Genomic DNA, 72,089 nt, shown 5'->3' with positions numbered 1-72,089 from the left:
AAATGGACATCAAGACTGCCTTTCTTAATGGTAATCTTGAGGAGACCATCTACATGGCTCAACCAGAAGGATTCATAGTTCCAGTTCAAGAGCAAAGAGTTTGCAAACTTAATAGGTCCATTTATGGGCTGAAACAAGCGTCTAGATCGTGGAACATTAAATTTTATAGTGCGATCAAATTGTTTGCCTTTGATCAAAATGTTGATGAGCCTTGTGTTTACAAGAAAATTGTTAACAGCTCAGTAGCTTTCCTGGTACTGTATATAGATGATATCCTACTCATTGGGAATGATGTAGGTTTTCTGACTAACATTAAAAAGTGGCTAGCCGCCCAATTCCAAATGAAAGGTTTGGGAGAGGCGAAGTATGTGAAGGAAATCAGACATAAGGATTTCCATGGACAACAACAATTATAGTACAAGAACGGAAACTAATTGGTCATGCACAACAAGAAATTACAGCATGCTTTAAGAGTATCAAGGGAAAGAGTCTACGTACCTTTGAAGAACCATTCTTCACGACTTCTTCTATCAATCTCCAAGCGTCCAAGACAGTAATATACAGCCCTCAAACAACACCACCACAATGGTTACCTTGGTATTCTCAGTGTGAGAATTCAGGAGTTGTGGGCTATGTAGGAACTTGGTTTAAGGAAGAGACAGGAGGAGAAACAATCGTGTAGACGATCGAGCAAGTGGGAGATAGAAAGTTTTCTATCGTATAGACGAATGCTCGATCATGTAGTAAATGGTAGCCTATCGTATAGACAATGCCACCGATCGTTTAGCTATGATCAGCTGAATGAACTATCGTATAGTCAAACCCCACGACCGTTTAGTCTCTCTATACACTATCGCTTAGTGAAACCTTTTCACTTGATAATCTTATCCATGAGTTACTTTCCGAAAGTGGCAACTCCCTAAATTTATGAAAACATTTTTTCCTTTATCTCACTATTACCATAAAACCACCAATAACCTCCCACTCAATTGATTATTAGAGAAAAATAGATAATTATCAATAATTAATATTATTATAAATATATATGATAACCAACTTACCATATCATATTTATAACCCATAGTTTTAATATTTCATCTCATGAAACATATAAACCATAGTTCTTTTTTTGTTTTATGGTATTTAATGTAAATCATATTTACATTAATCCTCCACTTGATGTATCTCATACATCACACTAATTATATCATATATAATTGAATTTCTTCTTGTCAATTTGAATACTTCAAACTAACACTAAGAACTGATTTTCAACTTGAATCTATTGAGCTACTAAGGGAACCTTATGAACCTGTAGCTTAAAGCTCCAACGGTACATGAATAACTGACTAAACTAGTTATCCCACACACGACTTGGAATTAACAGCAGTGGTTTTCACTCTCAAAATCTGGAGGCACTACTTATATGGAGAGAAGATACAGATCTTCACTGACCACAAGAGTTTAAAGTACTTTTTGACTCAAAAGGAGTTGAACATGAGGCAAATAAGGTGGTTAGAACTGGTGAAGGATTATGATTGTGAAATTTTGTACCACCCAGGACAGGCAAATGTAGTGGCAGATGCCCTAAGTAGAAAGGTGGTGGGAAACCCAGATTTCCATTATTCCTACTTAAGCAAGTGGTTAAGGAAATTAACTAAGTAAAAGTTAAATCCTATGTTAAAGTGAAGGAAATTTCTAGGTGTTGAATAGATTTTCCTTTAGTAGTTTTGAGTTAAGCTTAAATTGATGAAAACTTGACTAAGTGTTGGACTAGGCATTGCTATGCGTTGACCATAAGATCTTGGAGAGATTACTTGGGCAAAGGGAGAAGAAAAAGTGTGAATTTGGAAGCTTGACTTTTGGGGAAAAACTTGGGAAAATTGGCTAAGTATAAACCTAATTGATGGATGCGTCGGATGCGTTGGATGCGTTGGATGCGTTAGATGATGGATGCATTGGATGCGTTGGATGTGTTGGATGCATTAGATGCGATGGATGCGTTGGAATGGTGGTATGCGTCCATATGGCTGAAGGAAGAAAGTTGAAAGTGATGCGTTGGAAGGTTAGATGGCACGAGGGTCGGCTATGCAGAAGGCATACGGACGCAAGGGTAGGCAAGGACACGGGTAGGGCATGCGCTAGAGGGTGGCATGCATCGATGCACAGCACACCATGCGTCGAGCGGCCGAGCGAACCCTACAAGCGATGCTAAGCGCCCATGCCGAGCGAGCCCATGCGTCAATGCCAGTGCCCATGCGTCGAGCGACCGAGCGAGCCCTGCGAGCGATGCTAAGCTGCTGTGTCGATGCCATGCCAAGCAATGCATCGATGCCAAGCTGCCATGCCAAGCGATGCGTCGATGCCAAGCTGCCGGCCAAACGCCCAAGCCAAGCGACTCATGCGAGCGATGCGTTGATGACAAGCGAGCCATGCGATTGATGCTAAGCAACCATACTATACGTCGAGGCTGTGCGACCTTGCTATGCGTTGGAGGTTGACAATGGCTTGCACGATGGATGCGTTGGACAAAGGCCATGCGATGGGTTAGGTTGGACACATGGTGGTTGGCTCTTGCGTTGGTTAAGGCTTGCGATGACTGAGTGAGTTGGGTTGCGATGTTGTCATGTTGAAAACCAAGGGGAACCAAGGGTTGCTATGCATTGATGGCCTACTATGCGTTGATGTCATACTATGCATTGAACATCCAAGGGTTTGTGGATGCATAGGAAGGATGAGCATATGGAGGACGTCATCCAGACATGTGGCTTATTAGGAGGAATTCTTAAACCTTAAGAAAATTAGGTGGATGCATAAGAAGACATGTAAAGGATGAGGGTTATGCATTGGTGAAAGGAGAAGAAGACACTTTGGCTTGTGCTGATGTAAGAATGTGTTGATGGTGTGAAGAAAAGACACTTGGACATGCAGCCAAGTAGGAGGTGTCAGCCGTGGAGCAATCTTGGACGCCTATAAATAGGGCCAAGGATTTCAGATGAGAACTCAAATTCTCTTCAAAGGACATAAAGAAGAGTGTGTGAGGACTAATTGGGAGAAGACCATGCATTGGTAACAAGACCATGCGTTGGTCAAGAAGTTCCAAGAGGGGAGATGTTATCGGGCAGAAAAGACAGGAAGTAGCATAAACTTGGAACGAGAAGTTCTCCAAGAATACTCATGAGTTTGATGTGATTCTAAAGCCATCTGAAAGATAAAAGAGTCTAGTTTTCATGGTGGGGCTTCCGGAGAAGAAGCTCCAAGGAATTGGGCTGGAAGCTGAGAAAAAGACAGAAGGGTCAGGTTGTCGGGTAAACTAGCCAATATTGATGTTTTGAAGATTTCGGCTAAACCATGAGGATTTCTGAGCTAAGATTTTATGGTAAGCTTCCTGAGAAAGAACATGATTGCAGAAGAAAGTATCTTAAAATAAGTTCTAGAACTATAAGTAATATAAGCTGATAATTGAATCTGAAATTTAGGGTTCAAAAGGGAACCAAGGAAACCTAAGGAACTTTGGAAAGGAAAGTTCCTAACCAACCAAGGTGAGTGGTTATTGTGTGTTGTATTGTTGATATAATTTCTATATATAGGTAAATATATATAGGGAATAATGTTAAATTGGCATGATCAGGGATATATGTTCATCTGATTACTATGCTTGTTGAGAAATTGCTTGTATGTTTGTTTTGGAAACTGAAATTGTACCCGGGATATATAGTTAGCATGCTTGAAAAGGGTACTTGGCGGGAAAATATAGTCGGCTTCAGTCGGCGGAAAATGATAGCCAGTGACGACCGGCGGAAAATATAGTCAAGTTACCTAGCATATCTAGCGGGAAAATAGTCGATGTGCACGGTGGGATAATAGGGTACAGGGAAAGTTTCCACAGGAATTGTTGTTGTCTTAGTATACGTGTGAAAGTACTGGGGATGTTTTTATTATGTAATAACTAGAGGTCAAGCTGAGGTTGATTGTTTTAACCAGCGGTCAAGCTAGGGATTGTCCAGCGGTTTGGCTGGAAAATAATATTGAACTTCTAGTAATGTTCTTGTTGACTATGCATTACTTTCCCAAAAGTATATTTCTGTTGACAAAGTCATTTGTTTATCTAAAGGCACCACTCACTAGGCTTTATAGCTCATGTTTACCATGTTTTATGTTTTATCCCCCCCCCCTCCCCAGGTAGCGAAAGGTGAGGAGTTCCAGGGTGCTGCTAAGGTCAAGGTCTGCCACGTGCCACAGTTACACTTCCGGAGGGTTTTACAGTTGTTGTAAACTTGTAATTAAGTCTTGGAGTTGTATAAATGTTACATTGTTGAAATAAAATGGTCCTACTTAATCAGTTGATTGTTCAATTTGTACATTGGTATCAGAGTTATTTCTGCAAGAGTTTTTAGGCAATAAGTGTCAACGAAAGGGTTGATAACTGCTGCAGTCACACTCTTTCCCAGGCTCAGAGGGAAATCTGGGGCGGGATGTGATAGGTGGCTCATTCAGCAGCCCTCATTACTAGACAAACTCATTTGTGCAAGGAGCTAGAGCGGGCAGTGATTGCAATGGCAGTGGGGAAGGTCATGACACAGTTAGCACAGTTGTCAATGCAATTGAGTCTAAGGCAGAGAATTATAGATGCACAGTGGTATGACCCTTATCTAGAGGAGAGAGTTTGTAAGGTGGAGTCAGGCCAGGATGGAAAATTCTCGGTATCAGTGGAAGGTGGTCTCCTTTATCAGGGATGTTTGTGTGTGCCAACAGATAATGATCTTAAGAATGAGTTGTTGTCAGAGGCTCACAGTTCCTTATTCTCGATTCATCTCGGCAACACCAAGATGTATCAGTACTTGAAACGTTATTACTAGTGGAATGATATGAAAAGAGAGATTGCGGAGTTTGTCAATAAGTGCTTGGTGTGCCAGCAAGTGAAAGCCTCGAGACAGAAGCCAGCAGGCTTTTTATAACCATGAAGTGTGCCAGAATGGAAGTGGAAGCACGTGCTTATGGACTTCATTGTGAGGTTTCCCCGAATAGCCAAAGGTTTCACTGTGATTTGGGTTGTGGTAGATAAACTTACTAAATTAGCACATTTCATACCTGGAAAGTCCACCTTTTCAATAAATAAGTGGGCACAGATATATATGAAAGAGGTGGTGAGATTGCACGAAGTGCCTGTGTCCATTGTGTCGGACAGAGACCCTCGTTTCATGTCTAACTTCTAGAAGAACCTTCAGGTAGCTTTAGGGACCCGGTTGGATTTCAGTATAGCTTTTCACCCATAAACTAATGGGCAGATAGAGTGATTGAATCAGATACTGGAAGATATGTTGTGTGTCTGTGCCATAGAGTTTTTAGGAAGCTGGGATGCTCACTTGCATTTAATGAAGTTTGCTTATAATAACAGCTACCAGTCCACTATTGGGATGTCACCATTTGAGGCCCTATATGGAAAGAGTTTCAGGTCTCTTGTGTGTTGGGATGAGGTAGGAGAGAGGAAATTACTAGGACCTAAACTAGTGCAGACCACGAATGAGCCAATATAGAATATTGATGCATGTGAATTGTGATGCGATTATGGTATGAGTTTGCGGTGATGTGTTATGCGATGAACGTGTAAGTTTTCCTAATAAGACCCAAGTATAAGCCTCACTAGGTTTCCTGGTAAGTCCAGTGTCGAACACAGGGACTACTGAGTAAATATGCGACAGTTACTTTGATTCTCTTGCAGTGGTGAAACAAATGAGTTGGATAATGTTTTGATTAAGAGTATTTCCTATGCAACGAAGTTTAAACAAAGAGTTGATGAAATCGAGAGTTACAATGAGTATGCGATGAAGGGGTTGAGAAGAGGTTTAGCTAACACTTCTTAAGATTATGCACAAGTTATGCGATCATGCTACACACAAATAACAGCACGTCATCTCTCAATGCAAAATGGCATAATTCCTATTTCTAGGACGCATGCGATGTATATGAAAAAGTCGATAGGACTTATGTCTAAGCCTCTATTATTGTCTATGCGATGATGAATGATGCACACATAAATAAGGTGACCACATACTATCATATCCTATTTCTAGGGTGCATGCGATGTGTTAATAGCAATAAAACTTATGTCTAAGTTTCTATTTCTTGCTTATGCAGTTCTAATCTGACTCTCTCAAGCCTAGATTCTAATCTGACTCTCTCAAGTCTAGATTCTATCCTTAGACTACTCTCTCAAGTATCTCTAAATAGTGAATGACGCATACATAAGACAAAATGATCACATAAAATGTAAATCTTAAGTCATGCTAGCTAAGTACCTCTCAACCCATTCATAAATTTAGCTACTCATGCGAAGTATGGAGAGATTGAACATAGATTGAAACAAGATTTCCATTTTCTATAAATAAAGTACTGGATACAAAATAACAAATGGAATTTAGAGATAAGAAGCCCGGTAAGTAATGTCTTGCTTCCAGTGGCCTTTTACACTATTCTTTTTCACTTCAACTCTGTCCAGATGCATATCCTTGCTCTCACAAATGTTGGCCCTCTCTCCTTTATAAAATTTTCCGGCAGTCTCTCGATCTGTCCAGGAATGATCTTTTGGTTTCCTCGTCTCCTTGCTTGTCTCCGTCCTCTAAGTCTAAGTATGGGTATGTACGTGAACAGACTAATAGCTCCTAACTTGTATATTCTTGATATCCTATTACAATGGTGGCCTTCGGTATTTATAGAGCTCAAGGTGAAGCAGCCTTTCTCTCTAATGATTGCAATAATGGGCAGTCATTAAATTCCTGCTCTGATGCGCCGATTAATGGTCACCGAAAGTTGAGTGTACTTGCTACAATGTGGCTTTAACGGCTTGTCAACTAAATTTGGATTCGACCTTCATCAGCTTTCCGTCCCATCATGATTTATTATGTTGTCACCTTGATGCGCAGTCTTTATGCAGCCACCTTTTTTAGCAACTTCTCACGATCGCATACGATTGCATGACTTTACAATCGCAATCTTCAAGCGCGCTGATGCCTAATTTCTTTGGATCGCAATTTCCCTTGCTCCAACACATTTTTCCTACACAAACTAAGTAAATTAACTGCTTTTATGCGATGGGCGCATGTGATCGCAATTTCTTCAGTTTAGCGCATTTGGACATGATATTGCTTATTTTTACCATCGCATTCTCTCATTGTTTTACTTATTTGAGCTATAATAACGTGTATTTCTACCCGTTATCAAAGATCAGGCTAGTATGCAAATAGCTCAGAGCAGACAAAAGAGTTATGCCGATGTGAGATGTAAGGACATGGAATTTGAGACTGTTGTTAAAATGTTCTTAAAAGTGGCCTCTATGAAAGGTATTATGAGGTTTAGCAGGAAAGGGAAGTTGAGTCCGAGACACATTGGACCTTGCGAGGTCTTGGAACGAATTGGCCCTGTAGCGTATCGATTGGCATTGCCTCCAGCACTGTCTTCAGTTCATAATGTCTTCTATGTTTCGATGCTAAGAAAGTATGTGACAGACTCGTCACATGTAGTTGACTTTGAGTCCTTGTAGTTGAATGACAACTTGAGCTACGAGGAGAAACCTGTAGAGATTCTCGCCAGAGAGATAAAGACATTACGCCACAGGGAGATAGCATTTGTGAAAGTCCTGTGGCAGATTCATCAGTTCAAGGAAGCCACTTGGGAGCGAGAGGATGAGATGAGGGCCTAGTACCCGGAGCTATTCCAGGAGTAAACTTTCAAGGACGAAAGTTCCATAAGTGGGGAAGAATATAACACCCCAAATTTTGTTAGTAATGTAATTTCAGTATTTTCTTTTAATTGGGGGCGTTTTTGGAATTTTTGACTTTAAGTGTAATTATGGGAATTTAATTGTTGACGTTGGAAATTATTTATGTTGAAAATGATTGGCATAAGTTATTATTTTTTTTAAAAGGAAGGGAATTTAAAGAATTATGTGGATTAGGAAAAGAATAAAATAAAATAAGGTATATTTTATTCTTTGATTTTTTTTTTTATTCTTTCCTTTCCTTTTCCTATTCTTTTTCTTTTTCTTCCCCTCCCCCTTTTCTTCTTCCTCGTGTTGCCCGAGACCCCACCCCTCCCTCTGCTTTTGTATTCCCCTTTCTGTTCACGTGCCCTAGCAACTGCCTTAACTTCCACTGTTCAGACCCAGTCGCACGTTATCATCGACACCGCCAAGCCATCTTCTCTCGCCATCGACCAAGCCAGTAGCAAAAAACTGCCTGATCTGTTCGCCCAGCCCTCATGCCAGCTCGCCCGCCGAGTAGAGTCGTCCCAATCTGTTCGCCCAGCCCTCACGCTAGATCGCCCACCAAGTGGATTCGTCCAGCCACCGCTTGACGCTGTCCAGCCACATGTCGTCGCTCGGGTTTCAGCTCCGTGAGGCCATTCGACACCCTAACTAGCCGTCCATGTTCAGCCATCAAATTTTTTGCCACCGTCGAGGCCTTAGCCATTGCTTGAGTTCGTCGGTCGCCACTGCGTAATCTTAAGGGAGTCTTGAGTTTTGGGTTAAGATCTAAATGATTTTCATGGGTTTGTTGAAGATCTAGAATAGCCAATAAATATTGTGTTTAATTATCACTTCAATCAGGATTTTGGAGGTTGGACTTGATAGTTTGAAGAAGCTTAAGAGACTTTTGGCGTGCTGACAAGCAAAGTTAAAGTGATTTCGGCAAGGATTTTGGTATGCTTTGGGGCTTTGTTACTTGTTTGGTTCGAGTGTAATTTATACAAATTAAGTTATTAAGTTTTGTTGTGGATTTTGGCGGGATTTTACTCTTAGGAGTGTGAACCTAAAGGTTAAGATTTATTTTGGTTTAAGTACTAGGATTAAATTCCAAGATTGTGAAGATTAGAAGGGTGTTGGTTGCTCGAATAATTGTTTGGGCTTAAATTCAACGTTTGAAGGTGAATTCGAATCGGACCACATCTTAGGTAAGTTTGTTTGGAAATATTTGGTAATATTTGGGAATTTGGAATTAGGATTGAGTTATTAATTTTAAAGCTTGGTTTATGTTTAGAATTGATTAAGGATTCGAGAATTTCACAAAGATTCAATTGCTTTTTGGTTCAACCTAATATCAAGGTAAGTAATCTTACTACTGGAAACTTCCCACGGACTAGGCACTAGATGTATGCTAGCATGATAGATGGACATTATGACAGAACGATATCATGATCGACTGATCGTATAGTATAACTGATGTATTCTTGTATGAGGATCTGAAAGATTAATTGTGCACATAGATACTTGAATGCAAGCATGAGATGATATTTGATTCCATGAGGTTGTATTTGATCTGAGGATGGTGAGACGTATATGTATGTTGTAGAGCCATGATGGTGTGATGTATATGTATGCTATAGAACTATGATGTTGAGATGTATATGTATGTTATAGAACCATGTTGCGATACTTGTGATGTTGAGATTGTGATAGTGTCCTCATTAATTAGTTAGATACCCACTAGATGTTGTGTTTCCTTCGAGATTCACTAGAGGTGGTATTATCCTTCGGGATTCACCAGATGTTGTGTTACCTTCAGGATTCCCTAGAGGTGGTGTTATCCTTTGGGATTCACCAGAGGTTTTGTTTCCTTTGGGATTCATTAGAGGTGGTGGTTTCCTTCAGGATCCATTAGAGGTTGTGTTTCCTTCAAGATTCACTAGAGGTGTTGCTTTCCTTCGGGATTCACCAGAGGTTGTGGGTCCTAATGGACTTACTAGAGGTAGTGGGCATACTTAACTACAGTAGAATAAAAATCAGTTTTCATGTATGAGTTCCATGAGGACTAGAGGAGTATTAATGTTCCACTAGAGGTAGGCATCTAGAGGACATAGATGCCTAGCCTGACCCCAGTAGTTGTTAACGCGTATTTTTAGCATGATGCAAGTCCATGCCATAAGCTTGATGACATAGATTTTATGCGATGATATGTGATACTACTTCTAGATATACACTATTAATGAATGTTTTTGTAGTATGTTGTGCGTTGTCACAAGTTTCCTTGCATTGAAACCAAGTATAATTTTATCGCAAGTTTCTCGGTGTGATCCGAGGTCGAACACAGGGATTGTTTGAGGTTATTGCGTTATGTTTGTGATATATGCAACTAGGGGTTTTTCAATTTATAAAAGAGTTTGTGTACAAGTAATTAAACATGCGATAAAGTAAAGTAAAGCGGTAAAAATGCGATAATAACATAAATTGCGTTAAAGTAAATTGCGATAAAGTAAATCTAAGCTAAGATGATACAAGATACAGGTTTCATGATACAAGGTATTGAGGTGAAGGCTGGCTGTGAAGATTATACAAAGATCGTGTAATGCGGTGACAAGTCTTATATGTGAAGCAGAAACAGAGAAGATAATTAATACAAACATCGTAAGTTCCTTAATTTCATTCAAGATATAAGTACAGTTCCGCTTTTCCCTTAGCGTACACCTCTCGGTGATCGACCGCGTTCCCACATCTCTATAGTGAAACAAGGACGAACGTAATGAATGCAAGGTTGCTTCCATCTCTGGAAGTACTATGTGCTTTAGTTAACGCATTCTTTCAAACTTCTCTCAACAGATCAGAATGACATCTTCACTTCTGCTCTCACAGGTGAAGATGTCGTCTAGCATGCCTTAGCTAAGCACAAATTAAGTTACTCGTTTAATCCATATTAATTACCAAGGTATTAAGAAAAATTCCTGGAGAAATCGATTAATGAAGGAGCGAAAATAGACAGAAAAGTGGAAATGAAAGTGATCGAGACATTCAATAACAATATTTAACGCTAATACATGATTTATGAATGAAGAGATTAAGAGAATGAAATAATAGAGTTAGAAACAAATACAAATAAATGTCAACGTCTTAGCGCCGATTTGGATGGAGATTTGCTTGTCGGCGTGGATGGATCGTGCGAAAGGATGAGCTTCCCTCTCAGGCTTACTCAATCAGTAGCAGGGATCTAAGCACAGAGCTTCATGGCGGGGATCTGGTAGAATCACACTGAGACTCACCTCTCGGCCTTGTCTCTACTCTTCCCGGATTTCTTCCGATCAGTACTCAGCTCAGCCTCTCTCTCAATAATTTAGCAACAATTAGCCCTCGTATCAATTATTCTCGTATAGAGTATATCTTTCTCTGAATTCTATAGGGGCTGTCTCTTATACACATCTAGATGTGTATAAGAGACAGGTTGTACACGTGTCACAATCCTCCGCATTTGCATTGCTCATTTGCATCTTTCGATCGGTTGTTCGCATGCGGTGTTGTTTTTATTACCGCATGCGGTTGAAATTTAGCTCAGGATCGACTGTCGCATTGCGCCGTCATTCCGTTATTCGTCTCTTCATTGTTGATTGACAGGCGCAATGTAATAGAGATGCGTTGTTCAGTTTCTCGTTGAGCCTTGATGGTTTCCTGCAAAACAAAGTAGAAATATCCTCTTCTATCATCTTAATGATGTTAGTGGGTGTAATTGCGATAATTTATATTTATTGTATTTCTAAGCTAATTTTCATATAATCAACGCAAATTCCTTCTATTTTGGCCGCAATATCTTAATAAGGCAGCATAAATAACTTGTATTTCTACAAGTTATCAGTAGTGGGGTTACTTACTGAGTATTTTTATACTCATTTTTTCTCATGTTGTTTCAAGTAAGGGTAGAGATGCATCGGCGACTGATAAGAGGAATCCTTGATCGAGCCACTGGGGACTAGTTTACATGCTTTTGCTCATATTTTAATATTTCTATTATATTTTACATTTTCAGTTTTAAGATTTGAGACTACCACTTCAGTTTTGTTTTCAGACTTATTTGTTTCTTTTCATGAGTTGTGGGTACCCTATCCTTGACTTTAAGTATTTGAATTTAATGCAAATGTTTTTAGTTATCTCATTTATTTAGCATTTATTTCATATTAAAAGAATGTCGGTTTAACTTACATGCATGCATGCATTGGTAACGCCCTAGCCTGAGTCCTAGGGGGTCGGGTCGTTACATCATCAACCCAACAATTATTGGTATCAGAGCATTTAAAGGTCATCAAGATCATCTTTTTGAAGCTTCAAGATTTTCAAGAAATCAAGACTTGATACTCGTTCAAATCAGAAATGGCTGTTGCAAGGTATGAATTCGAGAAGTTTGATGGGAAGGCGGTTTTGGCCTATGGAAGGCCAAAATCAAAGCCATTCTTGGACAGCAAAGAGCAAATAAGGCCCTTTTGAACCCATCAACACTACCAACCACCATATCAACACAAGAAAGAGAAGACATGGAGCTCACAGCATATGGGACTCTGGTTCTGAATCTTAGTGACAGTATTTTGAGGCAAGTAATTGATCAAGACACAGCTTACAAGATGTGGGTCAAGCTAGAAGGTCTTTTTGCCACCAAGGATCTCCCCAACAAGATGTATCTGCAAGGGAAGTTCTTCATGTTCAAGATGGATTTTGCCAAGCCTCTTTCAGAAAATTTGGATGAATTCAAGAGGATAGTCTCAGAGTTTTTGTTGAGAAAATTAGAGACGAGAATGAGGCTTTTGTGCTATTAAACTCTCTACCCGAAGCATATAAAGAGGTGAAGAATGCTCTAAAGTATAGCAGAGAATCAGTCACCACTGATGCCATCATCTCAACATTAAGAACAAGAGAGTTAGAGCTTCAGTCAATCAAGTAGGAGCAACCTAGTGCAGAGGGGCTATTTGCTAAGGGGAAGAACAAGCAGAACCAGTCTAAGGAGAACAAAAACCAGTCAGGTGAAGAGCACAAGCCTAAGACCAAGTTGAGATGAAATTACTACAAGAAGAAAGGTCACCTGATGAGAGATTGCTACAGTCTGAAAAGGAAAACCAAGAAAAAGAGAAGGATCAGAAGGGGAAACAACTAGAAGCATCAGTGGTTGAAGGTTCCTATTTTTACTCTAATACCTTAGCCTCTACCAGAAATCAAATCAACCAAATCAGTCCTCTTGGGAAGCATGATTGGGTGCTAGACTCCGGATGTACCTATTATATGACACCCTTCAGACCTTGGTTTAATACTTATAAGGAAATAAATGGAGAATCAATGTACATGGGCAACAATGAAGCCTGCAAGATAAATGGGGTTGGTTTAGTGTCCTTGAAGCTAAAGGACGGATCAGACGCTTCTAAGAAATGTTAGACATGTACCTTTGCTCGAGAGAAACTTGATATCTTTGGGCATGTTGGACTCCATTAGGTGTGAATGTAGAGGAAAAGGTGGAGTTTTTTAAGTGATTAGGGATTCCAAAGTTGTGTTGGTTGGTGAAAAGGTCAATGACCTTTACATTGTGAGAGGAGTAGAAATGATGACAAGTGCCTACATAACTTCAACAACAAGTTTAACAGAGGCTGACTTATGGCACAAAAAACTCTCCCATGTTAATGAGAAAAGGATGCAAGCTCTGTCCAATCAAGGAAGCCTGCCCAAAGGTATCAATGAGTACCTTTCCTTTTATGAGCATTGCATTTTAGGTAAAGCAACCAGGCAAAGCTTCACAAAATCTCAGCACACCACCAAATGAGCTTTGGACTATGTCCATTCTAAACTATGGGGACCATCTTCTATACCAAGCCTTAGTGGCTCAAGGTATTTTCAACCTTTATAGATGATTTTTCTAGAAAAAGTTAGATATACTTTTTTAAAACTAAGGACCAAGTATTTGGAAAGTTTAAAGAATGGAAAGCCATGATAGAAAATCAAACATCTAAAAGGTTAAAATACTTTAGAATCGATAATGGGCTTAAATTTTGCAATGAACACTTTGATAAATTTTGTAATGAGAATGGTATAACTAGGCATAAAACAGTGAGATATACACCTCAACAAAATGGGGTTGCTAAGAGGCTAAATAGAACCATAATGGAAAGGATTGGGTGTTTTCTCTCTGATGCTATCTTAGGGGAAAGTTTTTGGACAGAAGTTGCATCCTATACCGTGTATACCTTAAATAAGTGCCTTCACACATCTTTAGATTTGCTTACCCCTGAGAAAAAGTGGACTAATCATCCTTCTAACCTAGATAACCTCAAGGTCTTTGATGTGTAGGGTTTGTACACCAAAATAAGGGAAAGTTAAAGGGCAGAACAGTCAAGTGTATGTTTGTAAGCTTTACAGAGGGTGCCAAGGTTCAAAATGCCGCATCCTATTGAGAGGAAGTTCCTAGTGAGCAGAGACGTCACCTTCAAGGAAGAAGAGATGTTTATGCAAAAGGAGATAAAGGTAAAGGATGAAGGAGAGTCATCCAACACCGGATTTGAGGTGGAGTTACCATCTTTCTTGTTCAATCAAGTAATTCTTTACTGCATATGGTGCGCCAATCGTTTACATTTCAAATTGCATCGAGTAATCAAATTATCAAGTCAATCGTGCATCGATTCATCATTATTGAGTAGCTTCGAGTACATCATTTTCACCTTCGAGTTGTACAAGTATCATTCAAGAACCATAGAGTACGATCGAGTATTAGTTCTTTTGTCATCGAGTTGCATCAAGGATTTAACATAGACTAGTCAGACGAGAAGGAAATTCTGATCGATGATTGAGTAGCAAGTAGTCGAGCATCGAGGATTTGGCATAATTGTTCTAAGCCATTTCTTGATCTCCCCAACATTGATCTTGAGTATTTGGGACTTGTGAAGGGTCATCAGCCCAACAGTTGATAGCAAAAAATTCTAAAAGTACAAAGTACTTTTGGACTTTTTGTTAAAAGTGTAAATATATTTGGGATTTTTCTATTTATAAGAATTTAATATTTATTGTCAACTAATATTTAGCGGGTGACTACAACAAGTTTTATGATTTATAAATATAATATCAATCACATTTTAAACATTTATTTAAGTTAGAATCCAGTTTCTGAATCTACTACCAAACACATATCTGAAAACATAAAATACAATTCTATTTTCATTGAATCCCTTATTTTCAAATTTTTGTTTTCAGATTCTCTACCAAACAAGCTCTTATAGTTCTATTTTCATAATTAAATGTTAAAGCCAGTAGGGTATGCACAACTCCTAGTGTTGACTACTTGGTTCCAACCTACCTCTCATTTATAATTACTTGAAGTAATTTATTTTCAAAAAACACACATTTAATAGTTTCTTTTATCTATTCTTTTTTCTTAAAGGTATTGAAGTATAAAATTGAATTGATTTGAGCAAGTAATAATTGTTTGTAAAATTAAATTAGATGTGAATTCGAAAAGATTGGGAATGCAGAGTTTAATTAAGTTGGTCAATTAAACTATCTTATCAAAGTATCTAAAATTATGAGGGGACGAAAAAAAGGTAGTTGTGTCACCTAAAAAAAATAAGAAATAATTTGTTTTAGCTAATTCTTTTATCTCTTTTTTTTTAAAAAAAAAAAAAAAAACACCATTTAAGTTGAGTCATTTGAAGCATGTTTGCATTGACTGGAAGAAAATATATTCCCAAAAGTCATTTCATTTTAAGCATTTTTGTTAAAACTGTTAAAAAGAAACAAGTGTGTTTGACTACTTTTTCTTAAAAGTATTTTTATGTATAAGTTTGTTTAGTTTGTTATATACTTAAAAGTGTTTTTTTTTTAATATCAAATTACTATAAATGATGATTATAAAATACTACCAACTAATAATTTAAAATAATGATCATCGGATATGGATGTTTAGGGTGGTCACGCGTTGGAATAGGTGGTGGTAGTTGCCAGAGGTGGTGGTCAGAGGTAGCCAAAGTTGGCCATTAGCAATAGCCACGAAAACATAGTAACGTAAGGTAAATGACTTTGAGGGCATTTTGATAATATTAAGAATTATACAAATTAAGGAGAAATAGTCATTGAACACTAAAAAATTTTAAAAACTATTTTTCTAAATGTTGATTTCAAGTATTTATATGGGTGCGATCATGCCAACGTTATTTCACCGGATCCCATCAGAACTCTGCACTTAAGCATGCTTGGGCGATAGTAGTACTTAGTTGGGTGACCACTTGGAAAATCCTCATGTTGTACTCCTTTAATATTTAAGTTTTTATCTTAAACCAACTTATTTCATAAATTTATTTTTTCAAAAACTATTTTGAGTGGTTGTTAAATACTTTATTTTTTAAAAAAAATAACTCATTTTTAAAAGAGCAATGATTAGGTGCAGTCTATACACCCTCCTCTTTATCACAAGAAAAAAAAATTAAAAATATTTTTTGAAACAATCATATTGCCACGTGGCAACATTTAATTGAAAGCATAGAAGATGGGTGATTCCATTTAAAATTAAATACTTGGTTAATTAAACAAAAAAACAGGGGTTAATTTAAAGAATTAGGGGTGTTCAAAAAATTCAATGACCCGAAAAAATCGATCAACCCAATTCAACTCATGCAGTTTGGGTTGTTATCAACTCATTTGGGTTGGGTTGGGTTCATAATATAACCCAAACCAACTCAAATTTATTACTAACATTAAAAGATTTTTTTTGTTACTTATAACACAATTATTTATACATATATTGATTTTAGTTTTATTTAGTTTCAATATTTTTTGAATAATTTATTTTTCAACAACTCTTAAAACTAGTTTTTAATGATTCTTGTCTCATCCAGGACAAGTCCACTTTGAAGACGATTGGCAAGGTTAGAATTTATCGTGGTTTTTACATTCCCGATGCCTTTACTGTCAATAATGATTCACCTGCCATTGCGTGTGTTTCTTTGCATTCAGTCCCTTTTAGCTTGTGGCACAGTCACCTAGGTCATCCTTATATTACGCCAGTAAATTATTTAAGTAAGACTTTGCATTTTTATGCAGTCGGTTGTAAGGATTTATATTTTGATCCTTGTCTTGTTTGTCCTTTAGTAAAGAAAAAATGATTTCCCTTTTAGTTTCAATAATAACTTGTCTGCTCGACCTTTTGATCTCATTCATGTTGATATTTGGGGTCCTTATATGACACTCTCCCATAATGGACATTGTTATTTTCTTACTATTGTAGATGATTGCACTAGATATACTTGACTCTTCCTTTTACATAAGAAATCTGATGTTCTTCTAATTATCTCTTAATTTTTGCTCATGTCAAAACCCAGCATGGATTGCTCATTAAAAAGTTTTGCTTAGATAATGCCCCTAAGTCAGTTTTTTATGATCTTTTTCATAAGAAAGATGTTGTCCATTAGTTTTCATGTATACCGTCTTGAACAAATTTTTGTGGTGGAGCGTAAATATCAACATATCTTAAATGTAGCAAGGGCCTTATATTTTCAGTCACCTTCTCCCATTTCATTTTGAGGAAAGTGTGTCCTTACAGTAGTTTTCTGGATTAATAGAACTCCTTCTCATGGTCTTCAGTGGCAAACTTCATATAAATTATTGCATGATAAGATGGCTAATTATCACTCATTACACACTTTTGGATGTTTATGTTTCATTTCCACATTAATGGGTGATCGATCAAAATTTCATCCAAGGGCCACTGCTACTGTATTTGTTAGCTATCCGCCTAACATAAAGGGTTTATAGGTTGTTTGATGTTGAGAAGAGGAAGTTCTTTGTCTCCCATGACGTTGTTTTTCATGAGACATGCTTTCATTTTCATTCTATAACTCACGATGTCGAAATGACTGACCTTTTTCCTAATTTAGTTTTGCCAAAGGCGTTTGACACCATTTCACTGCCAACTTCTTCTAGTTCTAGCGTACATGATAGTTTTGCAGGGGGTTTCTCCACAATATGCTTCTGACGTTGATATTGTTTCTGCTATTGATCAAGCTATTGAAATGGTTCCTTCTTCAGTTGTATTATTACAGTTACCTATTATTGAGGTGATTCCTCCTTCTACTTTTAGTATCGAGAATGTTTCATCTAATATTGGGTTGCGACATTCCAGACGGTTAGTCAGACTCCTTCTTATTTGGTTGATTACCACTGTAATCTGTTATTGGGTTCTTCTAAGTCTCCATCTTCAACTAAGTATCCTCTGCAGGAATATCTTTCTTATTCCAGTTTGAATGCTACTCATCGAAATTTCTTGCTTAACGTTTCTGCCAATTTTGGGCCCCAATATTATCACCAGGCAACTATTCATAAGCATTGGTATAAGGCCATGACAGAAGAGTTACAAGTCATAGAATCTAATAAGACTTAGTCCATTGTTCCTCTTCCCACTGGCAAACACTCTATCATATGCAAGTGGGTTTATAAGATCAAGCACAAGTCTGATGGATCTATTAAGAGGTACAAGGCCCATTTTATTGCCAAAGGATACACTCACTAGGAAGGGTTAGATTTTCTTGAAACTTTTTCTCCTGTGGAGTAATTGTGAAAATTCTTCTTGTTGTATCTGTTTCTAAGCATTGGTCCTTAATTCAATTAGATGTAAATAATGCTTTTCTTCATGGTGATTTATTTGAGGAGGTTTACATGGATATGTCGTTAGGTTATCATCCACATATTGATGCTTCATTTAATAGGGAGTGGTTTGTTTGTCGTTTACACAAATCAATTTATGATATGAAACAGGCTTCTCGGTAGTGGTTTGTTAAGTTTGTTCACGTCTTGCTATCTTTTGATTTTCGACAATCCAAAGCTGATTATTCCCTCTTTGTACGAGGTACTAGTTCTTCCTTTGTCGCTTTATTGGTGTATGTTGATGATATCATCATCAAGGGCTCAAATGTTTCTAGTATTCAAGACTTAAAGCGTCTTTTGAATGACCATTTTAGGCTCAAGAACTTGGAAGACCTTAAGTACTTTCTTGGTCTTGAGCTAGCACGATATGTCAAAGGCCTTTTTCTTTCTCAACATCATTATGTTCTACAACTTCTAGAAGATGTTGATTTCTTGGGGTAAACCCACTATTTTACCTATGGATCCTCATGTGAAACTACATTTTTATGATGATGCTTTGCTAACTGACTCCTCTGTCTATAGACGATTAATTAAGCGACTGCTTTACTTGACTATATCACGTCCTGATATTATCTTTGCGGTGAATAAACTTAGTCATTTTAGTTGTTACAAGTGATTATTTTTAGTCTATCACATGTATATTTAAAAGTTTGTTGTACTCCACATTTGATCAAAGAAATGAAGATTGATTTTCCTTCATTTTCTCCTTTTTGGTTTATTAAAACCTGCCAATATACGATTAGATGATCTGATGCAAGCCAAAATAGTTAATTTTTTATTATCTAGCCATTTTTCAACTAAAACTTATTCTCACATTACAACACAATTAACTGGAACATCAAGTTATCTTGATCCTAAGTAAGTACTTAAAATTAACATCTAAATTTTTAAAAACAATAATTGAAAAATAGAGTCATAGATCCTGTATTTAAATCATATGATGTTTCTACTATTGCTTTAATTTGGAAGGCCTTCCTTTAGCCTGTCTTTTTTTATTTATGAATTACATATCGAACTACCCTCCAATTTTGTACCTTTCTTTGATCAATAAAATGCTTTTGATTTTGGGATATTAGGAGGACGTTAAAGGTGTGTCAACCTAGTTAAAGTAATAGGTGTGTTTATTGATCCCTTCTTCAAGTATTGTCTTGTCTATATATATCTCCATGCAATCTCTATTATCTATTCAATAACTTTAGGTGATTCAAATCATGCTGCTCCTTGTCTTAGGTACTTGTGTTTTAAGTTCATACCTTTAAATTTATGTATATGTGAAAAATATATTTGGTACATCTTGTGTTGTAAACTTTTTTTTTTTATTTTATTTGTGAGTATGAGTGAGTTCCAAAAAGATAGGTGCAGCTCAATATGCTCTCAAAGATTGTCCTGTCTATATATATATCGTGACTTTTATGTGTACTAGTTTTATGTTATTAAAATATAATTATGGTATAAAAAACTACAAGATGAGGGATCAAACCTCCTATTTCTAGAGAGGAATACCATGTCAATTAAGCTAAACTCATTTTGGCTATTATTATGGTCCTTCTACATTAGTCTCATTTCATTTTAGTTCTTCATATACTTTCAAATGTTTAAATTTAATATTTAGTAGAAATGATTTTAGTTTTCTAGCTTTTAAAAGTATTCTCTAAATAGGTAATTTACTTTTGGAGTTTGTTTTTTTTCTTTTCTGAAGAGAGTTTGAAAAATAAAATGGAAATAAAAATTGAGTTCATTTAAAAGAAAAAAAAAAGTAATAGGGAAAAGAGTAAAATGAAGTTGGAGTTGTTGGAAAAAGAAGTAACTTAGAAAAGGAAAAGTAATAGATGGAAAAGATTTACAAAAGGAAGAAAATAAAAAGAGATGAAAAAGAAAGAAAAAAATTAGGAGATGGGAGAAATAGAGATTTTGGATGAAGAGAAGACCATGATTTTATTATTAGTAGTATTGTTTTGAAAGAATAGATACGTGTAATTTAATTTTCCACTTATTAATAATTTCAAAGTAATTTTGAATACTGAAATGTATTTTATCATTATTATTATTTTGGATTCAATAAGTGTAGGATCGAAATCAAATCACCAATATTTGAAATGATAACTGATGTGTTGCTAATGCATACTATGATAATTGGTGTGTGCTATTATACATTTATCTATGCTCGGATTAACCGGTGGAATTTGAGTTGTATTTTTATTCTCCAAAAACATTTGTCCTCAATTTAATTTGTTTTATACTTCTTTAATCAATCAACTGGTTCTATGGTGTAGTGGTTAGCACTCTGGACTTTGAATCCAGCGACCTGGGTTCGACTCCCGGTAGGACCTTCTCTTTTTCCTCTTTTTTTTCTTTACACATTATGGTTATTCAACATACATTGAAACTATATCAAACGATATAAACTTAAATTTATTTGATATGGGCATTCATGGTCGTTTAATATACACTTGTTTAATATGTTTTCCCAATTTTTTTTCTTTTAGTTCTCGTTCGATAACTATTTAGTTTATATTTTTTTTAAAATTAAATCTATAAACATTCTTTTATCTCTAAATTTTTTATTTGTAATCTACATTTTACGAATATTTTTAAAAACCAAGCCAAATTTTGAAAACTAGAAAAATAACTTATAAAAACTCATTTTTGTTTTTGAAATTTGACTAAGAATTCAACTCTTTTAATTAAAAAAAATTCAAATCACGGTAAGAAATTAGAAAGAAAAAAATGCTAAATTTTCATAAAACAAAAACCAAAAACGAAATTACCAAACGGGACCATAAGTTTTTGTTTTTCAAACACAAGAACCAAGACATGAAAGAAATATTATATCAAGTTTAAAGTTCAGAGGAAGAGAAGAAAAAAAAAAGATGATGAAACAATGTTTTATAGTGGTTTAAACACAATATTTTGAACATGAGTATAGTTCAAGTTCAACTGTTTCAAATATATACTCTCAGGCAAAAGATTACAAGTTTGAATCTTCCAACTTCACACGCGTGGTTAAAAAAAGAAAAGGAAACCAAATGTAAAAAGGGGTAGGCAGAAAAGTCAGGACAACGACTATATGTGTGTGTGCGTGTTTTGAAGCGTAAGAATGAAATTCAATCACCTAAGATTAGGACCAGCATTTATCTCAGCTAAAATTGTTGAAGAAAATTCATAGCTTTCTGAAAGTGTTCTTAGATCCACTGCCAAACACTCCTTAAGCTCCTCCAAAACAACACTAATGTCAGGCCTTTGGTCACCATTTGGTTGGGTGCATGACATTGCTATCTCACCCATTTTACGAGCTGAGTCATGGTTAACTTCTCCTTTAATTCTCACATCAACCACATCTTCAATCTTCCCTTTCTTGATTATTGGAGCAACCCAATCTAGAAGGTGAATATTATTTCCATTATAGCTTCTTGTTATCGCAGGGGACCCAGTGATCAACTCAAATAAGATTATGCCAAAGCTATAAATATCACTTTTCTTATTCAAATTTCCAAGTGTTTGGTTTCTGGAAAGAGAGACAAATAACGCCAAATTACATCAATTTTAAGACGTGTAAGAAGATGAAACTCAATTGAAATACTTACTCAGGATCAAAGTAGCCTGGTGTTCCAGCTAATTGTGTTAACATTTCAGATTGATTTTCAACTTGAAAAGTTCTAGACAATCCAAAATCAGCTATTTTGGCTTGCATCATACCGTCTAATAGTATGTTGGCAGGTTTTAAATCTCTGTGAACTATTGTTGGCTTGCAACCATTATGTAGATACTCAAGCCCTGAAACATCCATGGAAGAGGAAAGAAAGAAAATAATTAAAAAAGAATTATAATAAAGAAGAAGAAAGGTGAGAAAGTAGAAGGTTGATGATATGGTAACCATGTGCTGCATCCACTGCAATTTGAAGTCTTTCATTCCAACTCAGAACGTTTGTGTTTTTCTCTGTAGCCAAAACAAATCTATTAATTCTAATTTTAGTTAACCTCTCTGCAAAATTCTTGATTTATCATTCGCATGTCTTTGGGAATATTTGTCACGAGATTTCATTTACTAAACAAATTTAGGGTTCTAGGATTTGGATAGAAATTCTATTAGGATAGAAGTTAGAATATAATTTGGATATCACGGTTATATTAGGAATTAACCCAAAAAAACCCAAAAAACAGAGCTATTTATAAATCGAGGGAATGGGAAGGGATGAAGGTAGACAATTGTTTAGTGGATTTAGACTTAAGTGAGATTACTCAAGATAGAAGGTTCCAAGTACCTGGTTATATCTTAATCTTACTACTTTATCTTTCATATTTTGATACCTGCCTCTATTTGAGTTGTTTCTGAGCGACATAAGAAAGTGAAATTTCATCATAAAACATGATTACCAGATAAACGTTGCCGCAAATTTCCATTGACCATGTATTCATAAATGAGTGCCTTGGTGTTACCCTCGTCACAATATCCAACAAGAGAAACCAAGTTTCGGTGATGAACAATCATTAAGAGTTGTGCCTGAAGCAGCATTATCATGTGAATCCAATTAGAATTGGAAAAGCGGGGAAAAAAACGGTTTTGTCATTGTATGGAACATATATTATTTATAACCTCAGTTTGAAATTCCCTATAGCCCTGCTTTGATGTTGATGAGAGCAGCTTTACAGCAACCAGAGTTTTATCTTTCAAAGCACCTTTATATACTTTTCCAAATCCTCCTTCTCCAATGATGTCTCTGAAATTATTTGTAATACTCACAACTTCGGAGTAGCTGTACTCTCGATGCTTTTGCTTCAGTGAAATTTTCTCTTCCGTCGACTTCACCGAATTCTCTACAATAAATAATCCACAAGACAAACTTACAAGCAGATATTTCCTCTCTCTAAAATTCTCTTTAAGGCCCAATACTTATCATCAGAAACATAAAAGCGGAATCAAGAAGTGACATGACTTACTTTTCTTGCTTTTCTTATAGATTAAAAGTAAGACCAAGCAGGCTATAATTAGGATAGTTCCTATGACAGCAATGATAACAGGAAGAACAACAACTTTCTTTTTCTTTTTCTTTTTCTTGCAAGGAGGTGACGAACAGAGTTCTGGATTATCATCTATTCTGCATCCAACAAGAGGAAGAAGAGAAAAAGTGAGAATCCACACAAAATACAAGGAGAGTGACAAGAAGAATATACGAATTTTGTGTTGAGTTTTGGGGAATATAATTATTCAGACCTCAAATCCAAAACTCCATCTCTAGATTTCACTAGAAGTGCTTCCGGAACTGTGCCACCAAGATTATTACCAGTTAAATTGCTGCCAGAAAAACAAAAAGATGGTCAACATGAAATCATTAATCCAGTCAATCCTACCAATCCTGGAAAAGGTTGTAGTTTAAATTTAGAATTGAAAGTCAGTAGAATTATTTTACAGGATTTTCAAACGAGGTAGTTGCGCTAAAAATTCAGGAAGTAGTCCACTCAAGTCGTTGTAGGATAAATCCCTGTAAGATATAAAGCAGGTTGAAGATTAGAACAAAGAAACAGTTATCAGTATTGGGTTTTCTTTTTGCCAATCGAGTTGAATTGAAGGGAGGAAAGATTAAGAGAGTTAATACAAAATATAGTTCCACTCTAATCTTAAATAGTGAGGTACGTACAGAGTCTCCAATTGAGTGAGATTGGAGATGGAAAATGGGATCTCTCCTGTTAACTTACTCCTGCTTAAGTTCCTGCATTCACAAAATTTTGTTAGATAAACCTGAGGTAACTTACGATATGTTTAGGATAATTCCAAAATAGTTAAATCACTTTTGTCACTTTCAAAATTACTCTGAAATCATATGAAAACTGCATAGAAATGTGTAAAATTAAATGTTTAATCAACTTTGAGTGATTAAAGGTGTATTTTGGAATGATTTAGAACATGACAACAGCTATTTGAACAATTTCAAAATCACTCCCAAACATATCATTAAGACAACATAAGTTTGCGACGCACTCACAGTGAAATTATCCTTGGGGGATTGCTAGTACTGCAGTTTAGACCATTCCATACAGAAAATTCAGGCAAACATGGATCTCCTTGCCAGTAAGTATTCAATAGCTTGAATGTCTTCTTTATATCCATTACAGCATTAACTATACATATATAGGGAAAAACAATGACAAATAATTACATGTAAACACATTAATCTAAATGTAATGAACAAAAATTGGAGGATGAAAGGGAAAGATATACCGTCCTGTAAGAGTGTAGGTGAATGAGAGATGTTTATGATATAAAAAAACTCAAACCCATTGATAATGGGAGGAAGATCCGAACCGGAGGCTGCAGAAATTTGTAAATAATTATCTTCATTGAGATTTACAGGGAGACCATCTGAAGCTGAGCATATGGTTTGTGGTTTGAGATACTCAAGCTTTAGGGATTGTGAAATGGTGTGGATGCCATTCAACACAATACTCATTTCTCTTACAGAAGTATCCAACTTCTCAACCTCAGCGAAATGAAAGCAGAAATAGAATCGAGAGCTGGCCTCTACAGGGCTCCATTTATATACGAAAGGGATGCTGGAATTTAGGGTTGCATAGGCAGTTTTCAACATTGATTCCGGTAATTTGTACGGATCGTTACTGGTCAGTTTGATGCTCCCGCTGGTCTGTATCTTCTTGATCGAACCCAGGTAATCATCATACGTAACCCAAATTCGATCTTCAATATCCTGCGGATATCTGTTGGCGAAATGATTTAATTAGGGAAAGTTAATCATACATCACGACCACACAAGGAAAACCCTAGTTGATTACCTGAGTGTATATTCGCCGCCGACATCGGATCGATCCCAGAGAGCCATGAATTGCCGGGGATCAGTGCGATAAACAGAGTTGCCTAAGGGCCGTAATTCCAAAACAGAAATATAAGGAACTCCACTTCCAATATTGATAAGGCATACGTCAATATAATCAGTGGGAGCCATGTAAACGGATTCGATTCTGATGTTTCTTCTGGTGATGGTATCCCATAGATTAACGCCAAGATAGACGCGAAATACAGGGGTGGAGTTCTTGCCGTCGTAATTGCCATAGACAAAGACGGCTCTGATGAGGTAATTGTTGTTCTTGCCGGATTCTGGGCGGAGAGTGTAGCAGTTCTTTACTCCCTCCGGGAAGCTTCTTAGGGTTCTGTATTGCAGCCAAAATTTTTCGGAAAATTCAGGGGAAATCTGACCGATCACTCCTGAATCGATCAGGTTCTTGTCTGATTGGTATGGGAATTCACTGTTCAGGTCGACGGAGTCGAGTAGTCCGCCGCAGTCGATGCTAATGAAGTCTTCAACCAATGAAGAATCAGAGCGGGAAAGTTCAAAAATAATGTAATTGAAATAAATTACCGTCGATATCAAAAAATAATAATAATAATAAGGCAAATTGTAATTGGTGGAAAAAGAATATAACCGTGTTGGCAAATATAACAATAATTTTCTAAAATGGTAAATATAGCAAAAAAAAAAAAAGACCTCATTGTTGGTTTTTTTTTTATTTTTATGATTTCATTTGTATATCAATATACTTTATATTTTGGTATATCAGTTAACCGATATAAATTATATTTGGTATATTGATCAATTAATATACTTTATTTAAAGAATAGCATTTATTCAACCGGTAGATCATGATTTTAATTGTGCTATGATCAACATCGTTTGTTTGATTATGGTAAATATTATTATTATTATTATTATTTTGCGTTGATATAGAGTTATTTTCATTTGATTAGTTCAATTTTGATGTTCATAGCATATGTTAAATGCATTAATTTTGTCAGTAATATACCAAATATAAATTATATTAGTTAATTTGTTTTATTTTCAATTCTTTTATATGATTATAATGGTATAAGTTATATTTAATTTTGGTATATCAAATATGAAGTATATCATGGTAAGTTTAACATTGGCATTTCAATTGTATATTATTACTAATTCAAAAAGAATTGCAAGTAGATCATTAGTGCATCAGTGATATATCATAATGAGCTGAAAATGCAATATTAAGCATTTGGTCTATCATAATTTATCAACGCTCATCAAATTTTATTTAAATTATAACATAGATTTATCAATAATATATCAGTAATCATTAAAAATTCATTTTATATACATTTTTAGTATATCGATAACATGTCGCTCATGATTTAAATCCATTTTAAGTACTGTACCAATGTGTTAGTAGTATATGACTGCTCATTCAGAATTCAATTTCAAGTATATATATTATTATTGCATTAGTAATTATAGTTAGACACTCATCAAAAATTCATTTTAAAAATTAGTTTATCGATATTGTATCAATGCTCATAAAAAAATTATGTAAAAAATATTATTAGTGTATTAGTAGTATGTCAATATATCTTCTAAATAAAATTTTAATTATAACATTGGTGTATTAGTATTATATGAACATTAACTCAAAATTCATTTCAAGTATAAAACGTTGATGTATCATTAGTATATCAATATTTATTAAAAATACATTTGTTCAAGTATACCAATTATATATAAACACACATGTTCAAAATTCAATTCCATGTATAACATGGGTGTACGAATAGTTTATCAACATTTATTTAAAATGGTTACTAACATAATGGAATGAACCACTATAAGCTGATTATAATGTACTATAAAAAATATTTTATAACAGATGAATAAGGATAGAAATTAAGTCCAAGAATAATACTAAGTGAACAAGCACTTCTTGACTAATAAATATGGTTTATAAATGATTCATTAATATGGTTTATAAATGATTCATTTGGTATACAATCGTGTAACTTACATATTTCATATTTGGTATATTAGTAAATTGATATATCAAATATAAAGTATATTACATGATTGATATATTTGATATAAAATATATTAGATATACTATTGATATACATGTTGATACACCAATAAGGATAAATTTGGAATCATAAGAATGAAAATATGCTTTTTTATGTTTTTTTTTACTATATTTGCAAATTGTGAAAAATCGTTGCTAAATTTGTAAATTTAATAATTTTTTCATTCTTGCAAGTGTCCCCTAACAATAAACGGTCAATTTAGATCTTTTTGATTAGCTATTAGATTTTTAGGACATGGATTCTGTTTTATATTTTCGTATGTTTGGCAAATTATTGGAACTTTGATTATGAAATTTGTTTTTGGATTGTATGATTACTTAAATTAATTATCATCTTTTCAAAAAAAATTAATAGAAAAATTTTCACATATAGAAAAAATGTCAAACTATTACAAAAATAGTAAAAAAAAAAAAAAAATACTGACAAACAATGATAAACTTCTATCAACGTCTGTTAATGGTAGAATTCTATCAGTTTCTATCACTGATAGATACTGATAGACTTCTATCATCCTTGATTAATCTCTACCAAATAAAATTAAAACTTTGCTACTTTGTATAAATAGTTCCCTTATTTTTCTATTTTTGAAGTCCCCAAATTAATGTGCATTATGTAATGTATTAAATTATACAATATTACAATGTAATAATCATTCAAAAAAATTAACATAAAACATGTTCGTAAATTAATTAATATTGGTTTATAGTTAATCTAATATTTAGTAGATATCTAACAACCAATTTTATGATTTATAAATACATATCAAACATATTTAAAATAATTGCTTTAAATTAAAATTTAATTTCTTAAAATATTACCTACATATTTGATAACATGAAATGCAACTCTATTTTCATGGAATCCCTCGTTATTAAATTTGTGCTTTCATATTTCTTACTGAACAAAGTCTTAGTTTTTTATAGTTTTTATTTTTTATTTTTTATGTCTTTTCTTTAGCTTTTAAGAAACAAAAATCTTATAGATTTGGTAACTATTTTTGGTTTTCTACTAAAAAAACAGAAAACCAAAAATATGTTTAGTAATTACTTTTTATTTTATATTTTTTAAAAAACTAAAAATAAAAAAAAACTTATGTGTTGTGTGTTGGGTTGTTTTCAAATATAGAAAAATGAATCAAAATATTTACAGTTAATAGTAAAATATCACAGTGTATCTGTGATAGACAGCGATATACTATTGGCTATATCTATCATGACACAGATAGACACAGATAGTAGTCTATCACGATTTATCACAAATAGACTGTGATATTTTGCTATTAGTTGTAAATATTTTTAGCAATTTTGTCATTTAAAATAATTTTCCTTGTATTTTTGCCTTTGTTTCTTAAAAAAGTAAAATAAATTTTTGACGAGTTCTTTAATTTTCTTTTAGTACAAACTTAATCAAACTATTTTTATTATATTTTTTCATTAATATACATTATAGTAAAATTATTTTTTTAAAACATTATTATGGTTTCATTTGATAACCATTTAGTTTTTTGTTTTAAATTTTTTAAAATTAAGTCTCTAAACATTTTTTTTCCACCTCTAATTTCTTCCTTTTTACCAATATTTTTATAAAACCAAGTCAAATTTTGAAAACTAAAAAAGTAGTTTTTTTAAAAGTAGTTTTGTTTTTTAAGAATTTAACTTTTGTACTTAAGAAATATGCAACTCATTATAAAGAAATTGAGATAAAATATACTTAATTTTCAAAAACAAAAGATGAAATAGTTACCAAACAGAGCTTAAATTTTTTTTTTTCAAAACTTGGTTTGGTTTTTAAAAATAGATAACTAAACAAGAAATTTCAAGGTAAAAAAGGTGTTTATAGACTTTATTTTAGAAGGCTAAAATCGATAAACCAACGTCCCGTTTGGTAATCATTTCGATTTTGATTTTTAGTTTTTGAAAATTAAGCATATTTCCTCACCATTTCTTACATTGATTTGCCTCTTCTTAAGTACAATGGTTAAATTCTTAACCAAATTTCAAAAAATAAAAACGACTTTTTAAAAACTACTTTTTTTTAGGCATTGTTTGATAACCATTTCATTTTTTATTTGTTACTTTTAAAAATTAAGCCTATTTTCTCTCAATTTCTTACCATGATTTGTATCTTTTCTAAGTCAAATTGTTGAATTCTTAGCCGATTTTTTTTAGAAAAAAAAATCTAAAGCTACGACCCCATTTGATATTTTAATTTTTTTAGTTTTTAAATTAAGCCTATTTCATTCACATTTATGACAATGATTTTGCATATTTTATTAAGTACAATGTCTGAATTTTTAGCCAAATTCCAAGAGCAAAAACAACTTTTTGAAAGCTACTTTTTTTAGTTCTCAAAATTTAGCTTGGTTTTTTAAACCATTGGTGAAAAGTAGATAATTAGGGTTAGCAAAATTTTTCGCGGGGTCGGGTCCCCATTGGACACCACCCCGATCAGAACGGGGAATCCCCAGTTTGACCGGGAATCTCTTTAGGGTCCCTAAATCGGGGACGAGGCGGTGATGGGGAGGGTATCCTCACCCCAGATTAGAATTTTAAACATTATATATATATATATATATATTATATATATTATAAGATATCTTAACTTTTTACATTTAAACCCAATTTAAAAAGTGTTCAAGCCCAAATCAAAGAAAATTTTAAGGTTTTTTTTAATATAAAAAGGTCCTCATGGAGAAACAAAAGGGGAAACGGGGAATCCCCGCCCTTGTCCTCGCTTTCAAATGGGGGTAAATCCCCCCATCGGGTACGGGATGGGGAACCCCTCTCCGTCTTGTCCTGACCCTATTGCCAAACCTATAAATAATAAAAGAAAAATATTGTAGGTGGAAGTAGTGTTCATAAGCTTAATTTTTAAAAATAAAAACGAAAAACAAAATTGTTACTAAACAGGGCCTATTTTTTTAGTTTTCAAATTTTGGCTTGGTTTTTTAAACCATTGATAAAAGGTTATATAATAATTCGAAGAAATTTGGAGGTGGAAATAGTGTCTATAGACTTAATTTTTAAAAATAAAATGGTTACCAAACGGACATAAGTTTTCAAATTTTGGCTTAGTTTTTTAAACTATTAGTAAAAAGTAGATAACAAATAAAGAAATTTAAAGATAAAAGGAGTGTCTATAGATTTAATTTTTAAAACCAAAAACAGAAAATCAAAAGGTCCAAATAATTATTCAATAGGGTCCAAAAAATTATCAAATAGAAGTATCTTTTTTCCTTTGATAGCTCACAAATTTAAATCCTAATTTGATTTCTAAACTATCAATTTTTGGGCATTTTAGTTAATATATTTTTATCTCCATCTTTTAGATTTTGAATATTTTATTTGGAAGAAACATTAATTTAGTTTTTCATGGTTAAATTATAAGTTTAGTTCACAATTTGAAGTTTGCATCTAGTTAATTAGTCCTTAAACATCTAACTATGTTTATTAAATCTTTAAAACTTTATTTGATAATGATTTCATTTTTTATATAAGCCCTATTTGATAATCATTTACGTTCTGATTAACCGCTATTTCAATTTTAATTTCCAATTTTTGAAATTTCGATTGTTTGTTTCTAATTTTTCTATTATTGTTTTCACTCTTCTTAGAGAAACAATTCATATTCCTAATCAAATTTTAAAAATTAAAACAACTTTTCTAATGCTACTTTTCATTTTCAAAAACTAAAAACCAAAAACCAAATTGTTAATAGGTAAGACCCTAGTTTTCAAAATTTGATTTGATTTTTAAAAACTAGATAACAAAATATAAAATTTTTATGAGTAGAAGTAGTATTTTATAAGTTTAATTTTTTTTAAAAAAACAAAAACAAAAAACTAAGGTCGTTTTTCATTCTTGGTTTTTTTAAAATTAAACTCATAAACACTACTTTCACCTCTTGATTTCTTTGTTTTTTTTTTTTTATATATATGCTTTTTAGAAGTGTTTAAAAAATTTCAAAGACAAAAATAAGCTTAATTTAAAAAAAAAAAAAAAGAAAATTTTTAAGCAAAATTTCAAGCTGATAATTCTGAGTATTCGGTTAGAAAAAAAATGAAACCTATGATAAAAAAAAGTTGTAAAGAAAATAAGTATAATTTTCAAAAATAGAAAATTAAATAATTTATCAAATAGGCTTTAATTTTTTATTTTTGAAAATTCTGCTTGTTTTTCCCTCTTCTCTCTTTTTTTTTTTCCTTTGGAAAAATTTAGAGAAAGTGGATAACAAATCATTGAAGTATAGGAGTAAAATAGTGTTATAAGTTTAATTTTCAAAAACCATAAATAAATGTTTAAATGATTATCAAACTTTCAACTTTGTGTTTATTAGGTCATATAGTTTAAATTTGTGTTTAATAAATCTCTACAAAAATCAAGAATTTTAAAAATTTTATTTATAAAATTTTAATGTTTCTGTCTAATGAAACTTTAAATTTTCAATTTTTTTTTAGACAAATTTATGAATTAAAAAAGAAAACTCAAGTAGATTGATTAAATTGATGTAATTTTGAAATTTCAAAAACCAAACAGACAAATTCCAAAATTAGCTTTCTTTTCTTTCCTCTCTTTTAAAGTTATGTACTAAAAATAATCTCAATTTAAAGAATACTATTATGAGGTATTATATTTTCTTCTCACAATATATTAAAATCAATTCGATCGAATTCCAACCATGATTGTATTATTTTAGTCCCATCGTGTAATTATTTGGTAGTTTATTTTAGTTCTTAAAAATTAAATCTATTCCCACCTTATTTTTATAATGATTTGTATTTTTCTTAACTATAATGGTTAAATTTTTAGCCAAATTCCAAAAGCAATTTTTTTTAAAAAGCTACTTTTTAAAGTCCCGTTTGATAATCATTTTTTTTTTGTTTTTATTTTTGAAAATTAAGCCTATAGACATTACTTTCACTTCCAAATTTCTTCTTTTATTATCTAGTGAAAATAGTTTAAAATGCCAAGCCAAATTTTGAGAACTAAAAAAAATAGCTTTCAAAAAGTTGTTTTTATCTTTAGAATTTGGTTAAGAATTCAACCATTATACTTAAGAAAGATACAAATCATTGTAAGAAATGTAGATGATATAGGTTTAATTTTAAAAAACAAAATGGTTACCAAACGGAACCTTAAGTTTTCAGGTTTTGACTTGATTTTTTAAACCATTGGTAAAAATAGATAACAAATGAAAAAATTTAGAGATGAAAGTAGTGTCTATAAGTTTAATTTAAAAAAAAAAAAAAAACCAAATTAGTTTACCAAACGAGACTTTAGTGATTGTTGAGGATTGAATCTTGCTGAGAGAAAAACAAAGGTAGGTTAAAATCAAAATTTAATCTCTATAGTTCGAGTTCTATTTCATTTTAGTCTTTATACTCTCAAAATCTTAGTATTAGACATTTGAAAGTATAAAAATTAAAAGGAAACAAAATCTAAAAATACAACAATTTAGGTATGTTTGGAATACATTTTCAAGTGTTTAATTTTAAAAATAAGTCATTTTTTGAAGAAACTATAGTGTTTGGTAAATACTTAAAATAGTTTTTAAAGTATATTTAAATCAATTTTATAAAAAAAAACAAAATTTTCCTTTTAAGTCAATCTAATCGGCAGAAAATAATGATATGAATAAAGCATTATTGTTTTGTTACCTTTTGGAGCTTTGCCAGCATGAAGAAAGCCAGAGTGAAAGACCATACCCAAAAGACAGAAAGACACCACAGAGACCAAGCTCCATTCCACACCCATCCCCATTTCTAAGCCTTTGGTTTTAATTTCCCTCCCTAATTCTTAATCTTCTTGATTTATAAATATAACCAAACAATTCTGTGCTCCAATTTTTGATTGGTTGCAATTGGAATTTTCATTGACATTTGACCCTTTCTATAAACTTTACTTCCAAATTTCTAATATATATATATATATATCCTAGTTTTTTTAGATTATATATCCTAGTCAATTAAGTTTATAATGATTCAACTCCCCACTTGTCCCTAGGTCAAGTGTCAATATATATATATAGATAGTGAAAGATATAGGGTTGAAACAGACAAATTTTCACTATTACCTCAGAGAAATTTGGTCAAATCAAAAGACTATTTTAATCTTTTTTCATACTTTCAAGTGTCTAAATTTATTCTGTATATTTTTTCATATATATAAATCTTAAATATAGTTCTATCTCTTAGTAATTTATTAAAAAAAAATTAGTATACTTTATCATTCTTTCTCTATATATAATTATAGAAATATATACTCCTAAGATGTATTATTATTAGTGTACTAAATTTGACTATAAAAATTTCATTTCAAACTAACAAGAAATGACTATTTTTGATAACTATTGAAACTATAGAAATTAAATTCACGTTTAATCATATGTATATTAATTAAAATGAAATAAGATCAAATTTATAGGAATCAAAATGCTAAACAAAGTAATTAATTTGAAAGAAGATGAATTTTAATATTAAGTACCTTTTGGTTGACACGATATGTCTTAATCAGTTAAGCTATATTCAAATTGTCATCATAATGTGGTGACTCCTTAATTATGACTAGATATAAATGCCCAAAGTATTTTTTTTGTAGTTTTTTTTTTCTACATCCAAAAGTATTTTTTTTTTAAATGGTTAGTTGTATATGTGAATTTCATTTCCAAGTCTTTGTTAAATACTATAGGTCTATTTTCAAAAAGTATATTACCAATACAAAAATGTCCAAAAGGTCTAAGAGGAATTTTTATGTAATATTTAAATGCATTGTTCAGAATAAATATATTATTGTTTAAATAAAGATATTGTTTTCTTTTTGTTTTACTTTTGGTGAATGACAAAATCCCTTAATATAAAAGTTCTGATTATTTATCAAATTTGCAAAATAAGTGTTATTGTCACATACAAGGGAGAGAAGTTGCTTTCTAGGTTTTTTTTTTCTTTTTTTTTTTTTCTGAATATCAAAGTCAATGAATTTTTTTTTTTTTTTTTTTTTTTAAAAAAAAATTATTATTATTAGGTTCTCATGTTAAAGCTGCTACACCAAAAATATTTAAATTTGAATATTAAAAAATTTAAGTCATACCTAATATCGTTTTGCTATATATATGTATGTAAATTTAAAAAAGTCACTGCTAAATTTACAATTTTTAGAATGGTTTTTGCTATTTTTGCAACCACTCGTGATATTTTGTCTTGCAATGTTAATTACAATGTAGTTGTTGTTCACTACAACAATTTGGGATTTTTAATGACAATTTTTCATGTCATTAATTTATGACTACAAATAAAGTCATTAAATGTAATAAAACGGGGAAAAGAAAAAAATTTGGATTTTTTTCGACTACTATGACAATTTTTTGTGTCACTAATTTATTATTAGAATTAATAGATACTAAGAATAACAATCATTAAATTGAAAAAAAAAATGGTTTTTACGAGGAAACACAACAACTTTTGGATGTTTAGATTGTTATGTCTTGATTTTAGTGTCATGATCAATATATAATTTATAGGGGGTGTTTGACTCACCAACATGAGTTGAGTTGGTATAATATATTAACTTATTATTTGACCCACCAACTTTAAATGTTGATGGAGTTGAGTTGGTATATTTTACCAACTCACCCCAACTCTCATTTCTTTCCATGTTTTCAATGGCTTCACCCATCGGCTACTGTCACACTCTGAGAACTAACTCCGGACTTGGACAACCACCTCTGATGACAACTCCGACGACCAACTCCGGACTCTGACAACCACCTCCGATGGCAACTTCAGTGACCAACTCCGAGATTTGACAACCACTTTCGATAACAATTCCAGTGACGAAATTCGGACTCCAACAACCAACTCCGATGATAGCTTCGACGACCAACTCGGAGCTCCGACAAACTTCGCGCGACCAACTTTGATAACCACCTTTGGTAACCAACTTCGACAACCACTTTCGCGCTACCAATTCTGACGACCAATTGGCTCCGATAACAAACTTCGATGACCAACAACAACCACCTTCATAGGCTCCGACGACCACCTCCGACTACAAACTCTAATAAAAATCACCTTCGATGATCACGTTCGAACGAGCAACTCTGAAGACCAGCTCAAGGCTTCGACAACCACCTTCAATGAAAAACTCCGATAACCAACTCTAATACTCTTTCATGCGACTAACTTTAGGTTCCTACATTCACCTCCGACTACAATCTCTACCGAAAATCATATTTGATGATTAACTTCGATGACCACTTTCGCCCGCCCAACTCTGGGATTCGAAAATAACCTCCGATGACAAACTTCGACAATCAACTCTAATACACCTTCATGCGACCAACTTTAGGCTCCAACAACCACCTCCGGCTACAAACTCCAACAAAAATCATTTTCAATAACCAACTTCAACAACTACTTCCGACTATTATAAGACTGATGACTGTTAAAATATGTTGTAGGGTTGTTGATTATATAAAAAATATTATTTTATCTATATTAAGTGCAATTTTTATACGTAATGAGTTCACATGTCAAATGAGTGTTAAGAATATTTAGACGAAAAGTATGTATGCAGTTGAATAGGAAAAAAAAACCATAAGATGAAAAAAAAAATCCTGGAACATTTTCTAGTAAGAATTAGTGAAAAATAGAAATTTGTTCTCTGATGATTCTCCAAATTTAGAGGAAATGAAAGTGAAACTGTTGAAGAAATGTGGTGACATTCCATTGGCTTTTACGATGATGGGGGAATTTAATGAAAAAAAAATACATGACATAGTAAAAATATAGAGCAACAATAGAAATAAGAAGAAAAATAAGAAGATGATAATGAAATTCATGAAGAAAAATTGGCTAGAAAGTTTTGATTTCGCTTTAGTTTATCATTTTATTTAACCATATGTCTACAAGAAATGTAATGGGTTAATTGTTGTTCATTGACCAAAAAAGAAAGAAAGAAAGAAAGAAAGAAAAGTTCTAAAAATTAAAAGAAAAAAATTACAATCCATATTTTATTTAAACAAATGTGGGTAGAATTATTGAATAAAAAAAATTTTTAAGACAAAAATAGTAATCATAAAAACATAATATTTAGATTTAAAAAACTGCATCAGATATCCAGACATATGAACTCAATTCTGCACCCAAAACACAGACATATGAACTCAGACTAAATAACTCAACATCTCAAATACAAACATATAAACTCTACAGATATATGGACTCTACAGACATATGAACTCTGACATCCTATCTCAAGCCCCAAACAATCCCATAGTAATTGTTTTTTTAAAGTACAACTACGAGGATGGGTCTTATATTAATTGTCATTAAAGAGTAATGAACAGAGAAAGCAGTTATGGTGTTCAATTTTTAATTTTAAATTAGAAAAATATTGATTGTATTGTGCTTAATAAATTTTTATTTTAATACTAAATTTGTTAATTTAATTATACGAATGAAAGTAAACTTAGGCTTAGGCCTCATTTAGGGTTGTGGAGTTAGCTTGCTACAGTAAATGAGATTATGAGAAGATCTTGTTTATGCACTTTTTAATTTTTACCAACATGTCAAAGGCTTGTATACAAGCTTTTAGATTTAGTTTTCCTGCTATATTCTCTAACCATTTACCACCTCAAATTTAACTTTTCTGCACTATTATAATTGTGAGTATCTATTTTAAAAAGGCTAGTTGCATAAATGGAATTTAAGCCCAAAATATTAGAATATGTAGTATAAAGATAAAATAATTGCATATATAGAACAAAAAATGGTAAAAGACCAAAAAACCCATGTTTAGCCACCATTTTACATGTTGCTTCCCGATTTTCACAAATTGAAAGCTATCACTAATCAAATTGAAAGCTATCACTGATAGCTGCTATCAGTGATAGTTTTTAATTTGAGAAGTGTACTATTAGTGATTTTTAATTTGAGAAGTGTACTATTAGTAATTATCACCGATAGCTGCTATTAGTATCTATCATAGATAATTACTATCAGTGGTAGCTTTTCGATTTGAGAAGCTATTAGTTGCTATCATTGATAGCTGCTATAAGTGAATATCACTGAAACACTTATCAAATTGAAAGCTATCACTATAGCTGCTATCAGTGATAACTTTCAATTTGAGAAGTGTGCTATTAGTTGCTATCATTGATAGCTACAATCAGTGATACTGCTATCAGTGATAACTTTCAATTTAAGAAATGTTCTATGAGTTGCTATGACTAATAGCTGCTATTAGTTGTTATTAGTGATGCTGCTATCAGTTGCTATCAATGATGCTACTATCGATGAACATCACTGATGTCTGCTATTAGTGATAGCAACTGATAATTGCTATCAGTGATAGCTTCAATTCGAGAAATGTGTTATCAGTTGCTATCATTGGTAGTTGTTATTAGATGTTGCTATTACTTATAGCTTTCAATTTTAGAAATGGGATATTAGTTGCTATCACTGATATGTTTCTATCAATGATAGCCAATAGTGGCTATTGCTGATATATTTCTATCAATGGTAATGTTTTGATGTTTTTTGTTCTTTGAATTTGATATCATGTTATATACTTGTTTGTAAATATTTTGGGTCTTTTGGTTAATTTGTTGATACATTAGTGTGTTTGTATATCATTATTGATGCATATAGGTATAGAGTGATATCGTTCTACATTGATAGTCATAAAGGATATCATTGATAGCTACTGCCAGTGATAACTTTCTATTACTATCAATGTAAAGGATATTACTCATAGTATTTATGTATTATGTAATGCAGTATTTGAGATGAAATGACTCCTCAAGATTGTTTGATTGTGCATAAAAGTTTTCATTAATAGCATAATATCATAGTATCACCAATAACATGTTGTCCATGATAACATGTAATCAATGACACTACTGATAGACTTCATACTCTTAAAGTCCTATAAAAAGGGGAAAAAAAACTCTTGGCATGATTAGTAGTGTTCTCATTTCTCATCTTTTTGAGAAATAAACTTGTTTAATAACTATTATCCTTTATTATTTCAAACTTTTAATAAATGATTCTAAAAATGGTACAAACTTGAGGACTAAAATAAGTAGTTTCTTTTAAATCTGTTTTTGTTATAGTAATCAAACTTGATGATTGGTTTGTTGATGTTAAGTCATTTGTGAGTTAGGCACTTCAAGTCTTGGGTTTGAAACTCAGTCTCGTAATTCTTTTTTAATGATTTTAGTGGGAAATGGGAAGATGAAGGAGAGAGGAAAATGTTTGGAGAGATGGAAACAAAAACTAGAGAAAGGAAAGAAAATAAAAAAAATAAAATTAAACTGGAAAAAGGAAAAAAATTTAAAAAAATCGAAGAAAGAAAGAAAATAAAAAAATCGGAGAAAGAAAAAAAATCGGGAGAAAAGGAAAGAAAATAAAATTAAAAATAAAAAAGAAAGGGAAGAAGAAGACATGCAAGAAGAAAATAGAGGGCAAAATCGAAAATTAGAAAAAATTCAAAAGTTGACGGATCAACACTTTCATAATTGCAAATATTTTAAATTGGTACTATATTTTTAGATTTCCCCTTTATTCTTCTATCTATTACACGGTGAAGTTTGAATGCGGAAGCAGGATAATCCCAATCTTAATTTTACACAAAATTGAAAATTTACAGAACAATAATTATGCATAATACTAAAATTTACAGCATGCTATAGATGAAGAGGAAGAATTAGGGTTAGGAATTTACTTACCCTTGAACCCGAAGATCTTCACAAAATTCCTCCTCTCTGGTCACAACTGAAGGAACTCTTAAACAAGAGTATCCATGAGAAGATGCGGATCTTTCCGACTTTATTGTAACAGAATTACCACACATACATTATAACAAACAGATATGTATTGTAGCACTAATTAAAGGCATGCTTCAATAATTAAATAACAACAGATTGAGTAAACGTACCAGTTGAAGACTATCTTCACTTCGAACTCAATCCAACAGAAGTGACTCCTCTACAGTCCAAATCGTCCAGCAATCAGTCGACTACCAGCAGCACGATCGTCTACACGAACGGTAGCACACGAACAAGCAGCAACTGGGGACGACACCACCACTTAGAGCCCTTGGTATTCTCGGAGTGAGAATCCAAAGAGTGGACTTTGATGGAATTGGTAGAGGAAGAAGGAAAGGATGATCGTGTAGAACGAAAAGCAAGTGGGAGATAGTAGGTAACTATCGTATAATCGGGTGCTTATCGTTTAGAGAAAGGTACACAGTCGTGTAGGTTTTACTAAGCGATCGTTTAGAAAACTCAGTGCGCTAAGTGATCATTTAGAGAAACTGAGCGATCGTTTAGAGAACGCGTGCAATCGTTTAGTACGGTGGTGTGCGATAGTTTAGGCGATAAGGCGCTATCGTATAGGCTCTCAACTAAGCGATCGTGACGTTTTCACACCGTGAGCGATTTTTTCGAACTATTTGCAAAATGAGACTAATTTTCATTTTATTATTCAATTATAATAACCGAATTCAATCTTCCCACTATCGCACGTTTTAGGAGAAATTTCCGGTCAATTATCACATAACCAACCAATTAATTAATAAATGAATATATCATATTATATTCTTAACCTATAGTTTGATATCATAAATCTACTATAGTAATTTCCCCTCTACTTGATATAAATCATATTTATATATAATTTTCTCCAAAATAATGTATCACATACATTTAGTCAATTATATCATATGTAATTAACCAATTCAATTATATCATATATAATTGAACATTTCAAATTGACCCAAAAACTGATTCTCGACTTTATTCAAGCTACCTAGAGGACCTATGGACTTGTGGCTCGAAGCTCCAACAGTATGTGAATAGCTGACTAAACTCTTTAGCCACGAGATCCACCATCCGTTAACTGCCAGACATTCCACTAAAGACCAACAGCTGAACTCTTCTTACCACATATATATTTCTATGTCCATCGGATATAATCAATCATGAGTATAATGATCCTTCACAGATGCTCATAAGTACAGCTGGGTCAATTTACTGTTTTGCCCCTGTAGTTACATCTCACTCCTTAAGAACCACTGATTCCTCTAGTGAACAATACAAAATAGTCTAACTATGTGTGAACACCTCTCGGGCCAAGAGAAGGTGTGTGGCTCCACATCGTTCAAGTCTTGGAATCAGTCCTTAAGAGAGCTATCTATCTATTTGTCTCTGTTTCAGGGAATGAGTGAATTCCATCTTGTGTAGTTGAGCTCCTAGCTCCCAAATCAGACGAATCCCCAAAATGGTAGGTTTGAGTCGGCGACCTGGCCACTCGCACCCATACAAATCAAAAGACCGCCCTCAATGGTAGGAGTTCCCAAATCACTCAGGATTGAGGTCGTGTTACCTATGGTCATCCTAGTGAAGTGAAGTCTCTGTCATGAACGGTGTTATATAGCGAGATGTTAACATTTCGTGGTCAGGTCTTATACAAACTCTTTGTATAGGACACCCCCGTTCGCATGTCTCCTATACGAATGATTAGGATAAGACCATCTGTGATAAGTCACAACACTTGTGACCATTCCACAAAGCCTGTCTCTTATACACATCTAGATGTGTATAAGAGACAGATATTGTACATCACAAGCGTTCGTACAAACTGTTTACAAACTACAGGACACGAGACTTTAGGACATCAACCCCAACAATCTCCCACTTGTCCTAAAGCTAGTGGGGTGTACCTAATAAAAGTACTCAAAATAGTAAACTAGAGTATAATATGTGCCTAGTACAAAATCTTCCACTTGCCCTAGACTAGATGTGGTTTGTCCCATAGACCTATACTCTACAGGCTGTCTCTTATACACATCTAGATGTGTATAAGAGACAGGTATAAATCTAATTCATATTACATTTATTTATATGAATCTCATCCATATAATTAGTATTTGAATCATATTCGAATATTTAAAACCTCTTTAAATAAACTTTATACTATAATGTATTAAATACATTATATTAATTATATCACATATAATTAATTTAAATTATTTATATAATATATAATTAATTTCCTCAATTCGTTTGAACAATTCAAATTATTCCAAAATTAATTCTCAATAATCCTTGTTGAGCTACAGAGGGGGCCTTATGGACCTGTAGATTGAAGCTCCAATGGTACTTGAATGATTAGTTAAGCTCCTTTTATTAAATTATTCAACGTCCATTAACTGCTGGTTACTCCACTAAAGATCGACAGCTGCACTCTTCGAACTACAAATATATTTCTATGTCCATTGGATATAACCAATCAATAATGCGATAACATGTCACAAATTGCTCGTAAGTACAGTTGGGCCAAAATTACCTTTTTGCCCCTGCAATTACATCTAACTCCTTAAGTACCACTAATTACTCTAAATGAACAATAAGTCATAGTCCAACTATGACCAAACCATCCTGGGCCAAGAGAGGGTGTGGCGCCACATTGTTCAAGCCCCGGAATCAGCCCTTAAGAGAGCAATTTATCTACTAACCTCAACATTAGAGAATGAGTGAATTTCGTCTTGTGTAGCTGTGTTTCCAGCTCCCCAATCAAATGAATCCTCAAAATGGTACGCTTATTGAGTCGACGATCTGACCACTCTCATCTATATAAATCAAAGGATCGTTTTCATAGGTAGGAGTTCAAGACTCATTTAAGATTCAAGTCATATCACTATGGCCATCCTGGTGAAATGTAAGTGTCTATTATTAACAACGTTATATAATGAGACTATTCATTTCATGTTCCGGTCTTATATAAACCATTTTGTATAGAACACTCCCGCTCACATGTCTTTACATAAATGATCAGGATTAGATCATTTGTAGCACTTTACAACAATAGTAACATCTAAAAAGCTGGTCGTATCCGTCATGTCGCCAGAATAAGGTATTCAACCTTTTCCATCTACTACAGACCATTTAGGTTATCACTTAAACATGATCCACCTGTATGTCTCTACATACATGTTTAAGCGACATAAGATAACCTGGATGTTAGTTTATTGGTTTTGTGGGTTAATGCTACTAAATGTCAAATAAAATATCTCATATTTTATTAAATAAATAAAATAATTACAAACTATAGGATCCAGGAGATTTAGGGCATCAACCCCAACAATCTCCCACTTGTCCTAAAGCTAGTGGGGTGTACCTAATAAAAGTACTCAAAATAGTAAACTAGAGTATAATATGTGCCTAGTACAAAATCTTCCACTTGCCCTAGACTAGATGTGGTTTGTCCCATAGACCTATACTCTGCAGGTGACCCTCAAACACTTTAGCTGTGAGGGCTTTTGTAAATGGATCAGCAATCTTGTACTCTGAAGCTATTGTTGGGAATGTCCTAAAACTTGCAGTTCGTAAATATTGGAAACCGATTCTATTTATCAATAAAAGTATTATTGAGTTGTTCATTCAATAAAATGTTATTGATATTTCATTTTGTTATAAAAATCCAATAAACGAAATCCATGGCTATAGTATGAATACTTTAACTTTATGTGGAGACATAAAAGTGGATCCAATTTTAGTATATAGCCAAAATGGTCTATAAGTATATGGATGTGATTGGATACCTTATCTGGTGCTACTATTGGATGCGGTCAACTTTGTATACTGATACAAATGATGTGATCCTAAAATCATTCATGTGGAGACATATGAGTTGAGGCATCCTATGCAAAGGATGTTTGCATAAGACCGGACCACAAAATAGTCACTTTTCTTTATAACGACCATCTACTGTTAAAACTGACTATTTCAAATTCAATGACATAGGTTAACTCGATCTTAATCCTGAGCTAACTATGAACTCCTGTTTATTTGGGATTATCCTTTGAACTGCATAGGTGAGAGTATTTTAACGGTACTGCTCAATATCCTTTGATCAGCATAGGTGAGAGTGGAGGCATTCTAGTAACACTTTTAGATGGAACACAGTTCAAAATGTAAGTTGCAGTATGTACTGCATAATCCTAAAACAAGTCAGGTAAGGAAGCATAACTCATCATAGACAGAACCATGTCCAACAGGGTTCGATCCATTCTGCTGAGGTGTACCAGGTGCTAGGAGTTGGGATACTATTCCATGTTCTATCAAATAGTTTTAGAATATAAGATCCAAATACTTTCCACCTCGATCAGATCAAAATGTTTTAATTGTTTTATTTAATGAATTTTCAATTTCAGCCTTAAACTCTTTGAACTTTTCAAAAGCTTTAGACTTATGTTGCATTAAATAAACATACCCATATCTAGAATAATCATCAGTAAAAGTGGTGAAATATTCAAACCCTCCTCTTACTTTAACATACATCGGACCACAGAGGTCTGAATGTACAAGTTCCAAGGGTTCTTTGGCTTATGACCTTTTCCAGTAAAAGATTTTTTGGTCATTTTGTCTTTAGGGCATGAATCACATACAGGTAAGGATTTTTCTTCTAATTCTCTTAGAAGTCCATTCTTGACCAGTCTTTCAATCCTATTGAGATTTATGTTTCCTAACCTTAGGTACCAAAGATGGTCATTTTCTTAGGAGAAACTTTAAATCTTTTATTCTGAGTTATCGCAGTTTTAAACAATTTGGTATTCAGGAGAGCTTTAATTGCTAGTGGTCTTAGCATATATAAATTATCTTCCATCTTAGCAGAATAAATATTGATACTACATTTGTAAATAAATACTTTATTTACATTAAACGATAAATTATAATTTTGTTCCAGTAAACACTTTACAGAAATTAAGTTCTTTTTAATTTAGGAACAACATATACATTTCCAATAAAACATAAATATTATGTAAAGTAAGTCGGAGTCTTCCCACTGCTGAAGCTGAGACGACGTGCCCAATTCCAACGCGCATCGTCATTTTCCCAGCCTCTAGTTGCTACCAGGAACTAATTTCCTGAAATGAAGAATAGATATGGTTAGTGGCGCCTGAATCTATTATCCAAGCTGAATCATCATTCTCCACTAAATAAGTCTCTGAAACAAGTAAATAACATTTATCTTGCTTGGTCTTCTTCTTTTCTGCCAAGTATTTGGGACAATTCCTCTTCTAGTGCCCTTGCTGGTTGTAGGAAAAATAAATTCCCTTTGCAGCCTTGGCCCTGTTGCCCCTCTGTGTAGCAACTGGCAGGTTAGCTTTTCCCTTTCCACCTTTCTTCTTTTTCCACTTTTTGGTGTCAGAAGAAGAAGGTACAAACTTAGTTCTATAGTTCCAGAGGTTGAATCTCTGTAGAACTTCTTAGAGGAAGAGACAACATTTGCCTCACCTTTCTATTCCTTGAATTTCATCAAGGATGGAAAGCCTGCAGCTCATTGAGCAAAGTGGTAAGGTTGTAATCAATCTTGTTCATAACAACATTGCTATAGAACTGTAGGAAACTTTTAGGTAAAGTTTCTAGGATGAAGCTAACCTGACTAGCCTCATCAGTGACAGACTCGTTCATCTCAGCCACATTAAAGTGGACTATCATTTTGAGAACGTGTTTTCAAATAGATGTCCCTTCTTGCATACGAGCATTGAAGATGAATTTGAGCTCATCGTGCCTGATTTGAGAGGATGGCTATCCAAACATTCCCTACAGGGACTCCATGATCCCACGAGCAGTGAGCATGGACTCATGCTTCTTGGCCAAGACTTCAGAAAGACTTGCCAAGATGTATGCTCAGGACTTTTCATTTTCCCATACCCAACACTCATATGCCTCCCAAACGTTTCGAGGAACATTTTGAGCAGGAATTGGAGGACAATCCTCCATAAGGAAAAATCTTAGGTCATCAATGATTAATATTGTGTCGATAGTGTTTTTCATGCAGTGTAATTTTTGCCCGTAAGTTTGTCGGCGGCAAGTAAATTTGGACTTGCGGAAGTCATTATGAAATTTCCTGAAACATACAATTTATTACTATCAGTATTCAAGCATTACCCATTTTGGAAAAACCAATCAAATTTAGCAAAATAATTTAATGCACTCTATATGACATCTATTTTGCAATGATGTTTCAGTGAGGTAGGGTAAAATCCACCATAAGGTGATCAGGTATCCTTTCATTGAAATGAGACAATCTCAACCAATATACAGAATAACTTCTTGTTATGTAACTATTAGTCACCATTATTCGGTCCAGAAAGTGTTAACTAGCTTAACTTTTTCTTGCAAGTGTAACCCCTCATTTTAGATTTTAGAGTTCCGCCCCAATGAGCCAACTGTAAGGAAAAATCGATTGGGACAAAAACTAAAGCAATCATATCCATTTATGGAGTTTGAGTAAAGAGTCATGCAAATGCCAGCCGTAGGGGGGATACAAGTAAAGGTACCTCGAGGCTGAGCATGAAAATTTACTACAAACTAATGAGAGGGACCGTGGGATATGTTAACACACGTCCCGCTCCCACTTACTATAAACACTCCCTCCATATTCACCTTGGTATTGACCTATACAAACACCACCCGTAGGGGAACACAAGCAAAGATGCCTCGAAACCGAGTATAGATTTTACGGTGTGAACTTATAAGGTGAAACTTTAAGGAAAAATGAAGTATCATATACCCCATTTTCCTTCCACTGAGTGTTTTACCTAGGGTTATTTAACTTAGAAAAATACGCCTACTTATTTTTTCTAAGTGGTTATTTAAATTTGCCCAAAAGTAATACTTACTTTGGATAGTTAAACATTAACATTTTAATAAAATTTAATCAACTATTACATGCTTGTAGCAAATCTATCTAATTCACCTTTCTAGGTCAGTTCTCAGGTAAGGGGTGATCGTTTCCGTCAACTTAAATGCCCTAGCCTAGACAAAACTAGCCTTAGACAAAAGGTCCCTTATAGATATGTTTGCTACAAATTTAATCTTTTAATTAAAATCAATTTAATCCTATTAAACTAATTAAAAGATTAAATTTATATCTAATCTCACTAGAAATGTGATCTTAGGTCTATGTGAATCATATTTTAAAACTATTTTAAAAAATTGATTTTAACCTAAGTTTGTATGCAATTCTTAATTATTGATTTTCTAATTTCATTTAATTATAATAGTTATAATAAATGAAATAAATCAAAATCATACATTGCATATAATGACGTATTTAGCAAAATTATAACTTTTATAAAATTACCTAAAAGAGTGTCATGCTTCATGCAATTCCCATTTCATTACTTAACATACATAACATTTATATATACTAAAGTAATGAAAGAATTAATAACATACATACATCCAAACTATATATTATAACCCTTATAATATAAATGATGCATGGCTATGTATTGATGCATGTAAGCATATATTATAACACTTATATTATATGATGCATGAGTATGCTATAAAATAAATCATGCAACTATATTATAACAATTATAATATAAATAATGCATGAATAATGCATAACCTATGGTGGGATTTTACTATATGATAATTATGACATATAAATATATAAAACAAATCATACATCAAAGGCATAATTTAAAGAACAATTATTGGACTGGGATTGGACTCCTAAGGAAGTAATTAAATTAATATAACCTTTATATTAATTTAATTAATTTAAGTACTAACTATTACATCAAATAATAGCAAAACTGGTACAAAATAGGTGAATCAGGTCTTGAACCTCACGAACCAGATTGCCCAGCACCTGAACCACCTGCGAACCACTCGAACCAAGCGAACTGGACGCAAACCAACTAAACCACGAATCGAATCGCGCGAGAACCAGAAAATTTTTTCTATCTCAGAGCGTTGTAGCGCTATAGAAAATTTTTCGTTTCTCTTTTCGCAGCGCTGCAACGCTAGGGTACAACATTGCAACGCTACTGTACAATAGCCACTATGCAGATGCAAAAACCTTCTAATCTTCTCCGATTTGGACCTCGTTTTCACTAGAAAAACACCGAAAAAAACATGAATGACTCAAGACTTCAAATTTAAAGACTCTATTGCTTAATTATGCCCAAAAACAAAAGGGCCCTTAAAAAACCAATTTGTAAAAATAAAACAATAAAACTAAAATCCAATCCCGAAAACATCTATACTTACAAACCATTTACATTCCACATACATTCATATACCATAAATGCATAAATGTACAGAACCCACCATTAACTTTGTAAATTAATTCTGAAAATTAAAAATGGGAACCAAAATGCTGCTTTAACACCAATTGAAGTAACGATGAAGTTCGAATGCAGAAGCGGGATCGTCCCAATTTTATTTTTACATAGAATTAGAAATTTGCAGAACAATAATTATGCATAATACTAAAATTTACAACATGCTATATATGAAGAGGAAGAATTAGGGTTAAGAATTTAGTTACCCTTGAAGCTAAGATCTTCATGAAATTCCTCCTTTCTAGTCATGAACAACCACGAACAATATGTACAGAAACATATCTCAACGTGGACACCACCACAAGTTGAACCTTCTGTATTCTCTTTTGGGATTGAGAATTTCAGGAGGTATGGGCTCTGAAATCTTTCCCGAGAAGAGGGAGAGAGGATATTTCTTGCAGGGAGAGAGCTTATGGGAATAACTCACATATTCTAAGAGACCTCTGTCAATCTTTTATGGAGAAGATGAGAAACTCCTAAATCCAACCCCCACATGTTTTTCACCAGAAAGAAAAGAGGGGGATGGAGTTACAACTCTTTCCTCAATTAATTTTCAAAAAATTTAATTTTGATTAACAAAATAATTTAATAAAAGGGTTGTTTTTAAATATAGAAAAATGAACCAAAATATTTACAAAATATAGCAAAATTTTATAATATTAATGATAGATGTTGATAGACACTGACAGACTTCTATCAGTGTCTATCAGTGACATTGATAGACATTGATAGAAGTCTATCAGTTGTTGGGATTGGTGTTCTAAGTCTCCCGGAGTCGCATAGTTTGTAAACTTTGTACATAAATTAATAAAATAAGAGTTATTTTATTTGCATTTACTCATATCCAATAAACAAAGATCTGTAGTTTTTGTATATAAACTTGAGTATGTATATGAGATACACAAGTGGATCATGCCTTAAGTAATAACCTAAAAAGGTCTGTAGTATAAGGATAAACAAGGGATACCTTATCCTAGTGACACTACGGATACGACCCGCTTTGTAGAGGTTTACAAGAATTGTGAACATGGTCTGATCCTTACCATTCATGTGGAGATATGCGAGCGGGGATGTCATTACAAAGAGTTTGTATAAGACCAAACCACGAGATGATTAGTCTTTTTCTATAATGTCACTGATACTTGAGGTTTACATCTCACTTAAACGACCATATGTGACATGACCTTAATCCTGAGTGTTTTGGGAACTCCTGCCTATGAGGGCAGTCCTTTGATTAGTATGAGTGAGAGTGGCCAGATTGTCAACTGAACAAGCTTACCTTTTTGGGGATTTGTTTGATTAGGGAGCTGAAAACTCAATTACACAAGAAAGAATTCATTCCTTCCCCAAAGCAGGGGTAAGTAGATAGATTGCTCCCTTGAGGGCTGATTTCAGGTCTTGAACATAGTGGCCACATCCTTTCTTTGGAAGAGAGGACCCAGTCATAGTAGAACTATGACTTATTGCTCATTAGAGGAATTAGTGGTACTTAAGGAGTTAGATGTAACTACATGGGCAAAATGGTAAATTGGCTCAACTGTACTTACGAGCGATATGTGAAGTATTATCGCACTGTTGATTGGTTGATATGGACACAGAAATATATCTGTAGTGAGGAGAGTGCAGCTGTCGGTCTTTAGTGGAGTGCCCGACAGTTAACGAATGGTGGATCCCATGACTAAAGAGTTTAGTCAGTTATTCACGTACCGTTGGAGCTTCAAGCTACAGGTCCATAAGGTGCCCTTGATAGCTCAATGGATTCAAATTGAGAACCAGTTCTAGGGGTTAGTTTGAAGTGTTCAAATTAACAAGAGGAAATTCAATTATATATGATATACTTGGTGTGATGTATGAGATACATAAAGTGGAGGATTGATGTAAATATTGATTTACATTAAGTACCATAAAATAAAAAAAGAACTATGGTTAATATGTTTCATGAGATAAAATATTAAAACTATAGGTTATAAATATAATATGGTAAGTTGGTTATCATATTTATTTATAATATATTAATTATTTGATAATTAATTTTTTTCTCTAATAACCAATTGAGTGGGAGGTTATTGGTAGTTTTATGGTAACGTGAGATAAAAGGAAAAATGTTTTCCTAAAATTAGAGAGTTTCCACTTTTGGAAAAAACTCACGGAGAAAGCTATCAAGTGAAAATGTTTCACTAAGCGATAGTTATAGAGAGACTAAACGATCGTGGAGTTTGATTATGTGATAGTTCATCAGCTGATTGTAGCTAAACGATCGCGTGGCTTTGTCTATATGATAGGCTGCCATTTGCTACATGATCGAGCACATCGTCTATACGATAGACAACTTCCTTCTCCCACTTGCTCCATCATCTATATGATTGTTGTCCTCCAGTCTCTTCCTCTAACCAAGTTCATACAAAGGCCACAACTCCTGGATTCTCACATCGAGAATACGAAGATAACCGTTGTGGTGGTGTCTTCACTCACCTTGATTGGTTTCGAGGAGCCGTTTGCCATTTGTTGTATTCGTGCTGTTGATCGTGCTGTGCTTTGTTGTTTCGGTTGTTGCGTTCGTATTGCTATTCTTGGACGCATTGAACTGATCGAGGGAGTTTGAAGAATGGTTCTTCAAAGGCACGCATACTCTATCCCTTGATATCATCTTAACATGCTGTAATTTCTTGTTGTGCATAACCTGTTAGTTTCCGTATTAAGACTGTGATTGTTTATGTTCAACTCGAATGGAATTTGGAACGATCTATTCTTCTGCTCATGGAAATCATTGTGTTTGATTTCGTACAATTGGTATTAGAGCCAGGTTATTCTGATATTCCAAATCCTATTTCGTTTTTGAACTTATTTTACAGTCGTGGTAGATTTTCATTGCGTTTAAGTGTTAAATGTGTTTTATGGATGTGTTGATGAATGTTTACGGGTTAATTTTCTCTGTTTAAAGCTTTCTTTATGATTACAAAGTGCTAATTTGTAAAGGCCTCTGCGTTTTTGGGCATAATTAACAAGCAATCGAGTGTGTAATTCAAAATGTTTGAGTTTGTTGAGTCGTTCGTGATGAAGTTTCAAAGCATGGAGATGCAGTTCTCAGCAAGGAAGAAGACCGAAGATTGGTCGTATTGTGTATCCTAAGTTAAACGATTGTTGAGATTTGGCTAAACGATCGTGTGGAAACGTTCTGCAAGATCGCGTAGTATTTACTAAACGATCCTTTAGCTAATGCTAAACGATGGGGTAAAGCGTTTATTCTATCGCGTAGCGTTGGTTGCTCGATCGCGTGGACGTTGGAGGTAGATGATCATATAGAGCATTTGATGTTCGCCGTTTAATAAAAGACGCGTGCACTAAACGATCGTGTAGTTAGCATGCTTCATCACATAGTCACTGCCTACATGATCACCCGGTATGCGATACCTTGTGCTTGCTTAGCGATCGTTTAGACAATTGTGCTTCATTGCATCGTTGTCGTTTCAATGATCGCTTAAGGCTTATGTCGCAAGTTGCGTGCTGCATAATCGCGTATTTCATGCTTCATCGCATAGTAAAGGTACACGATCTTTGCTAAACGATTGTTTAAGCTCAGAAGGCGTTAGTAAATGATTAATTAAAGAGTTTACTCTATCGTGTAGGCGATCACTCAGATTTGGTGCACAATCAAGGAGACGCATTTCTTCGCTCGTATGGTTCAAGACTCGGTTTGCTTGTTTAAACCGGAGACTCATTGCTATTTGTAATAGTTAGCTTTGTTTTTTTGAGGATTTGAGGCTAATTATCTCGATTCATCAACTTTTGTTTAATATACATGAGATGTATGTTGTTTATATGCCATAATGTATGACATATAGTTTTAAAACCCACCTTAGGTTATATAATTATTCATGCATCATATATTATAAGTGTTATAATATAGCTTTTGGCATGATGAAATTACAAGAGAGCATGCGCATGCATCATGAAATATAAGAGTTATATTTATGCATGCACTAAGCATATTCATGCATCATATTTATATTATAAGCGTTATAATATAAGAGTGTATGGAAGCATGTGTGCTTGGTTTGTTGCTGTGTTATATAAGTGTTATATACAAGTAGCAGTGAATGAACAATGCATGGAGCATGATACTTAGACTTATTTGTAAATGTTATGAATGCCTTGTATGTGTTTGCTTCGCGTTGTGTTGGTTTTAGTTGTTTCCGGTTATAAGAGTTATAATGGAAATTAGAACTAAAATCGATAAGAAAGAGTTGCATACAAACCTAGGCAAACTCATATTTTAGAAGGGTTTTAAAATTGGATTGAGATAGACCTAAGTTCAAGATTCTAATGGGATTAGCAACCTAAGTTTAATCTTCTGAATCGGTTTAATAGGATTAATTTGATGGCATAAAAGATTAAATTTGCATTAAATCTATCTATAAGGGACCTTTTGTCTAAGGCGGGTTCTGTCTAGGTTAGGGTACTTAAGCTAACGGAAACGGAACACCTCTACTTAGGAACCTACCTGGAAAGATGAATTAGATAGATTTTCTGCAAGTATGTAACAGTTGATCAAAGATTTTGTTAAAGAGTTTAATGAATGATGATCAAAAGTTGTTTAACTTTCCAAGGTAAATGTTACTCGTGAGCAAACTTAAAAAGCCACTTAGTTAAAATTCTTAGTCGTATTTTTTCTAAGTAAACTAAACCCTAGGTTATAAAATACTCATTGAAAGGAAGAGATATATATGATATGTCAATGATTCCACTCTTGTTTCTCCTGAATGTTCACGCCGTGAGATTTATGCTTGGCTCGTGGTGCCCTGGGAGCATCCCCCTTCAGATGGTGTTTGCATGAGTCAATATCAAGGTGGATGGAGAGAGTATTTATAGTAAGTGGGTGAAGGGTGTATGTTAACACGTCCTGCGGTCTTCTTCATTGGTTCGCACCGTGAGATCATTCTTGCACTCCCTTGTGGCACCCTGGGAGCATCCCCTTTGGATGGGTTTTGTGCAGTTGGTCAATATCAAGGTGAAATCCAGAAATAGATAGGGTCACTTTAGTTTTTTCCCTAATCAGATTTTTTCTCCTTCGGATTGGCTGCTTGGGGCGGAACTCTAGGGCCTAAAATGGCGGGTCACACTTACGAAAAATTGTTAAGAAAGTTAATAATTTCTTGACCAAATCAATGATGGCTAGTTGTTATCGAAACAAGAGTTGTTTTGGTATTAATGGGTGGTTGAAAATGTCTCAATTCAGAGGAGGGATAAATTGACCACACTTTGGCGGCTTTTATCTTAAACCTTTGAAGCGTCATTGCGAAACTAGATGTCACACGGGGTTCATTTGAGTTTTGCTAAACCGTATTGGATGTTTTTTTTTCAACGAGTATTTACTAAAACCTAATGTAGGTCAACGTGTTTGTTTTTCAACAACATGCATGTTTTTCCGTTAAATGAATCTAGTTAGACTGATTACATACAGTGGAAAGACTCCGTTAAAATATATTTCATGGTAAACGACCTCGAGTTTGTCATGGTTGAGGAATGTTGTAACATCCCGAATTTCAGGAAAATTTAAGTTAATTATCTAAAATTATTGAGTTTAAATTTCCTTGTCATTTGGAAAATTGGGGTTAAATTGAAATAATTGAAAAACTTTTATTGGTTAAATTGAATTTAATTGATTAGATATTCGAACTGATTATCTTGAAAATATTGAATTTTGCTTCCCTTTGATTTTGGATTTTAGGACCAACTTAAAAATAAATAAATAAATAAAAGAGAACAATTAATTTCATGTGGTTTTGAATTGTTTTAAATATTTGGAAGGATTTTAATTTGTATCAAATTGATGGATCTTATGCCCTTTAATTTTGGTTTTTGAAGCCTAAATTAAGATAATTTGAAAAGTTAATTGATTTCTTAAATTTAATAGAATCTTTTGAAATTTTGGTGATATTGTGACAAAATATTTTTATTTATCTTTTCAAAATTTGGAAAAAAATAAAAGAATTGAGATTTTTTTCGAAATTAAATGAGAGTGAAAAGAGGTCAAAAGTTGGGGAGAAAACAAATTCGGTTTTTCAGCGACAGTTTCCACAAAAATTGTCGATTGCTAGAGTTTGAACCGTTTGGTCGTGCTCAAATTTGATCAATCTATTTGAGATATAGAGTTTCATTTTGAACAGTTGGATCGTTGTTTGAAGCACTGGTTTGTTCGTAATCTCTGCTGAATAAATCTATAAACTAGAAATTCCCTTCTCTCCCACTCTCGCAAACCCTCCTCATGCAAGATCCTCACTACCAGCCGCTAGCCTAAACAATTTATGTCGTCCGACAGCAACACACGCTGCCTATCTATGGCAGCCACAAGTTGACGCACCGTCGGCCGCCATTGCCTTGATCATTGTCAGAATTTTGAGGAAAACCTTGGGTAAGACTTATTTTTCCTTATAATTTGGGAGGTGAAGTTCACCCCTTTGATTTTGGGTTAAATTAGTAACCTCTCTTTGGTTTGAAACTTAGATTCAAGGTTTGGAAATTTTGAGGCATTAACCATCAAGCTAGATACCATTTTGTTTTGCAGAAAATTGGTGAAGATCGGTAAGTTTTGTAAGTTGTTGAATGTTTATTCTTTTGGATTGAGAGTAATAGTGGGAAAATTAAGTTATTGATTTTGGATTTAATTCATGATCAGATTGGCTAATTAAATCGAGTATTGGAATTTGTCTTGGACCAAGCCACAACTTTAGGTTGATTCAAGTGTGCTAAAGAAGTTCTAAGGAGATTTTGTTTTGCGTGTTTTACCAAGTTGAGGTAAGTAATCTTACTACTGGGACTGCCCTAGTGCCCGACAATGATAATTATGATTTATTGAGGATTATTAGTTAGCATGATATTTATGTCTGCTTTCATTGATTGAGGTTTGAAATGACTGGAGTCAGGAATTGACAAATATGATTTACTGAGGATATATTGATAGTTTGATGTTTATGTATGCCTTGCTGATATGAGAGTTTAAAAGGCTAGTTGCGTATAGAGATGTTTGAATACTAGTATGATTTGAGTATATTATTTTTATTGGAGATCCTGCTGAATCTGAGGAGGATGAGATGCATACATATGTTGTAAAGCTATGACGAAGAAATTTATATGTATATTGTAGAATCATGATGATGAGATGTATATGTATGATATAGAACCATGTTGAGATTGTGATAGTGATTTTACGGATTAGTTAGAATGGCCACTAGATATTTTGTTTCCTTCGGGATTCACCAGTTTGTGTTTCCTTCGGGATTCGCTAGACATTGTGTTTCCTTTGGGATTCACCAGTTTGTGTTTTCTTCGGGATTCACCAGATATTGTGTTTCCTTCGAGATTCACCAGTTCGTGTTTCCTTCGGAATTCACCAGATATTGTGTTTCCTTCGAGATTCATCGGTTTGTGTTTCCTTCGGGATTCACCAGTTTGTGTTTCCTTCGGGATTCACAAGTTTGTGTTTCCTTTGGGATTCACCAGATATTGTAATCACCATTTTGTGTTTCCTTCGGGATTCACCAGATATTGTGTTTCCTTCGGGATTCACAAGTTTGTGTTTCCTTCGAGATTCACCAGATATTGTGTTTCCTTCGGATATCACAGTTGTGTGTTCCTTGGTTCACCGTATTGTATTTCCTTCGGGATTCACCAGTTTGTGTTTCCTTTGGGATTCACCAGATTGTGTTTCCTTCGGGATTCACCAGAAGTAGTGGGCATATTTAGCTACAGTAGGATAGAACTCAGTTTTTCATGTATGTATGTGTCCCATGAGAACTAGGATAGTTTATATGTTCCACCAGAGGTAGGCATCTAAAGGTCATAGATGCCTAACCTGACCCCAGTAGTGGGGTTACTTACTGAGTATTTTATATTCATTATTTTTCATGTTGTTGTTTCAGGTAAGGATAGAGATGCACTGACGATGGACAAGCGGATTTCGTGATCGAGCCACTGGGACTAGTTTTTACGCTTCCGCTCATGAGATTTAGATTTCTTTTCATGTTTTTCTTAACTTTCAGTTTTGATGTTTGAAACTTACTATCATGAATCATTTTTAGAATTATTTATTATCATTTATGATTTATGGGTACCCTGTTGTTGTTTCTAATATTTGAATTTAATGAAAGCCTTTTGCACTTACCTTATTTATTTAGCATTTATTTCACCATAAAAAAGTGTCCTTTTAAATTCCATGCATGCATGATTTTGTAACGGCCTAACTTAAGTCCTAGGGGGTCGGGTCATTACAAATTTCCTCAAGTCTCAACCCTTGATGCACCGCGAAATGTTCACAATGCATATAAGTTATGGATGAAGACTAATTCATTGGCCCGACATCACATATTGGCTAGCATACCTGATGCTTTGGCCAAAAGGGTTGAGAACATGGTCATTGCATGTGAGATCATGGACTCGTTGCCAAAATTGTTTGAACGTCAGTTCTCACTTTTCAAGCACAAAAGGATGGATGACAAAGAAACCAGTAATGTCAGTTCCCAAAATAACCTCAAGTTAGAGAAAGCATGTGTTGCTGACTCTGGAAAAGTTCATCGACGAGAAGTGTTCTCTGAAATGGAACTTAGAGCTTATTTAGGTTCTGATACTGATCTCACTACTCACCAAAAGAGGAAGAAGTCTAAAGACAGTAAATGTGATTTATATGTCTTGGAGACGTGTTTGGTAGAGAATGATGATTCTTCCTGGATACTTGATTCAGGTGCTACTAATCACACCATTTCTTCCTACCAACGATTTAGTTCCTGGCAAATGTTGCCACAGGGAGAGTTGACTCTTCGAGTTGATACTGGTGATGTTGTTTCAGCTGTTGTTGTAGGCGGGCTGAAGTAATTTTTGGACAAGAAACGTTATCTGTTACTGGATAATATTTCTATAGTTCCTCATATCACGAGGAACTTAATTTCGGTTTCTTGTCTCATTGAATAAGGCTATACCGTCTCCTTTTTTAAGAGTAAAGTGTTTATTTTCAAGAATGGAATGAAGATTGGTTTTAGTTCAATGGAAAATAACTTATATATACTAAGGTCGTCAGTCATAAAGCCTTGCTTAATACTGAAATGTTAAGTACAGTAACAACAGTTAAAAGACCAAAGGTTTCTCCTAAGGAAAACACCCATCTTTGGCATCTAAGGTTAGGTCACATCAACCTCAATAGAATTGAGCAATTGGTGAAATGTGGACTTCTAAAGAGTTTAGAAGAAAACTCCTAGCCGGTATATGAATCATGCCTTGAAGGCAAGATGACCAAACGAATTTTTATTATAAAAGGTTACAGAGCCGAGGAAACCTTAGAGCTTATACATTCAGACCTCTGTGGTTCGATGAGTGTTAGGGCTCGAGATGGGTAAGAATATTTCTTCTCTTTCATAGATGATTATTCAAGGTACGGTTATCCCTACCTATTGCAACATAAGTTTGAAGCCTTGACAAATTCAAGGAGTATGGGGCTGAAGTTGAAAACTTGTTAGGTAAGAAGATAAAAACACTACGATCTGATTGTGGTGGAGAGTATATGGACCTTGAATTCCAGAACTATATGATAGAACATGGAATTATATCCCAACTCTCAGCCCCAGGTACACCTCAGCAGAATGGTGTATCAGAAAGGAGAAACAGAACCTTGTTGAACATGGTTCGGTCTATAATGAGTTATGCTCGTCTTCCCGACTCGTTTTGGGGATTTGCAATGGAGACTGCATATTACATTTTGAACACGTTCCCTCGAAAATTGTTTCTAAAACACCTTTTGAGTTGTGGAGAGGCCGTAAAGGTAGTTTACGCCACTTCAGGATTTAGGGATGTCTGAACCACGTGCTTGTGGCTAACCCAAAGAAGTTGGAACCGCGTTCGAATGTTTGCCTCTTTGTAGGCTACCCCAGGGAATCAAGGGGTGGATACTTCTATGATTTGAGTGAGAACAAAGTGTTTATGTCGACAAATACTATCTTCTTGGAAGAAGACCACATCAGGGATCATAAGCCACGAAGTAAGCTTGTTTTACATGAGATTTCTAATGAGACTACTGAGAGTTCAACAAGAATTGTTGAACAAACTGATAGATCAACAAGAGTCGTTGATGTCGGTACATCTAGTCAACCATCTCAAAAGTTGAGACTGCCTCGACATAGTGGGAAGGTTATAAACCCACCGGAACGCTACATGGGTTGGACTGAAGCCCAGAACATCATTTCTGATAATGGGGTTGAGGATCCATTGTTTTATAAGCAAGCAATGGAAGATGTTGACAAAGATGAGTGGATTAAGGGCATGAACAAGGAAATGAGGTCTATGTACTTCAATAATGTCTGGGAACTTGTGAATCAGCCTGATGGGGTAAAACCTATAAGATGTAAGTGGATCTACAAACGGAAACGATGTGTAGATGGAAAGGTGAAGACCTTTAAGGCTAGACTCGTGGCAAAGGGTTATACCCAGGTCGAGGGAGTGGACTATGAGGAAACTTTCTCACCTATTGTCATGTTGAAATCTATCAAGATACTCCTATCCATAGCCACATTTTATGATTATGAGATATAGCAAATGAACATCAAGACTGCCTTTCTTAATGGTAATCTTGAGGAGACCATCTACATGGCTCAACCAGAGGGGTATCATTGTTCCAGATCAAAAGCAAAAAGTTTGCAAGCTTAATAGGTCCATTTATTGGCTGAAATAAGCGTCTAGATCGTGGAACATTAGATTTGACAGTGTGATCAAATCGTTTGGCTTTGATCAGAATGTTAATGAGCATTATGTTTACAAGAAAATCATCAATAGCTCAGTAGCTTCCCTGGTATTGTATATGGATGATATCCTACTCATTGGGAATGGATTAGGCTTTCTGACTGACATTAAGAAGTGGCTAGCTGCCCAATTCCAAATGAAAGATTTGGGAAAGGCGTAATATGTTCTAGAGATTCAGATAATTCAGAATCATAAGAACAAGAGATTAGCCTTGTCTCAGGCATCATATATTGATCAAATGTTGATCAAGTATAGGATGTAGGATTCCAAGAGGGGTTTCTTACCCTTCAAACATGGAATTGTTTTATCTAAGAATCAATGTCCTAAGATACCTTAAGCGATTGAGGAGATGAGATGGATTCCCTATGCTTCGGCAGTTGGAAGCTTAATGTATACAATGTTATGTACCAAACCTCACATTTGCTATGCAATAGGGATTGTCAGTCGTTATCAGCCCAATCCGGGATTAAATCACTGGACGGTGGTCAAAACGATCCTTAAGTATCTTCGGAGAACGAGGGACTACATGCTTGTGTATAGAGACAAGGATTTGATCTTTATAGGATACACAGATTCTGACTTTCAGACTGATAGAGATTCTTGGAAATTGACATCAGGGTCAGTGTTCACTCTGAATGAAGGGGTTGTAGTTTGGCAAAGCATCAAGCAAGGATTCATCGTGTACTCCACTATGGAAGCCGAATACATAGTTGCTTGTGAAGCAGCTAAAGAGGCTATTTGGCCTAGGACGTTCCTTACAGATTCGAAAGTTGTTCCAAATATGTCTTTACCGATCACTCTTTATTGTGATAACAACAGGGCTGTGGTAAATTCAAAGGAACCTCGGAGTCATCGTAGAGGCAAGCATATAGAATGGAAATATCATTTGATCAGGGAGATTGTGCATCGCGATGATGTGATAGTCACGAAGATCGCGTCGGAGCACAACGTTGCTGATCCATTTACAAAGGCTCTTACGGCTAAAGTGTTCGAGGGTCATCTGGAAAGTCTAGATCTACGGGACATGCAACATCTTGTCTAGGGCAAGTGGGAGATGATACTGGGGTATAAAGTATGCCCTAGTTTATTATATATTGTAGGACTATGACTTATTGTTCATTAGAGGAATCAGTGGTACTTAAGAAGTTAGATGTAACTACAGGGGCAAGACAGTAAATTGGCCCAACTGTACTTACGAGCGATCTGTAAAGGGTTATCGTACTATTGATTGGTTGATATGGACACAGAAATATATCTGTAATGAGGAGAGTGCAACTGTCGGTCTTTAGTGGAGTGCCCAGCAGTTAACGGATGGTGGATCCTGTGACTAAAGAGTTTAGTTAGTATACACGTACCGTTGGAGCTTCAAGCTATAGGTCCATAAGGTTCCCTTGGTAGCTCAATGGATTCAAGTTGAGAATCAGTTCTTGGGGTTAGTTTGAAGTGTTCAAATTAACAAGAGGAAATTCAATTATATATGATATAATCGGTGTGATGTATGAGATACATCAAATGGAGGATTAATGTAAATATGATTTACATTAAGTACCATAAAATAGAGAAAGAACTATGGTTTGTATATTTCATGAGATGAAATATTAAAACTATAGATTATAAATATAATATGGTAAGTTGGTTATCGTATTTATTTATAATATATTAACTATTTGATAATTAATTTTTGTTCTCTAATAACCAATTGACTAGGAGGTTATTGGTGGTTTTATGGTAACCGTGGGATAAAAGAAAAAATATTTTCCTAAAATTAGAGAGATGCCACTTTCAGAAAAAACTCACGGAGAAAGCTATCAAGTGAAAGTGTTTCACTAACGATCGTGGAGTTTGACTATGCAATAGTTCATCAACTGATTGTAACTAAATGATCACATGGCTTTGTCTATACGATAGGCTGCCATTTACTACACGATCGAGCACATCGTTTATACGATAGACAACTTCCTATCTCCCACTTGCTCGATCTACACGATTGTTGTCCTCCAATCTCTTCCTCTAACCATGTTCATACAGAGCCCACAACTTCTGGATTCTCACACCGAGAATACCAAGGTAACCTGTGGTGGTGTTTTCACTCAACTTGATTGGTTTTGAGGAGCCTTTGGCCGTTCGTTGTGGTCATGTTGTTGATCGTGTTGTGCTCTGTTGTTTCGGTCGTTGCGTTCTTGTTATTTCATATAATACATAACCTATAGTTTTTATATTGTATCAAATATAATATAACCTATAGTTTTTATTTCGCTCAATGGTACATGGTATTTATTATAAATCCAATTCATATTATATTTAATTATATGAATCTCATCCATATAATTAATATTTGAATCATATTCAAATATTTAATTCTCTCTAAATAAACTTTATACTATAATGTATCAAATACATTATATTAATCATATAACATATAATTATTTAAATTAATAATATCACATATAGTTAATTCTCTCAATTAATTTGAGCAATTCAAATTAATCTAAAATTAATTCTCAATAATCCCTATTGAGCTACAGATGGGGCCTTATGGACCTGTAGATTGAAGCTCTAATGGTAGTTGAATAATTAATTAAACTTCTTTAATTAAATTATTCAATTTAATTAATTATTCAATATCCATTAACTTCCGGTCACTCCACTAAAGACCAAAAGTTGCACTCTCTGCACCACAGATATATTTTTGTGTCTATTGGATATAATCAATCAACAACTCCATGACCCTTCACAAACTGCTCGTAAGTATAGCTGGGCCAAAATTATCGTTTTCCCCTTGTAGTTACATCTAACTCCTTAAGTACCACTGATTCCTTTAATGAATAATAAGTCATAGTCCAACTATGACCAAACCTCTTTCGATCAAAGAGAGGGTGAGGCGCCACATTGTTCAAGCCCCAAAATCAGTTTTTAAGGGAGTAATTTATCTATTTACCCTGTCATTAGGGAAGGAGTGAATTTCGTCTTGTGTAGCTGTGTTCCCAGCTCCCCAATCAGATGAATCCCCAAAATGGTAGGCTTATTGAGTCAGCAATCTGACCACTCTCACCCATACAAATCAAATGATCGCCTTTATAGGTAGGTTCACGACTCACTCAAGATTCAGGTCATATCATCTATGGTCATCCTGGTGAATTGTAAGTCTCTATTATTAATGGTGTTATATAATGATACTATGCATTTCGTGGTCCGGTCTATACAAATCCTTTTATATAGAACACCCCCACTCACATGTCTCTACATGAATGATTAGGATCAGATTATTTGTAGCACTTTATAATAATTGTAACATCTACAAAGCGGGCTGTATTCGTAGTGTCACCAGAATAAGGTATCCAACCTTATTTGATCCAACCTTATCTCATATCTATCTACTATAGACCATTTAGGTTATCACTTAAACATGATCCACCTGCGTGTCTCTACATACATGTTTAAGCTACAGAAGATAACCTTGGATGTTAGTTTATTGGTTTTGTGGGTTAATGCTACTACATGTCGAATAAAATATCTCATATTTTATTAAATAAATAAAATAATTACAAACTACAGAACCCACGAAAATTGGGGCATCAACCCCAACATCAATTTTCTACAAACATAAAATTAGTTGAAATTTCAATTAATCATATGGAATGTTAAATAAATATATTATAATAAATTGTAAATTAATTATTAATATGAAAATAATTGAAATAATAAAACTTAATTTGAGTTCAACTCTTTGAAGGAAATCGGACATGAGGATTTCCATGAGCAGCGGAATGATCGTTCCAAATTCCATTTGTATTTGTACATTAACAATTACAATCAAGAAACGAAAACATACTGGTCATGCAACATACGAAATTACAACATGCTTTCTATAAGATCAAGGGAAAAAGAATCATACCTTTAAAGACTTATCTTCAATCTCCCTTGATCATGAACGCTCGAACAATCAACAAGACAACAAACCCGAACGCTTGAACACTACGACCGCAACACAGCACAATCACAGAAACCACGAACACAACAAACTCCAAGACCGTGAACACAGCGAGCGTCCTCCAATTACCTCAAACAATATCGAGTTGAGTATGACACCACCACACTGGCTACCTTGGTATTCTCGATGAAATAATCTAAAAGTCTGGGCTCTGCGTGGACTTGGTTAGAGAAAGAGACTGGAGGAACAGTCGTGTAAACGATTTAGCAAATGGGAGATGACAAGGTCTATCGTTAGACGATGCCCAATCATTTAGAAGAAGCTCCGCAATCGTTTAGCTATCGGCCAGTTGAGTGAACTATCGTATAGTGTCACTCCCGATTGTTTAGTCTCTCTTCAGCTGTTGTTTAGTAAATCTAATTCACTTAATAGCCACCGTGAGTAACTTGCCGAGAATAGAAAATCTCACAACCACTACTTCTAAATTTAGGAAAATATTTTTCCTTTTATCTCATAGTTACCATGAAACCACCAATAACCTCTCACTCAATTGGTTATTAGAGAAAAAGAGATGATTATCTAATAATTAATATTATTATAAATATATATGATAACCAACTTACCATATTATATATATAACCTATAGTTTTATTATTTCATCTCATGAAACATATATAAACCATAGTTCTTTTTCTATTTCATGGTCCTTAATGTAAATCTCATTTACATTAATCCTTCACTTGATGTATCTCATACATCATACCGATCATATCATATATAATCGAATTACCTCTTGTCAATTTGAACATTTCAAATCAACACCAAGAATTGATTCTCAACTTGAATCCATTGAGCTACCAAGGAGACCTTATAAACCTGTAGCTTGAAGCTCCAACGGTATGTGAATAACTGACTAAACTCTTTAGTCATGGGATCCATCGTTCGTTAATTGTCAGGCACTCCACTAAATATCGACAGCTGAACTCTCCATACTACAGATATATTAGGTGTACATATCAACCAATCAACAGTGCGAAACCCTTCACAAATCACTCATAAGTACAGTTGGGCCAATCCGTTATGCCCCAATAGTTACATCTAACTCCTTAAGTACCACTGATCCCTCTAATGAACATAAGTTATAGTCCTACTATGACTGAGTTCTCTCTTCTAAAGAGAAGTTGTGACTACTATGTTCAAGCCTCGAAATCAGCCCTTAAGGGAGCAATCTATCTACTTACCCTTGCTTTGGGGAAGGAGTGAATTCCATCTTATGTAACTGAGTTCTAAATCAGACAAGTCCCTAAAAAGGTAGGCATGTTGAGTTAACAATCTGGTCATTCTCACCCATAATAATCAAAGGACCGCTCTAAAAGGTAGAAGTTCTTAAAACACTCAGGATTGAGGTCATGTCACCTATGGTCGTTTAGATGAGATGTAAGTCTCCAGTATCAACGATGTTATATACAGAGACGAGTCATCTCGTGGTCCGGTCTTATACAAACTCTTTGTATATGACACCTTTGCTCACATGTCTCCACATAAATGGTCAGGATCTACCATCTGTAGTAGTTCACAACACTTTCAAACCTCTACAAAGTGGGTCGTATCTGTAGTGTCACAAGGATCAGGTATCCCTTTTCAACTCTTATATTACAGGCCTATTTAGGTTATCACTTAAGGCATGATCCACTTGTATATCTCATATACATGCTTAAGTTTACATACAATAACCATGGAGTTGTGTTTATTGAATATGAGTAAATGCCAGATAAAATAACTTTTATTTTATTCATAACAATGTATATAGATTACAAACTACGAGACTCTGGGAGAATTAGGACATCAATCTCAACACTCTTATCACCGATAAACTCTGAGAATTGAATCTAAATTTTGTTCTATTAGTAAATTCTTTGAAATATGATTGTTATATTTATAAAATGCCCCTTCTTAAATACTACCAAAATTAAAGAGGCCTAATGAGTCTTTTTTTCTTTTGGGTAACAACATAATATAAGTCTCTATAACAAATAATGTTAAATACTTTAACAGTTGGTTTAACTAATATTGAAATTAAATAGTCATGTGGTATATAGTATAGTGACTTGGGTTTGACTCTTGATAGAACCTTTTAGTGTATATATGTATATATATTTAAGTGGCCAATTAAAATTTTAATTTAAGCTAAAAAAATGTGGTTGTTGTGCTTGGTGTCATGGGGTGGTGCTCAGGAGCTAATTGCTGACCGTGTCGATGCTCAGGAGCTAAGGTCTTGACATCTGGTGAAGTAATAGTTGTGGCTGATATTCGTGATTCAAATGGGAAGTATTTCCACTTATCGCGATCTATCATGTTTGAAGGAATGACTCGACCTATTGACGATAATAATTTGTAATCCATCATCATACATTTATGATGTCAGTTTATAACTGAGATTATAGGTTAAAATTGTTGTATTTTTTTCAAAATCTCATATAAAACAGACAACTAAACAACGAAAAGCTAATTAGATGATATTAATAATTATATACTGTAATTTATAATATATTGCAACATTTCGAATAATTTACCATTACACAGCAACCGTAATAAAATACGATTCGTACACACACAAACATCAAAGTAACTAAGTAGTTTATTGTTTAGAAATTATGTATATAGATCACATAGTTTTCAACTATATATATTATATATAGATTTTATTGATCTTGAGTTGGATTGAATGAAGGGATATGGTATTATAGAAATATTCATGGTGGCAACTGAGAATTGGAGCAACAATCACAGCAAAAGCCTGGTGGTGGAGAACTACAACACATGCATTGAGGACACATTGGTGGATCTGCACATGCCAACAAACATATCATAATCCACCATATAACATACAATATATAACTTTCTTTCATGCTTTATGATAGATTTAACATTATGTCAACCTTTACATGTATCTTCAAAATTTTAACATTCATCCATAGATACTACTTCCACCTTCAAATTTCTTTATTTATTGTCTTTTTTTTTTTTAATCAATGATTTAAAAAATCAAATCAAAATTTGGAAACTAAAAATGTAGCTTTTAAAAATTTGTTTTTGTTTTTGAAATTTAGCTAAGAATTCAATCATTGTACTAAAGAAAGATGCAAATCCTTGTAAGAATGTAGAGAAAATAGGTTTAATTTTCAAAAATCAAAACAAAAAATGAATTAGTTACCAAAAGGAACCTAAAGTTACTTTATTTAGTTTTCAAAATTTGGCATAATTTAATATAATAAAGGAAGAAATTTGGATGTAAAAGTAGTATTTGTAGGTTTAATTTTCAAAAAAAAAAAAAAAAAAAAAAAAAAAAAAACTAAAAATCAAATCATTAATAAACAGAGCCTTAAGTTTTTCTGGATTGATTGATGATTTAATAAATAGTTTTACCAGAGTAGAACTTAAAGTTGAATGGGCAATATTTGGCTGCAACCTAGCTAGATTGGAACTTTTTGTTAGCCTAGTCGAGTAAAAAAAATAAACTTTAAAACATAAAATAAAATAAAATTTGCTACTTAACACGATGTGATTGGACAAAAAGTTTTGAGTTGAATTACATATTTTATTCAGGTAGATCAAACACTTTATGATAAAGAAATTTAAGGGAAAAAAAAACAAAAGACTAGCGTCCCATTTGGATTCACTCGAGAAAAAAGTATTTTTTTAAAAAATAAAAAAATTAAGAGAAAAAAGACAAAAGACTAGCGGCCCATTTGGATTGCCTTGAGAAAAAAGTATTTTTCAAAAAATCATTTTTTAAAACATCTCTAGCAAATACTTATACAAAATATCATTTGATTATAATAAAAACATTTGAAAATTTAAAGACCAAATCGACATATCTATATTAATAAAAAGGACAATCAAATTTTGAAGTAAACTATATCAGATTCGTCGAGATATCATAATAATCTTAAAGCATCGTATTTCATTTTTCAAAACAACCCCGAAAACATTATCATAATTATATTAAATATGATACCAATTTGCTCACCTATTTTGGCCAAACGAGCTGCATGGGAGCTAGTTAACATGAGATCAGTGGAAGAAGCCACCATTAGAGCTATGAAAACAGCAACAAAAACAACATTGGTAGACCTTTGTAGAGCCATTTTTTAACACACACAAACTAAAATAATTTATCAACTCTCTGATAATAATAATATCCTTCTTCTCTTGTGGCTTCCAATAATCACACTCCATTTCTCTATTACTTATATATGCTGCTTGTTTTGAATCAAAGCAAAGCCCACTATTTGACTTTCAATGTTTTTCTCAACTTTTATATTCACTTATTCTCATCAAACTTATCCTCATTTCATATTTTATACCTCATATCTTGACTTTGATTTGGGTTTTATAAACAAATTTGAGATTTAATGTCAAAAGAGTGAGTTTAAGTTCACATTTGTTCACATTTAAGACTAAGAGTTTAACCATATTTTCATTATATGTCATATTAAGAAAATATCAATAATGTGAACGTATAATATAAATTAATAAGGATAATTACAATTGGTAGCATTTTTAGGGATAATAGTCAAGTGTATAACATCATTTAAAAAAATTGCATATATAGACAAGTCTATAAGCAATAGACTTCTATCGTTGATAAACTCTTACCAGTGATATGGTCTATCACTGATAGACTATTTAAAATTGGCCCTATTTACAATTTTTTTTTACATTATGTTATATCTGCTAATATTTTGGGTCTAATGTCTATATTTGCAATTATCCCAATTAATAATTAACGAGGTATAAAAACTTATTTTTAAGTGATAAAATTATAATTTGTGCTTGATATTTTCCTAAAATTGTATTAAAGGCATGCATATCAATCTTGTATCTAACCAAAAAATTATTCATAAAGTAGTAACAAAGACATCAAGCTATATATAAAAATGTTCCATTAAACTCAAGCACAAAAATATTTGAACATAGCTGAAAAATCAATTGAACTTAATCAACCAAAATCCTTAGGGAAAACTAAAATTCTCTTGGTCTCAAGAAAATTTTAACGGAATAAAAATTGATCAAGCATCAATAAAGAATATTAAATTTCTCATTTATTTAAGTTTAGCATTCAATTTCATAAGTTAAATATTTGAGTTTTTTTTTTTATTATAATATATATAGTGGAGAAATCAAACCTCTAACCTCGAGGTCAAAAGTACAAATTTTCTATCTTACTATTGATCCCTTGTCTTTTCCATCCATTTTTAATATGTTTTTGGTAATAAGATAAAAATCTCACGTTAACCCAATTTGTTCGGCTTTAAGTTTCAACCTAACTAAATATCTAACCCAATGATCGAATGATCTCTTGATATCATTTAAAGCTTAAATTATCCATCTAGAATATACAATTTGTCACATCGATTTTTCGTAAACATTAATTCTCTAAACTGATTAATTAAAAAAGACGTCTGGATATGCCCTAATCAAATTAATACCACTATCTAGACAAAGATTGTGAAATTACATGTGACACAAAACTTTTAACTCATTCAGAGCCATTATTAACCTATTTTAAAATAACTCCAAAACATTTTGACAATGGTATTAATTAAGGTAGTAATTTGCTCACCTGTTTTGGGCAATAAACGAGCAGCATGGGAAGCTGTTATCATGAGAGGAGAAGAAACCTTCATGAAAACAATGAAAAGGGCAACAAAAACAAGAGTATAAATTAATAATCGATTCATAAAACAATAAACATGATGATAGAAGCAGTACTAGTCTCTTATCTCCAACAGCAACAATAAAACACTTTCAAACAAAATACGTCGAGGCCCAGAAAAATGGAAAGTCTTCTTTTTAATCTACAGCTTTATTTCCAGCCTTTCCAGCATGACCTTGGTTGATCGAAGCCATTCGTATTAAATAACAATTGTTTTCTTCGAGCCAAATGTTTAGTTGCTCGTCGAAAGTTGGCTCTTTCTTTTTTGTTTTTATCTTCTTAGCTTTTCTTTCCGTTTCTCTTTTTTTTTTTCTTATGATTATTGTGTTAGCATAAATACTTTAAATCTATATTAATAGATATAACCCTAGGATCATTCATGTTAAATTGTCAAGAATAACATACTAGATTCCATTCCAAAATTGACGACAATTATAAGGTGGCTATTGTCTTTATCAACCAAAACTCTAAATGCCCTAAGTGGGATCTTTCTCGAGATAGAATTCAAAAAAGACGAATATTTATTGTTTTGGTATATTGAAGACTATAGCGTTAAGGTATCTTTATATACTAGTTCAATTAGAGTTACTGTTAAATCCTAATTAACTAGGAATGAGTTTCTACCCATTAAATCCATACTCAATTATGAATCTAGGGTCTTAATTAAGTATACCACATAATATGACACAATCTAATAAAATAACCAATGTGATAAATTATAATCCGCATACATAGCTCATACTTTAATTAAACGTATTATTATTTAAATACGTCTAAGAATCTCATACGTGGGTTGTGTCTGTATACCTGAAATAATTAAATCACATAAATCTTAAACGTGTATAAACAGGTTATTTCAATAATAGAATCCCCTTTAGTTCAATCTATCCATTTCCTGTATTAGCAAGGAATCAAGGCGGCTTTCGTCACTATCCTTATAACTAAACCTTCCTTGATCACCAATTCTGATACATTTAATGAGATAGATCAAGTATGGATGGATAGCATTAAAACTACATGCAAAGTGATCTAGATCATGCCTGTTTCCAACTGGTTCAAATTCCTTAGTGAGATCATTCTTAAAAACTTTATGCTAAACCGCATGCATGATAAAAAAATTCAGATAATAAAACATAAACCACCAACTTTATTCTATATAGAAAATAAACAAAATAAGGTCAAAGAACATCTTCAATAACAAACTCTCATAAACCATAGAACCAGAAAAGTGACTAACATCCATGTGAACAACATGCTCATGAAAAACTTTAGACGGTACCTTTAGTCAATGGATCTGCCGCCATAGAGTTTTTTCCTATGTGTTCTATCGAAACTTGACAATTCTGAACTCTTTCTTTAACAACCAGAAACTTCACGTCTATGTACTTTGACTTTGTATTGCTTCTTTTGTTGTTGGAATACATGACTGCCGACTTATTGTCACAAAATAATTTTAGTGGTCTTTCTATGCCAACCACTATTCGTAGCCTAGTGACAAAATTTCGCAACCATATTCTAGGATTAGACGCCTCATAATCTGCTATAAACTTCGCAGCCATGGTAGAAAAAGCTATAAGTGTTTGTTTAACACTTTTTCAGGATACAACTCCTCCAGCAAACATGAAGATATAGCTTGAAGTAGATCGCAAAGTGTCTTGACATCCAGCATAATCGAAATCAGAATACCCAGTGATCTCCAAAACTTCTGATCTTTGATAAGTAAGCATATAATATTTTGTTCTCTGTAAATACCTCATAACCCATTCGGCTACTTTCCAATGATTCATCCCTGGATTGCTCAAATATCTACCTAACACTCCAACTATGAACGTAATATCTGGACGCATACATACTTGAGCGTACATTAGACTTCCAACAGCCGATGCATAAAGAATCTTCCTGCATCTCCTTAGTCTCAAGTGTGGTATTGGAGCATTAACCTAAATGAAATTTATCACATTTAGTGACCAGGGTATCTCCTAGTGCATAATCTTTCATGCCAAATCTACTCAAAATATTTTCAATATAGTTCTTTTGTGACAATCTGAAAATACCTTGAGAACGATCTCACAGTATTTCAATTCCTAATACAAAAGAAGCATCACCAAGATCCTTCATCTCAAAATTCTTTTTGAGAAATCTCTTGGTGTCATGCAATAAACCTACATCATACACAATCTTCCACTATATTCCCCTCAAAACCAAAGGAGGTTATCACTTCATGGAATTTATGATACTATTGATGAGAGGCTTGCTTGAGACTGTAGATGGATGATAACTTGTAGAAATACAAGTTATTTATACTGTTTTATTTAGATATTGCGGCAAAAAGAAAGAAAAGTTGCGTCGATAGTATAGAAATTGGCTAAGAAATGCGAGAATTATAAATTGTCGTCAATACACCCACTAACACCATTACGATGGTAGAATAGAGTGTTTCAATTTCTGTTTTGCAGGAAATCAGTCACCGCATGTGTTCATGGCTCAAAGATAAAATAAACAACGCATCTATGTCGCATTGCGCCTATCATTCAGGAATGAAGAGATGATCAACGCAATGACGGCGCATGCGACAATCGATCAAGAGCTTAGCGATCAACGCAATTTCAACCGTATGCGGTAATAAAAAATAACACCGTATGCGACGATCGATCGAAGATGTAAAGAGCAACACATTTGCGGAGGATTCTGACAAATGTACAACTTTCAGTTGTGCATTTCTGATGGATTGATTGCGTAACAGAAGGAATATTCACTCCGCCATTTCAGAAACTACCATAACTATAAAGTGGGGACCATGAAGTCAAAGAGCCAAGCTTCACCTATAAATAGCTTCTGTAAATTCACTGAAAGATATACTTGAATACATAGAGACGTATATATACTGATTTGAGAGAGAGACTGGTCTAAAGCGATTTCCAGAGTAGATCCGGTATAATCAAGAGACAAGGCCGAGAGGTGAGTCTCCGAAAGAATCCTTCCAATCCCCGCCGTTGAAGCTTTGTGTGAAGGTCATTTCTACCAGAAGAGCAAGCCTGAGAGGGAAGATCTCCTCTCCATTTCTACCACACGCCGACAAGCAAAACCTCCGTCCAGGAATCTGTGTCAAGATGTTGACACTTTTTTATATTTGTTTCTAATCTCTTTTTCATCATCTGTATTCATCTTCTTAATCTTTCATTCACACCATGTATCGAACGCTTAATCTTAGTATTAAATGTTATGATCATTCCCATTGTCATATCTCTGTCTATTTCCGTTCATCCATAATCCATTTTCTCCATGATGTTTTCCTAATTCTCTGGGTAAATAGCAAGAATTAAGCAAGTAAATTAATTTGTGTTAAGGAAATAATTATGTTTAGTCAAAGCATGCTTGATGGCATCTTCACCTGTGAGAGCAGAAGTGAAGATGTTATTCCGCCTATCGAGAGAAGGTTGAAAGAATGCGGTAACTAAAGCGAGAAGTACTTCCAGAGATGGAAGCAACCTTGCATTCATCATGTTCATCCCTGTTTCACCATAGAGATATGGGAACGCAACCGATCACCGAGAGGTGTACGCCAAGGGAAAGCGGAACCTTAGTTGCATCTTTAACACAATTAACAAACTTGTGATGTTTTTACTATTTATTCCTTCTATTTCTGATTCATCCATGAAGACTTGCCATCGCATACCACGATCCTTTGTATAACTTCACAGTCAGTCTCAAACTCAGTATCATGTATCATGTACTTTATATCATATTAGTTTAGGATTTTATTTTCAACGCAACTTTATTTTATTAACGCAATTTTATTTTCATCACACTTTAAATTCCTGTATAAACCCAATTCTTTATTAATTGTAAAAACCGGTCACATGTATCACAAAAGTAACGCATTAATGAAAACTATCCCTGTTTTCGACCTCGGATTATTCTGAGAAACTTGCGTTGGAATTATACTTGGTTTCAGCGCAAGGAAACTTGTGACACGCATTACTCTATCGCATACTACAAGCCTATCATTAACAATGCATATTTAGAAGTAGTGTGCATAAGCGATGACACAACATGACATTCCAATTTTTTAGCGTTACAAGTTTATGGCAACATGAGTTTGTAGCATATTATCTATTGTCACAATGCATGCATAACACATCCATTCCAATGTCATCAATGGATTTCTTCAATTTGCACACCATAGACTTTTAATTACTAGACAC

The 72,089-nt window shown here is 33.8% G+C and overlaps 2 protein-coding genes, 1 non-coding gene and 1 pseudogene across 3 annotated transcripts; 3 read left to right on the top strand and 1 right to left on the bottom strand.

The window, feature by feature from the left end:
* Window positions 1-7,288: 7,288 nt before the first annotated feature.
* On the top strand, window positions 7,289-7,699 carry LOC120084512. Its single transcript, XM_039040306.1, has 2 exons — window positions 7,289-7,459; window positions 7,541-7,699. The coding sequence occupies exons 1-2, from the start codon at window positions 7,289-7,291 to the stop codon at window positions 7,697-7,699; spliced, it is 330 nt and encodes a 109-aa protein (XP_038896234.1).
* Window positions 7,700-15,914: 8,215 nt separating this feature from the next.
* On the top strand, window positions 15,915-16,033 carry LOC120087360 (annotated as a pseudogene).
* Window positions 16,034-20,679: 4,646 nt separating this feature from the next.
* TRNAQ-UUG lies at window positions 20,680-20,751 on the top strand. Its single transcript has one exon. It is a non-coding gene; the product is annotated as a tRNA-Gln (tRNA).
* A 541-nt stretch (window positions 20,752-21,292) lies between these two features.
* On the bottom strand, window positions 21,293-39,157 carry LOC120084511 (putative leucine-rich repeat receptor-like serine/threonine-protein kinase At2g19230). Its single transcript, XM_039040305.1, has 13 exons — window positions 39,033-39,157; window positions 25,208-25,882; window positions 24,639-25,132; window positions 24,403-24,538; window positions 24,058-24,129; window positions 23,830-23,901; window positions 23,634-23,714; window positions 23,360-23,517; window positions 23,016-23,236; window positions 22,796-22,922; window positions 22,296-22,358; window positions 22,006-22,195; window positions 21,293-21,926 (listed from the first exon to the last, which is right to left on the bottom strand). The coding sequence occupies exons 1-13, from the start codon at window positions 39,155-39,157 to the stop codon at window positions 21,530-21,532; spliced, it is 2,811 nt and encodes a 936-aa protein (XP_038896233.1). The 3' UTR covers window positions 21,293-21,529.
* Window positions 39,158-72,089: the final 32,932 nt, after the last annotated feature.

This window comes from Benincasa hispida, chromosome 9 (genome assembly GCF_009727055.1).
Source record: "Benincasa hispida cultivar B227 chromosome 9, ASM972705v1, whole genome shotgun sequence".
Taxonomy (NCBI): Eukaryota; Viridiplantae; Streptophyta; class Magnoliopsida; order Cucurbitales; family Cucurbitaceae; genus Benincasa; species Benincasa hispida.
The sequence above is the reverse complement of the archived record's forward strand: the minus strand, read 5'-3'. Positions and strand labels throughout refer to the sequence as shown.

What these genes read in the sequence shown, in the direction of transcription:
- LOC120084512 (XM_039040306.1), top strand. Translation starts at nt 7,289, where the DNA reads ATGGAATTTGAGACTGTTGTTAAAATGTTCTTAAAAGTGGCCTCTATG. An exon ending in TGCCTCCAGCACTGTCTTCA is followed by an intron (nt 7,460 to 7,540) that starts GTTCATAATGTC and finishes GAGTCCTTGTAG; the next exon opens with TTGAATGACAACTTGAGCTA.
- LOC120084511 (XM_039040305.1), bottom strand. Translation starts at nt 39,157, where the DNA reads ATGTGTGGTAATTCTGTTACAATAAAGTCGGAAAGATCCGCATCTTCT. An exon ending in GGCGGCGAATATACACTCAG is followed by an intron (nt 25,133 to 25,207) that starts GTAATCAACTAG and finishes TTTCGCCAACAG; the next exon opens with ATATCCGCAGGATATTGAAG. An exon ending in ACCTACACTCTTACAGGACG is followed by an intron (nt 24,539 to 24,638) that starts GTATATCTTTCC and finishes ATATATGTATAG; the next exon opens with TTAATGCTGTAATGGATATA.